We start from the raw sequence: 72,089 nt of genomic DNA, 5'->3' as shown, positions 1-72,089 counted from the left end.
CACAAAGATTAAACAAAGGCTCTGGCCTGATGCAAAGGGGGCAGACCTTTTCAGGTCCATCAGTACCCGAGAAAAGACGTGGAGACAAATGCCACCCAAGGAGAATCTGTGATGAAAGCAATTAAAGGGAAAATGTTTAGTCAGATAATTTAACGTTGCACAGAAATCACAGTAGATTTCATACCACAGCACAATATTATTTTAATTTCGGGGGACAATCTTTAGGACAATCAGTAAGGCTCTCTTAGACTGATGTTCTTTTGAGCTATCCTCAGTAATAAGCCCCCTACTCCTTTTTCACAACCCCTTTGACTGCTTCCCCTTTATTTTTCAGTTTCTTGTCAACTTGTCTTTTGTCTGTCACCCTAGACCACCGTGGTGCCTCCATTCCTCCTTTAGTTTTTTCATATTTTTTGTCTGTGTATGAACAAAGGGGATACACCAATCTTAGGGGCAGATTTATGAAAAGTGGCGCTGCACCTAGTGCTACGCCACTTTTCCTTTGCCCCTTAGTGCCCCCACCATGGTAGCTCTGTATTTAAAATACGGCGCACCATGGCGGTAGATAGGGTGACTAGCGTCATTATTTAAGATGCTAATCCTGCAAAGCACCCAGAGGCCCATTGTAATCAATAGGAGCCTTTTTTTCACGCCTGCACTTAGTAGACGTTGAAAAATGGCAATAAAAATGGTGCAAAGAAATCTTATAGATTCCTTTGTGCCATTTCACGGCCCACCTGGCGCCAGAACACCCCCTTTGCATACGTTATGCCTGGTGCAGGCATAGTGTGGCACAAGGTGTTACAGAGTGGCGCAGTGCAAGCATTGCGCCACTTTGTAAATATGGCGCTGAGTTTTTGGCCTCAGGCCACATTTGCGTAAACAAAAATGATGCAAATGTGGCGGTAGGGGCTCTTAAATATGCTCCTAAGTTTAGACACCATTTCCTAAAGGTCAGGTTCTCTGGGCTTCCCCGCAACCTGATAATGTCCCTACTCACAATCCTTAACATTAATCATTGGCTGCATCCCTTAAGAGACACGTCAGAATTTACCTTTCCCCTCTTCATCAGCTAAATGCTGGTGCAGTACATTTTCTGGAGTAATTTAACTTGTACTAACCTGAGCCTGGCTTTAATTGCTAGCTCTCGTTGTTGTTGCACGGAATCCTCCCATCGCGTGTCTTCTACTTCTTTCCACCTTAACCTCAGTTCGAACAGTGTGCCTGAGGTATTATCAGTCAGGTTCCTGTTCATCTTCAAAACTGCTTTTAGATATAGATTCTCTCAGTATCCTATGCCCCAGAGGGCCGTCATCTGTCAGAAGCCCTCCATGTGCATGAGCCCACAATGCATGCTTGAGTTGTATATATCAAAATATCTTTGTTCCCATTAGCTCATATCCCATTTGTAGTTGCTCAAACGATTTCATATCTCCCCTGTACCTTGTATCTCCCAATTGCAAAGATACGTTTTGTGTCCCACCATCCAAACACCTGTACCTATCTATTCTGTCATAGCCTCTTAGTTAACCACAGCAGAGGTGGCTCACTGTGGGTATTCAACCCTATGTGGATCTATGTTTAAAATGGATTCCAGCACACGTAGTGGCCATGTACATGATTGTGGCCTATAGACAAGAGGAATAAGTAACTTACCTTCGGTAACGCTTTTTCTGGTGGATACAGTAACTACCTTTGGATTCCTCACCTAAAGAATTCTCCCCTCGCGCCAGCCCTCGACGGAAATTTCTTCTAGCTCTGCACGTCGACGATGACGTCACAATCGCCCGACTCCACGCAACGCCACATGACGTCATCCAGGCAATAAGAAGCCCTCATCGACGTGCAGACGTCAGTTATCACCATTTTTTTTACATGCCATAGAGGCGAACAGGTTAAACCTAAAGAGTACACATTTATCCAGAATAAATGAAAATAAAACATTTATTATAAAACTCAATATAAATAACAGTTATGAATGCACAATTCGAGAGAGAAATAAATATATGTATGTATGATCCCAGTCCAAAATGTCCTTTTCACTATCTTAATTTGCAAAGGAAAAGTATATACAATCAATACAACTATATGCATGAAACAGCTATATACATATATATACAAGATCAAGGATGCAACCCAAAGAGATCTTGGCTTGACCAGTCAGGCAACGGGGAGGCGGGTGTATCCGTGAGGAATCCACAGGTAGTTACTGTATCCACCAGAAAAAGCGTTACCGAAGGTAAGTAACTTATTCTTCTGATGGATACACCTACCTGTGGATTCCTCACATAAAGAATAGAGTCCCCAAGCAGTATAACCTCCGGTGGTGGGTGCCCGAATGGTCAAACCAAGAAATCTTGCAGCACCGAGCGAGCAAAATGGCCATCCCTCCTAACCTCAGAGTCCAAACAGTAATGTTTGGTAAAAGTATGGAGGGACGCCCAAGTCGGTGCCCTGCAGATGTCAGCCACAGGAACACCTCTAGCCAAAGCTGATGAAGCTGCTTTGGCTCTGGTGGAATGGGCACGAAGCCCCACAGGTGGATCCCTCTTCGCCAAAGAATAGCAGATCTTAATACACAGAATGACCCACCTGGATAGCGTTCTCTTGTGGACCGCTCTACATTTCCTCTTCCCCACGTATCCAACGAAGAGCTGTTCATCCTGTCTGAACTCTTTCGTCCTGGCGACGTAGAAGCTCAGAGCTCTTTGTGGATCCAGCCGGTGGAGCCTCTCTTCCTCCTTGGATGGGTGAGGTGGAGGGTAAAAGGAAGAGAGAGTAATTGACTGCCCCAGGTGAAAGGGTGTAACAACCTTCGGTAGGAAAGACGCCTTGGTCCTCAACACCACTTTGTCCTTAAAGAAAGAAAGGTATGGGGTTTCCACACTGAGAGCCTGAAGCTCGCTAACCCTTCTGGCAGATGTTATGGCCACCAGGAAAACAGTTTTGAATACTAGGATCCGTAAAGAACAAGAGTACATTGGTTCGAACGGAGCCCCCATAAGAAAAGTTAAGACTAAGTTAAGGTCCCACTGAGGTATAACGAATGGTGTGGGTGGATACCTATTAGTGAGTCCCTTTAGAAACTTTAAAACAATTGGTGATTTAAAGAAGGATGGTTGATCAGGAAGGCACAGAAAAGCAGATAGTGCAGACAGATAACCTTTAACAGTGGCAATTGCAAAACCTTTCTGTGCCAGATGGAGTGCAAATGACAAAATGTCAGATAAACCAGCTTTTACAGGATCTAAACTATTCTCTCCACACCAGCTTGTAAATTTAGCCCAACGATTATCATAGATTGACTTGGTGGAGTGTCGCCTGGCCGATAAAATAACCTCCACCACATCTGGAGGGAGAGAAAAGGAACTCAAATTGCCCTGTTCAATCTCCAGGCATGAAGATGCAGGCTCTGGAGGTGGGGGTGTAGAATCTGCCCCTGCGATTGCGAGAGGAGGTCCACCGTGCAAGGGAGACGGAGCGGAGGGCACTGAGAGAGTTGGAGTAGGTCCGAATACCCCACCCTTCTCGGCCAATCCGGAGCTATTAGTATGACTTGAGCTCGGTCTTGGCGGATCTTCCTGAGAACTCGAGGAATCAAGGGTATGGGGGGGAAATGCGTAAAGTAACTGACCCTTCCAGGACATCTGAAACGCGTCCCCCAAAGCTCCTTGCAACGGATACTGGAGGCTGCAAAATAGCGGGCACTGCGCATTCTCTTGAGTGGCAAACAGATCTATTTGCGGATATCCCCACATCCTGAAGATACACAGAACTAGATCTGGATGAAGATGCCACTCGTGGTCGACCGAGCTGCGTCGACTGAGAATGTCTGCACGCACGTTCAGGACTCCGGCCAAGTGATGTGCAATCAAGCAGATCTTGTGGTCCTGAAGCCAGGACCAGAGACGAAGAGCTTCTCTGCAGAGAAGATACGACCCCACTCCTCCCTGTTTGTTTATATACCACATCGCGGTCGTGTTGTCCGTTAGAACTTGGATTGACTGACCGCAAATGAAAGGGAGGAGGGCCTTGAGTGCCAGACGTACTGCCCGCAACTCTAACAGATTGATATGTAACTTCTGTTCCCCTGGAGACCAAAGGCCCTTGATCTCCAGGTCCCCCAGATGAGCTCCCCACCCTAGAGTGGAAGCATCCGTTACCACCGTGGCCACTGGAGGTGGCAGCGAGAACGGCCTTCCTTGAGACAGGTTGTCGACCGCTGCCCACCATTGAAGATCCACTGCAGTGTCTCTGGAGATCTTTATCGAATCTTCGAGATCCCCTTTGTGCTGAAACCACTGCCTGCGGACGCACCACTGAAGAGCCCTCATGTGCCAGCGTGCATGAGTGACCAACAGTATGCAAGAAGCGAACAGACCGAGCAGTCAAAGGACCTTGAGGACTGGAACTACCGCTCCATTTTGAAACATTGGAATCCACGCCTGAATATCCTGGACCCGCTGTGGTGGAGGAAAGGCCCGATTCAATGTCGTGTCCAATACTGCCCCTATGAACAGGAGGCGTTGAGAGGGCTCCAGGTGAGATTTGGGTACATTGACTGAAAAACCCACGTCGTACAACAATTGAGTCGTTGACTGGAGATGGCACTGCACGAGCTCCGGAGTTTTGGCCTTGATCAACCAATCGTCCAGATAGGGAAACACAGCTATCCCCCTTCTTCTGAGCTCTGCTGCTACCACCGCCATCACCTTTGTGAAGACTCGAGGTGCTGAAGTAAGACCAAAAGGGAGGACCGCAAACTGATAATGCTGCGATCCCACTACAAACCGGAGATACTTCCTGTGCGATTTGAGGATCGGAATATGAAAATACGCGTCCTGCAAATCGACCGACACCATCCAGTCTCCTTCGTTCAACGCCAAAAGAACCTGCGAGAGGGTCAGCATTTTGAATTTTTCCTGTTTGAGGAACCAATTCAAAATCCTCAAGTCCAAAATCGGTCTCAGCCGACCATCCTTTTTGGGAATCAGGAAGTATCTTGAATAACAACCCTGACCCCTCTCTTGCTCGAGAACCAACTCTATCGCACCTTTTGCTAATAGGGATAATACCTCCTGCTGTAATAGGAGAAGATGGTCTTCCGAACAGAAGGATGGGGGGGGAGGGAAGGTAGGAGGGAATTCCCGAAAGGGAAGAGCGTACCCCTTCTTCACAATGTCGATGACCCAGGAGTCCAATGTTATAACCTCCCACATTGGAAGAAAATGGGCAAGTCTCCCATTTTCCTTGCTGCACCCCTCCCGAGGAAGAGGAAGAGGCAGAGTGCTGCAAGGTGGCTCCTCTCGTACGGACTCTGCCCCTGCCCCTGAAGGATCTGTATGGCAGGGTAGAAGCAGATTGTTGTGGTCCTTGCAATCTTCCACGAAAGGAACCACGTCCAAATCCTTTAAACCTCTGAAAGCCTCTAAAGGAGGATGAGGCTGACGACTGGAGTCCCAAAGATCTAGCAGTCGCTCTGCTTTCTTTAAAACACTCCAGGGCAGAGTCAGCCTTTGTGCCGAAGAGCTTTTCTCCATCAAAAGGAAGATCAAGAAGTGTGTCCTGCACGTCCGACGAGAAGCCAGATGACCGTAGCCAAGACTGCCGTCTAGAAACTATGGTCGTGCCCATAGCCCTAGCCACCGAGTCCGAAGTATCCAATCTCGACTGGATCACCTGAGTCGCAGCCGCCTGAGCATCCGCCAACAGCTGCAACATCTCCTGGGACAAATTAGGGTGGCCCTTCGCCTCTTCCATAAGGGCATGGATGTAACGCCCCAGTATGCAAGTTGCATTGGAAGATTTTAGGGCCATTCTGCAAGATGAAAAGGTATTTTTTGCAGTATGGTCCATCTTTTTTGACTCCCTGTCCGCAGGGGTCCCAGGAAACGAGCCAGTAGAGGATCTGGACGAACAAGAGGCTTGCACCACTAGACTCTCTGGAGTTGGCTGTCTGGAGAGAATCACCGGATCCCCAGGCGCTGTCCTGTATCGACGAGCCACCGCTCTGTTGACCGCAGCGGTGGACACAGGTTTCAGACAGATATCCTTAATGGGGTCTAGCAGAGCCTCATTGAAGGGCAAAAGAGGCTCAGCAGAAGCAGATGCCGGGTGTAAAACCTCTGTCAACAAATTTCTCTTGACCTCCGCGGTAGGAAGGGGAAGATCCAAAAAGTCTGCAGCCTTCCGAATGACCAGTGGGGCACACCAAAACAGTCAATATCTATACATGTGATATCTAATGAGATGAATTGAAGAATCACAATAAATTTCACTACAATGCCTTTTTTGTGTCCTCTCCTTTTCTTAAAAAGTGTGGGTGACTAAAAGACTGACCAACAAATGAGACATACAAAAAAATATTACTATCCACAAAAAGGATATACCCATACAAATGGAAAAAAAAAATGTATACAAGAAAAAATATATATCTTCTTATACACATAGATATACACATATATACACAAAACTTCCTTGAGGAAGCCGGAAGACATATAGGAGGGACGTAATTTCTCGCATTTTATGCCGGATTATACCAGCAAACACAACTGGGGTGAACTCGAAGAATAGAAAGATGGACAAATAGTTGGTTCTACAATATATGAAAAAGACTTGTGACGCCCAGCATTTAGATTGATTTTGAAGAGACAAAAGAGGTGACTGACTGGGGTTAGAAACAGCCTTGAAGAAGTCCAGTCAGGACGAAACACGTGTCGGCTGATGGCTTTCCATTCTGTATCCATACGTTTTGTGTATATATGTATATATCTATGTGTATAAGAAGATATATATTTTTTCTTGTATTAAATTTTTTTTTTCATTTGTATGGGTATATCCTTTTTGTGGATAGTAATATTTTTGTGTATGTCTCATTTGTTGGTCAGTCTTTTAGTCACCCACACTTTTTAAGAAAAGGAGAGGACACAAAAAAAGCATTGTAGTGAAATTTATTGTGATTCTTCAATTCATCTCATTAGATATCACATGTATAGATATTGACTGTTTTGGTGTGCCCCACTGGTCTGTTTTTTTTGTTTCTAGAACGGGTTTACTTTTGTAAACCCAGTTTTACACATCAAGGCAACGATGTGCTTCAGTGTATGAGCACCCACATAGTTCTTTTTGAAATCAGAATGTGCATTTATCTCAATTAATGAGTTGCCATTTGCTGTCGAGCCTTCTGAATGACTGCGTGGAATGAAGCAGATTTCTCCATGACCTCTCCAGGGGAAGCTAGATCCCATTCCGGGGTAGTGTCCAGGCCACTAGCCGTATCCAGTCCCTGGAAGTCACCAGAGGGCTCTACAACTTCACCTTCCTCCAGGTGTTGTCTCGCGTACTCTTCTTCCTCCAAAAGTCGAAGAGCCAGACGTCTTGATTTAAGTCTGGACTCCAAGCCTGGAGTCGATAAGGCGTCGGCCGACGCCGAAGATCTTCGTCGGCGCCGAACCTCGGATCCGTCCGGAGCCGGAAGCTCCGGCTCCAAAGGATTCTTAGACGTCGATCGGATCCGAGGCGAATCCGACGGCGCCGTAGCAGGTGTAGTCAGCCTGGGCGACGTCATAGGCATCGGCGCCGCTTCAGGTGCAGCAGATAAAAATGGGGTGAACGGCGTTGATCTGTAAGACGCCGGAACACCCAAATCATAGGCCAGAGGGCCAGACGGACCTGCATGACTTCCACCCGGCATCATGGAAGCAAAAATGTTAAACATTGCGTTTAAAAACGCTGCAGGATCCGATCCCGGAGTCGGGAAAGCCGGGTATTGCTGCTGCTGCTGCACCGGCGCCGGCATAGGTGCCGAGGAGGGTCCAGGTAACTCCTGGCCAGGAGAACCTTCAGGCCTCTGGGGAAGCTCGACCTCAAAGACCGACCCGGGTGACGTCGGGGTCGTAGGAGGCGGAGGGGTGACGGTCGGGCTTATCTCCCACGTCGGACGACGCCGAGCCAACGGACAAGCCGATCTTGACCTGGACCGTCCCTTGCTCGATCGGCGCCGAGATCCGTGACGGCGCCGAGAGTCACTATGATGGTGACGAGACCTCGAGGATCTCGAAGAAGACTCCCTCCGATGACGCCTCTCCTTCTTCTTCTTGGACCCAGCCAAGAACAATTTCGCCTCCCTCTCTTTAAGTGCCTTAGGGTTCATGCGCTGACATGAGCCGCATGACTCGACCTCATGGTCGGAACTAAGGCACCAGAGGCAGTTTTCGTGGGGGTCGGTAACCGACATTCGACCCCCGCACTGGCTACAAGGTTTAAAGCCGGATTTTCTAGGCTGCGACATCGTAACCGTCGTTGGAAACAGTAGCTCCCTGTGAGCCTCAAAGAATTAACCGTTTCTCGGGCACTGAAAAAAGGGAACTGACGTCTGCACGTCGACGAGGGCTTCTTATTGCCTGGATGACGTCATGTGGAGTCGGGCGATTGTGACGTCATCGTCAACGTGCAGAGCTAGAAGAAATTTCCGTTGAGGGCTGGCGCGAGGGGAGAATTCTTTAGGTGAGGAATCCACAGGTAGGTGTATCCATCAGAAATGGTATCACCTTCCATCTTTAATGCTGTTGCTATTTTCACTGTAGTTTTTACTGCTATTCTGAATGCCAACTGCTATAACAGCAAATTCATACAATATACCTCTGCACGAGCACAGACTCAAATATATTCCTGGTTTTCTAGCTACTGCAAAGGTCACCATGTCATGTGTGAGCTGTGCCTGATAAACAGTGAAACAGGATTTTCTTTGGACAATGGAGGACACAACTTATACAATTATGGAGCTCTTAAAATACATGATTGCAGAGGTTGCTGATTTAAGTCAGTGTCTAATAGGGTGGAAGTTGTTGCTCCACAAAGTTGGCAAATAGGGACAGTCTTGAGTAAAATGCCTGGGTGGGAGAGTATGGGAAGAGTTAGCAAGTTTTGCGTCACATAAATATAAACTCTGGTGCTAGTGCATAGAGACAGGAGAGCTTTGACACTGGACCTGGAGCTGTTGGTAAAATCATACAGGGGCACTTCTGCAAAAGGTAAACCTTTCCATTATCAACCTGCTGGATTCAGTGGGCCAGTACAACATTTTTGAACACACCCCACAGTGGGAATCCAGATGTTCTCATAAGAGACCATGATTGATACCTCAGACGCAGCACTTATGATGCTGCTTTGCATGCTGTAATCACTCTCTGTATGCTTGGTAGGCTCTTAATCAGCATGATGCTGTTGAGAACCAACAGGTGTCCCATAGCCCCCAGTGCCGGCCTATCTGTTGTAAGCGAGGGTGCCTGATGGGGTGGAAATTGTTATTCATTTCCTATGTTAGATGTGCCATCCGATAGTAATTAGAAAGATCTGGGAATTTGATGCCTAACAACCACTCATATACCGGCTACTTACATAGCTCTGTAACCTGTGGCTGGATCTGTTGCTTTTCTTCGAGCAGTATTAATGCTAAAAACTTGCAGCTATTCTTTTCTTCATCATTAGATGCAGCCAAAGCATGTATAGTGGCAGGGAATGTGTCTCCAATATCGCTGCCATCCTCTTCAGAGTGGACAAAGCCTGATTCCAGTTACCTTCCACTACAGGGCATCACCACAACAAATTTAACATGTTGTTGCGACAGTGAGGACGCTCCCGCCATCCTAGCAGGGTATATTTTTTCAATATTTTTGGTGTAACATAAGCCCTGTGCAATATGTTATACTGGGGTTAGTAGCACCATGCGGTGCTATTAACGTCCATGTGCTATGTCAGTATTTTGGTTCTTTCAGCATACATGAATGGTATGCCTTTATCCTCTTCCCAGTTTACCCTGTTCGTTAGGGGACAAGGTGCAAGATCTTGCAGCAGTGCTTCATAGATAGTAGTTATCGGTCGTCCTTTCTGGGCAAGATTGGCCACATTGTCCATGTGAGATATTGTTTTTTTGGTTGAATGAGGGTGTGACCCGTGTTCAAGCTACAGCCACAATCTCTGTCTGGGTGAACCATAAAAGTCACTAAATTAACCTGTTTTTCACTCTTGGTAGCTTGGGACAAAATGCAATCAGGCTTAACTTACGAGAAATGTGTAAATTATTTATGCAGCACACACACAGTAATAAAGTGAAAACACAAAAGAAAAAAAATCCACACTATTTTAGAAAACCTGCAGGTTGTGTCTGAGGAGGGAGCATTGTCGTTGGGTAGCCGCTGGACGAAGTCACTGTGCAGATTTCTACGTTCGGGCTGAGTCACTTTTTTGGAAGTCAAAAAATCTCCAGCAGGACGAAGAAGGAGGCTGTACCAGACAAGAGTTCCAGAAGGCCGGCTACCCCTTTGGTGAAGGACCACTGAACAGGACTTGCTGCTGCAGAGAAGAATATAACTGTAGCTGCCCCAAAGTCAGGCCAACTGGTGATGCACCATGAGCAGTTTTTAGCCAAAAATAGACCCAAGTGTTGGATTTGTAGCTATTTGGGCACCTTTAACACACAACCAAAGGTCCAAGACTGGAGGGGTGCCATTTGGGGGGTTTAGGACTTACTCAGGCTGGGTTCAGGTGCGGTTTCAAGATAGCTGGAGCCTTTTATTTCTCTGAGGCTCTAATCAGGAGGCCAGCAAATTAGCTCTTGGAGTCACTCTGGTAGCTCTGGGTTCAAGTGATGAAGCAGAGCTCAAGCAGCAGGCACAGGACAGGCCTCTGAGGGTTCAAGGTAGGGTCCAGGTACAGCAAAGCAGTCCTTCCAGGTGCAGCGAAGCAGTTTTCTGTAGTATACAGAAGGCCACAGCAGCAGGCCATCCTCTAAGAATCCTTCCGCTGTCGTAGTTTGGACTCTTGCTCTGGGCAAGACTGCTGGTTAAAGGATGACAGTACTTTTGTTTGTAGGCGACTACGCCTTTCCTACAACAAGTCGCAACTGTTGTCCCGACCTTACAGGCTCACTAGCAGCACCTCACCAGAAACACAATAGTAAAAGGTGATTTGTGGCAGCCTTTATGCATGGACTCGAGAATAAGACATCTTAGGGAGTGTCGTGGTTAAACAGAGATTACCCCTTTCTCACAGATATATCATGTCTCATTCAAACACAGGCAATGACAATGATGCAGTAAAGTTTTAATAGTTTTTTATTTAACGTAACTGCAATTTGTGATAAGTTGCATGGGCTGCAATGATTAAGATAATGAATAATACAAGAAACAGTATTGTAAAGACGAGAGTCATTATTACAAAGACCGTCATCATCTTGCAATGCATAAGAAAGACATACAAGATGTAATATGCTCTAATACCCTAATGTGAAAGGCCTAATCTCCTCCCGAAAGGAGAGCTGGGTTTGCTAAACCTAATCTGCAAATGCCATGTCCATGAAAGGAGCCCCCAACCCTCGTTACCTTGGAATGAGGTCTCTATCTCAGACTCCGCGGGGACACGAAGACTGGGTCAGCGTCAAGACGACTGTAGCATCGATATCAGCGATGGTGGCGATGCCCTCTGGTCAGAATCCTTCTGATTATCTAAAGTGCAATGTATTTATACAGATCTACAAGGACCCCTGATGTAGATGTGTTCCCAAACAATAGATAACAGACTTGCTTGGGACGGCAATTCATATAAACATATAAACAATCCCTCGAAAGTATAGAGAGGGAAAATCCCTAAGTGTGAACACCTACTGTTTGTTTGTCTTTATTGCTTGATCTTGACGCCTTAGCGCGGTGACACTGATAACAAGTGGCCTAACTATAAACAAGGAAGAAGTAAATAATTAAATGGGCTAAGACAGAGCAAGCTAAGTAGGTTAAAAGTCACTAGGTGACGGGGCACGAGTCTGCAAGCCAAAGGCTAAGCTAACTCCTGTTATCCCATTAAAAACGAAGTAGGATTGACTACACCGCAGGTCCAGAAAGTAAACTGAAGAGTGGGTCTTAAGGCCTTATTTATATACCTGGTGACTTCCTAAAAGTAGGAGAGGTTTTTAGAAGTTTCTATTTGAAGTGCTTGGAATCTTCTGACTCCCCTTCCCTGGCTTCAAGCTTCCTGCAGGGATAATGCAGTGGTGACTTGTCCTTTGTGTGAAGGCAGAGCACAGCATATTCAGTTGCAAGTGGGGCTGTGCCCAGTACCCCCCTCCATCCTGCCAACAGATAGCCATTCAAGCACAGTTAATCCCTCTATTGTATGACTGTGAGGAACTCACAAAGTCCAACTGCCAACTACACCCGGTCATGTAACCTAGGACAGGCTGCGGGCACCAAATAGCAAAGGGCAGGAAAATGCCAACTTTCTAAAAGTGGCATTTTCAGATTTGTAATTTAAAATCGGGCTTTACCATTAAATAGGATTTTTAATTACAATTTCATAGATACCAAACATGAAATGCTGATCTGTTCCTAATCAAAAGTTAGAACGTATTAAATGTAATAAAGTAACCCAATGTTATCTTATGGGAGAAATAGGTCTCACAGTAGTGAAAAACATATTTAGTTTTTTTTTGTACCAGGACATGTAAAACTTGAAAATACATGTCCAACCTTTTATTTAAAATGCCACCCCGAGCCCACTAGTACCATTTAAGTTACTGTTCCTGGGCATATGGCATACGATTTTACTAGGGACATATAAGTAAATTAAACATGCCAAACAGGTGTAAACCAATTTTACCATGTTTAAAGGAGTTACCACAATCACTTTAGCACTGGTTGGCAGTGTAAAGTGCACAGAGTCATAAGTCCAAGAAAAAAATAATCAATAAAAAAATGGAGGATAAAGGCAAAAGGTTTGAGGATGACCATGCAGAGGGGGCCGAATCTAACAGCCCATTTTGGACATCGTAGGAATTCCTTCTAAGAATACCATGCAGCAGCCGCCTTTGTAATAAATGTCAGAAACATACTCCAGAAACCTACATTTGACTTCCTCAGAGGTGATTAACCCTCTCCATCATACACATCCCTCAGATTGCAGCACCGTCCCATTATCCATCCCAAAACTTCAGCCTCTCGTCTGATATGAAAGCACTAGGGAGGGGATTCCCTTTCCCAAGTTTTTACTTATTCTTCCCAGGCTTAAAATATCACCATATCAACAATATACAAATTGGGACTTTTGGACCCATCTGTTTCGGTGTCAAATATGTATTGTGTAATTCAGCCTTTGGCAAGCATCCTGCAAGCAGAGTTGTGTCCTGGTTAGAAGTGTCTTTTACAGTACTTATAAGTACCCCGTTCTTAAATAGAAGGACTCAATTGGACCCTTCTTCTCCATACAAATCAACTGGGCACTATTGTGTTTAGGAGCAAGAATCCTTACACACCCAAATGGGTGTCATGCTTTATCATCGGGCCTGCTCCATGTTGGGCCGGCACTGCAATGCCCAACGGGCCCCACAAGGGGGCTCTTTACCAGAGATCCTTTGATGAGTGCTGTTGATGGGTACAGGAATAGACTTAGTCCTGCAAGTAAAGAGTGTGAAGGACTGAAAAGTGTGCATTAAAATTGACTATAAGCCCTAAAAGATCTACGTTTTATACTCCTTGAAGGGACTATGTCAAGGTTAAAAATAATAAGTGACAGGGGAAATGATTTTCCTGCACTCACTGAATAGAACAGAAGAGAAAAGAGGAAAAAGGAAATTATCCCTTAACCAAATATGATGGTTGACATGTTTCACGTTTTTAATTGTCTCAAAAAGATCAGTGGCATTTCTTCAAGACCAAACAACAGAAAAGAAAAACCTAGTCCTTACTACAGAGACCCTGAGTGTATCTGTAATGTGTAGTAGAATGAAAAGAAACTTACTTGCATATCTAGGTGCTCTATATTGAGGTTGACTTGTGTGTATGGGTGTCTTATATTAAGGTTGACCCTCCTATATTAAGGAAAGGGCCTCTTGGGAAAATGCGAACTGTAGGACTGCTGCGCAAATATCGCTGTTGTGGTCCTCGACGATTCACCTACCCGGCGGCTGCAAAATAATAACATTAAAAAACATAGATGTTGCCAGTTTAATTACAAGCGGGCTCCTCCCGACAGCAGAGCTGTGAGTATTCTGTCAATTTTGGGGAATGTCGTTTTGGGTAGTAGGCACATTGTCACCCTGAAATGTGTACAGACACCAGGCCGGGCCTATCGTTATTGAAGCCAGTGGAGGAAATAAAGTAAGATGCATCATAACATTTACCACTGCTTGCTCAGTAGTTTGGATCAACTCTATATTTAAGCTCTGTTTGCATAATAAGAAAAATGAATTTTGTATGACTTGGAGGTGGGTGTAACTAATGAAACACTGCATCAGCTTTTTTTAAATTATTGCCTTACTGTTACACTCTCATCATAATTAAAAAAAATATTTGAGTGATATTTACATGTTGAATATGGATGGTAATTGGTGGGAATATATTATGTATCGAGATAAATTAGAGGTTGTTTTGTGAGTCATTTCTAAGGGGATGTATTTTGTAAATAATTGAGGATGGTTACTGTCTGTTAAATATTTGCAAACTGCTGTTATGAAAAAATTGATTTATTGTGTGATTAAGGGTGCACTGATATCTTTTTTTTCTCAGGGACAATGCTAGGTTTCTCCTTATGTGGATCTCTTCAAATGCAAAGATAACATTAAAAAAATTAGGAAATAGGATATATATAACCAATTAACCTGAGACAACTTTTTTCAGCATAGGTACATTTAGACAGTAAGACCCTGTCTTTTATTCCAATCCCATGCTTAAAATAGGGAAGGCTTTTTTGATAGCCCCTAAGCCTCTCTGAACCATGTCTAACAGTTGGTAGCAAGTGGTGTGAGATCCTACAAAGACCAACTTTAAGCCACTTCAGTAGTGAACTAGGTTAAATCTTCATACCTTAAAACCTACTCAGCAGGAATGTCAGATTAGACCTTGACATCCTGTCCTTAGATCAGTTGAGGGATCTGTATTTGGATAGAGGGTGGAAGCCTTCCAGAAGCAAAGTTAGGGAGATCATTTTGAGTTTTATAAAGATCCAGTTAGAAAAATATAGAGAGAGAAGAAACGTAAGTACACACCGGAGATGGTATGTTGAGACAAATCAAGGTTGGAAGTGTTCGAGAAGCAAACTCTTTGAGCCCCATAGTTCAGTTTTCCCCTAGAGACACAGTATCTGTTTCCCAAATTTTGCCTACCAGAAATTATCTAAGGCAGTCACTGCCATATATTTCAGGTGGCACAACTCTAGGAATGATCCATTTGGGAGTGTTAAGCCTAGCAGAGGCCCGTAGCTTGCAATTGGAGGAATGGGTCCATGCAGAGAAAACTAGGGAGAGGGAAAGAGAAGACAAGAAAAAAAAGAGAGAGAGAGAACTGGAGAGGGAGAATATAGCTCTTGAGACGGAAAACCTAGGATGGCAGCAGATGCAGTTGGGTCTGGGAAAAGCGTTTCCACTCCAAGCTCTTTGGTGTGCTTACCAAGGTCCTGAAAAAACCTGTAGACATGTATTTGGAAGGACAACATATTTTAAAATGATTTGTGAGTTTTGAGATTGCTTGTAAGGACAGGAATTTGAATGATGTGTCTAAGGTTACAACTTCAATGAGCTGGTTGCCATTGGAAGGATGTCTGCGGCTGAGCAAATGGTGTATGAAAAAATGAAAGAAGATATGCTTAGGAGGTTTGGGCCGAGGCCAGCTCAGTACCAACAGATGCTTAAATACAGCAAGGGAACCGATTATGGGCCAGATGTAGGAAGCCTTTTGCGCCTCGCAAACGGCGAAAAATGCAGTTTGCGAGGCGCAAAAGGCCTTACGCGATGCAGAGTCACATTTTGCGAGTCGGTACCGACTCGCAAAATGTGATTCCGACTCGCAAATAGGAAGGGGTGTTCCCTTCCTATTTGCGACCGCATCGCGATGTTGAGTTGCTTTGTGACCGCGAAAGCAGTCGCAAACCAACTTGCAGTTACGATCCACTTGAAGTGGATGGTAACTCATTCGCAAAAGGGAAGGGGTCCCTGTGGGACCCCTTCCCCTTTGTGAATGCCACAAAAAATATTTTTCAGAGCAGGCAGTGGTCCTATGGCCGTTCATGCCATTCTGTCCGGCAGGAGACACTAGCCCAGCGCCGGTGCCGGCGGTGCAGCCGCCGACGTCGATCGAAAGACCTTCGACGTCGGTGTCCATTCAGATGGAGGCGTCCCGAAGTCGGATGGCGTCGATGGGTGGAGATTGAGTGTCCAGGGCGCCGATGGATCCATCACCGGCGTCGGAGGGGTCCGGAGATCGTGTGGTGACGCTTTCTCGGCGCCGTTCTCTGACGCCGGTCCACTCTTTGATGACGCCGGGGCTGGAGGTGAAATTGCGGTCTCGGAGAAAGGCCCTCAGATTGTTGGAGGAGAGAGAATACCAAAGACAGCTCCTGGAGGAAGGGGAGATTGTGGAGCCCCTGAGTGACTTTCAGGGGTTGGACACTACCAGTGGGCTGGATACTTCCCCGGAGTGGGATTTGGGCTCACCAGGGGAATATACTGAGGAGGCAGCCTTGTTTCATTCTGTCATCAGGAAGGCTGCTGATTTCTTAGAACTCCCACTTCCAATGGCACAGGTCAAAAGTAATATCCTGACGGAGGTGCTTCATCCTGCCACGGCTATTGCGGATCCGTTGTTACCTTTTAATGAAGCTCTTATGGATCCCATAGTGGAGGTTTGGAAAAAACCTGTTTCTTCTTCAGCAGTGAACAGGACAGTGGCCAGACGGTATAGGTCAGTGCCTGGGGACCCCAAATTCCTTTCCAAACATCCGTCTCCTGAGAGACTAGTCGTGCAGGCGTCCTGTTTGTCGCGGTCTGCTCCTGGCTCCTTCCCTGGTGTGCCATCTGACAGGGAGTCCAAACGCATGGAGCAGTCAGCCAAGAAGGTTTTCTCCTCATGCAGCATGGCACTAAAATCGGCTAATGCTACGTGTATCCTGGGCAGATACATTCATGCAATTATGGATGCAGCTAAAGCAACGTTGCCAAACATGCCCCAAGACTTGCAAGGACTCCTCACGGATGCCCAGTCGGCGGCGACACAGGTCATACAATCTGGACTGGACACCACGGACTCTGTTGCTAGAGCCATGGGAACCTCCATCGCCACCAGACGTCATGCTTGGTTGTGCACGTCTGGGTTTTCATCGGATGTCCAAGCCACTCTCTTAGACTTGCCCTTTGATGGCGCTAAATTATTTGGCACTAAAGCTGACTCTGCGTTGGAGTGCTTTAAGGAGTGTAGGGCGACAGGCTGTTTCGACCCCTTTTAGGTCCTTTAGATGGCTTAGAGTATTTGGACGAGGGACGTCCTTTCGTGGGAGATCGCAGCAGGCAGGCCAACAGCCTTCGAGCCTCCCTTATAGATCTTTTAGGGGGCGGGGTAGAGTCTGCACTAGAGGGGCCACCCCACAGCAGCACCCTTCCTCTTCCTCTGGGTGAATGCAACAGGGAAAGCAACCCTAGTCCTCTAACCATTGCGTCCCATGTGTCTCCGGTAGGGGAAAGGTTGTCTCTTTTTCTTCCCATATGGTAGTCGATAACGACCGATTCCTGGGTCATCAGTGTGGTACGGAAAGGCTATGCCCTTCCCTTTCGGGAGATTCCTCCTCCCTTCCCTCCCCGTCCTTCCTTTTGTTCAGAAGATCATCTTCTGTTGTTAGAACAGGAGGTTCTATCCCTATTGTCAAAGGGTGCAGTGGAGTTGGTTCCCGAGCAGGAGAGGGGTCAGGGATGTTATTCAAGGTATTTTCTGATCCCCAAAAAGGATGGTTGCTTGAGTCCTATCCTGGACCTGAGGATTTTGAATTGGTTCCTCAAACAGGAGAAATTAAAGATGTTGACTCTAGTACAGGTACTTATGGTGTTGAAAAAGGAAGATTGGATGGTGTCTGTCGACTTGCAGGATGCTTATTTCCATATTCCCATTCTCAAGTCACACAGGAAGTATCTCCGTTTTGTGATAGGGTCATAACACTACCAGTTTGCGGTTCTTCCTTTTGGTCTTACTTCTGCGTCTCGAGTCTTCACGAAGGTGATGGCGGTGGTTGCAGCAGACCTCAGGAGGAAGGGAATAGCAGTATTCCCTTACCTGGACGATTGGTTGATCATAGCCAAGTCTCCGGAGCTTGTGCTGCATCATTTGCAGATGACAACCCATTTGTTGCTCAGTCTGGGCTTTTCAATAAACGTGCCCAAGTCTCACCTGGAGCCCTCTCAACGCCTCCTGTTCATAGGGGCAGTACTGGACACTACATTGAATCGGGCCTTTCCTCTGCCACAGCGGATTCAGGACATTGAGGCGTTGATTCCAAGGTTTCAAGAAGGAGCGGTTCTTCTGGTCCTCAAGGTCCTTCGTTTGCTCGGTCTGTTTGCTTCTTGCATTCTGTTGGTCACTCATGCACGCTGGAACATGAGGGCTCTTCAGTGGTGTCTCCGCAGGCAGTGGTTTCAGCACAAAGGGGATCTCGAGGAGTCGATAAGGATCTCCAGAGACACTGCAGTGGATCTTCAATGGTGAGCTGCGGTCAGCAACCTGTGTCAAGGAAAGCCGTTTTCGTTGCTGCCTCCAGTGACTACAGTGATAACGGATGCCTCCACTTTGGGGTGGGGAGCTCACCTGGGGGACCTGGAGATCAAAGGTCGTTGGTCTCCAGTGGAACAGGTGTTTCATATCAACCTGCTGGAATTGCAGGCAATACGTTTGGCTCTCAAGGCCTTCCTCCCTTCTTTTCGCGGTCAGACGATTCAAGTTTTGACGGACAACACGACCGCAATGTGATACATCAACAAGCAGGGAGGAGTAGGGTCGTACCTTCTCTGCAGAGAGTCTCTGCGACTCTGGTCCTGGGCAGAGGACCATCAGATTTGCTTAATAGCAAGCCATCTGGCCGGGGTTCAAAACGCGCATGCGGACAGTCTCAGTCGGCGACTCTCGGCCGATAACGAGTGGCGTCTTCATCCAGATCTGGTCCTTTCCATCTTTCGGATGTGGGGGTTTCCCCCAGGTAGACCTGTTTGCCACTCTGGAGAACGCGCACTGCCTATTGTTCTGCAGCCTCCAGTATCCGGTGCAGGAAGCGTTGGGGGACGCGTTTCAGATGTCCTGGAACGGCCAGTTGCTTTACGCTTTTCCCCCCATACCCTTGATTCCTCGAGTTCTGAGGAAGATTCGCCAAGACCGGGCCTAGGTCATATTAATAGCTTCGGATTGGCCAAGAAGGGTGTGGTACACAGACCTTCTCCAACTCTCACTGTGCCCTCCGCTCCGTCTCCCTTTCAGGGCAGACCTCCTCTTGCAGTCGCAGGGGCGGGTTCTACACCCCCACCTCCAGAGCCTGCACCTTCATGCCTGGAGATTGAACGGGGTAACCTGAGTTCTTTTTCTCTCCCACCGGATGTGGTGGACGTTATTTTATCGGCCCGGCGACACTCCACCAAATCTGTCTATGCGAGCAGATGGACTAGATTCGTTGATTGGTGTGGAGAGAGACAAATTAATCCCTTAAGTGCCCATTTGTCGGACATATTGATGTTTGCATTGTTCTTGGCACAGCAAGGCTGCGCTGTTGCTACTGTCAAGGGCTATCTTTCGGCTCTCTCAGCCTTCTTATGTCTTCCTGATCAACCCTCTTTGTTCAAATCCCCTTAGTGTTAAGGTTTTTGAAGGGGCTTGCCAATAGGTTTCCTCCCACTCCGTTTATCATGCCCCAGTGGGATTTAAATCTGGTCTTAACCTTTTTGATGGGCTCTCCTTTTGAGCCACTTCATTCTTGCCCTTTAAGATTTTTAGTTCTAAAGACTGTTTTTCTTACGGCCATCACGTCTGCTAGGCGTGTAAGTGAGCTTCAAGCTCTTTCTGTTCATCCTCCTTTTACAACCTTTCATAAGGACAAAGTGGTACTGAGGACCAGGGCGGCTTTCCTCCCCAATGTAGTGACCCCGTTTCATTTGGGACAGTCTATTACTCTCTCGACATTCTATCCTCCTCCACATCCATCTAAGGAGGAGGAGAGGCTGCATCGACTGGACCCAAGGAGAGCTCTCAGCTTTTACATAGACAGGACGAGAGAGTTCCGCTTGGACGACCAACTCTTTGTCGGATACGTGGGAAAGAGGAAGGGGAAGGCCGTCCACAAACGAACGCTATCCAGGTGTGTCGTTCCTTGTATTAAGATATGCTATTCATTGGCGAAGAAAGATCCTCCTGATGGAATAAGAGCCCATTCCACCAGAGCTAAGTCAGCCACATCGGCCCTGGCTAGAGGTGTTCCAGTGGTAGACATTTGTAAGGCTGCGGCATCCCTCCACACCTTCATAAAGCACTATTGCTTGGACTCTGAGGTGAGGGGGGGATGGCCTATTTGCGCTGTCTGTGCTGCAGAATTTCTTGGTATGATCAGTCAGACTCCCACCTCCAAGGTGGTACTGCTTTGGGACTCTATTCATTAAGTGAGGAATCCACAGGTAGTTGTATCCATCAGAAGAGCAAGTTACTTACCTTTGGTAACGCTTTTTCTGGTGGATACACTACCTACCTGTGGATTCCTCACGCTCCCTCCCGCCTCCCCTTAGTCTGTCTGGTCATACCGAGATTTCCTTGGTTGTGTACATATATAGTTGATTGTTTCTGCATTATGAAGGTATACATTTATATATACATTTGTATATATGGTTCTATTTGTATGTATTGGTATACATTCATGATTGTGTAAAAAGTTTACGGACATGTGTTGATACTGTTACCATTATTGTTTTTTACCTTTTCTATAAAAGTTTTCTTGAATATGGATATGAGGTGTATGGAATGTCAATATTCACCTGTTCGTCTCAAAGGCACGTCAAAAATGGCGTAAACTGACGTCAGCACGCCGGCGAGGGCCTCTTATTGCCACGATGACGTCAGACGGAGCCGCGTGGAGTCGGGCAATTGTGATGTCCTCGCCCACGTGCAGAGCTGAAAAGAAGTTTCCGCCGAATGCTGCACATGGGGAGAATTCATTAGGTGAGGAATCCACAGGTAGCTAGTGTATCCACCAGAAAAAAGCGTTACCGAAGGTAAGTAACTTGCTCTTCTGGGTCACTGTCAGAGCTGCAGGGATTATTAGCTGCTTGAGGACTTACCCTAGAGGAATTCCGCAAGGCACACATTGAGTGCCCCATGTTTACATAACTTTGGAAGGAAGCTCTGGAACAGCTTAGCAATGCAGTGGTTGGAAAACAATTGGTCACCTGGGAGGATGACCTATTGTACAGTGAGCCAGTGAATCCTGGGCCAGATAGTAGGAAGAGGTTAGTGGTTCCACTAGTAAACAGGAATTTCCCGTTGTAGCTTGACAACGAAGTACCTTTGACAGGACATGTTGGCATTAGAAAGACACAGGATAGGTTGGATCCTCTGTTCTACTGGCTAGGAATGCACAAAGACACAGCTTGGTTCTGTAGACCCTGCCGTACTTGCCAGTTGAATGGTAAATCAGGGGGCAGGATCAAGGGACCATTGGTGCATCCACATGTTGTAGGTGTTCCTTTCAAGTGGGTCGGAATAGACATTGTTGGTCCATTCGACCCATCTTCAGCATTAGGCAACAAGTGCATCTTGGTTGTGAAGAATCATGCCACAGGGTAGTAGGGGGCGTACCACTGAGGAGCACAACTGTAGAGTTGGAAGCTAGGACTTTCCTAATGATCTTTTCTAGAGTTGGATTTCTAACATAAATTAGTAATTTGATGTTGTTTTTTTCTTTTTTAAGGAGCACACTATGGTTGGTATTGTCTAATAATGGGCATTTTGTGGTATTTTTTAAGTACCTCAGAACTCCTGTCTACAAAATATGCAGCTTGTGAATATAGTCTCAGTTTTAATTGGTTTAGATTGGTTTGTTGTATGCCATGCTCTTAGTTACTTAGGTCATGCCTCTTGTAAAGGATTCCTGGTTATTTTTTTGTCACATTCATTTTAGAGACCCCCCACCTCCTTTTTTTTTATTTTTTTTTATCCCACTGGAGGCGCTGGCGGATACATGCTGGCAAGATTCCATCATCACCTCTTTAATACATCCTCAACCTGCCAAGAACACAGCTTGTTTCTGAACTCCTTAGAAAGGAGGTAGACACTCTCAACCCAGTGCAGTTGTAAAAGAAATTGTATGGGTTATTGGCAGGGCCGCAGGGATTATGGGATTCCGCGGCTGCAGCTTTTTTGCTCATAATTAGGTATTTGCCACATAATCCATCATCTAATGCACAACCTTCAGATTTGAACAAAAAAATTGTTTCTAACTCAAACTGATCAAAAGATAGTAAAAAACGTGGCAACGTGTTTGCACGCAGTGGGAGGCCCTTCACAAAGGTTAATTGGTTATCTTTTAGTTCCTTATTTCTGTATTTGATTGCTAAACTGGCACTAATGAGGTGAAATCTTGGCCCAGACAGTATTACTATGTGTAAAAAAAAAAAAGAAAATGAAGTCATTCTATAAAAAACTATCTATCATAATTTTTTCTTGATGCATAATTTAACACTGCCACATATTTTGATACTCCCCTGCTGCCTGGTTCCAGTGGTCCTGGTTACTGACATTAATACCACAAACTTAACTCTATGGATTATTTGTAGAGGTACCTTACATGAAGATGTTGTGTGACAAGCTGGAGATAATTCCTGGAAAGAAGTGTGTATGTGTGCTTTTGCAAACTACAGACGGGGCTAAGTGCTGTTGTAGGCGTTGCAGCTGGTCACATGGTCAAATCGTAAGTGTGCCCAACTCTTCTTGGTTGTCCCATGTATAGGCTGTACCGTTCCTGCCCTTTCTTTGTTCCCCATACCTGTACCTAATCTCTTTTTCCCCACTTCCTGTTCAAAACTGCCAAAATCTCACCAAAAATCAATCTTTTGGACATCCTGTGAAACTCAATGGCCATCTTGGGATATGGCTGCATGTAGCTGTGAGCTTTAGCGCTCTGTACTATTCAAGGGTCATTTCTAGAGGAGCGACGAGCTTACCATCCCTAAGGAGAAAACATGGAGGTCCAGGAGTGCTTTTAACATCAGAATAAGGTATGTGCCAATCCTGGGTTGGTCCATCATGAAATGAGAATCTTGGTGTATTGGTTTGGAGCAGAGGTCACAGGGCAAGGCTTCTTGGAACACAGCTCCTGTGATTCTCTTTGAGACAAAACAGAGGTACGGAAACCCAGCCCACCATGATAATCAAGCCCACTAGGACTCAAAAGTTATGAACAGTACAGACCCCATAAAAACAGTTGATGCCAAGGAAGATTTGTAGTATAAAGGTAGTTTAAACCATGCCTCTCTCTTTGAAGTTGTTTTGCATTGTGAATTCTTGCCTAGCGTTGATTTAACCTTGTCACAGAAATACTTCATTGGCCGTCCCTCTTCCTTCTGATCGATGTGTTGCTCTTTGTAGGGAGATCTGTTTGCAGATCTTTGCATTCTACATGAAGGATTTGCAGTTTCTTATATGTATAAGCATGAGTATAGTAGAGTGAGGTCAACTTTGCCAGAGGCAAATGTCTCCATAAGATCTACTCCCCAGAGCCCTTTCCATAACCCACTCTCTTAAGCCTCTTGTGTAATCCTCTTATTGAGCTCGACCTGGGTCAACAGCGCCAGAGGTTAGGTAGCGAGTGGTTACATTCAAACATAGCAGAAGTACTCAAAGAGTAGTCAGACAGTGAATAAATTGTAATTGTATTAATATAGTGCTTACTACCTGCTGACAAGGCATTGAAGCGCTTTACGGCAAGTAGCACGCTACTCCGGAACCCAAGAGGAATTAGTGGTGGATTAGTATAGGGAAATATGAGTACAGTATTAGTATTAGCATCAGTTGATTTGAGCAGAGGATATGTGAGTTTGTTAGTTGGATTGACTAGAGTAATGGAGGGATAGAGGAGGGAAGAATCCAAAAGCGTTAATTTGGGAGTTTATAGTAATAGGATGAGGCTTGGGATGAGTAAAGAAGAGATGGAGGAGGGAAGTGTCTGTGGAAAGGGGTTAGGGAGATCAAAGTAGCAGGAGGGGTTTTGGATGAGTCAAAGGTGAGAGACATGAGGGAGAATATAGTAGGGTTGTTTGGGAGATCATGTTAGTAAACTGAGGTTTGGAGAGAGTCAGGAGCGGTAGAGGAGGGAAGAGCTTAGGCAGGGTTATTTTGGAGATGAAAGTAGTAGAATGGGTTTGGGATGAATAAGGAGTTTATAGCAGATTTTGCCAAAAGTCAGAAAGTGTCAACCCAAGAAGGGCAATTCAGAGCAGTCCAGGAAAACAAGTCATTTTCAATATCAAAAGAACATTAACGAAAACAACAGGGTGAATGAGAAAACAATCCAAAAATGAAAGCCAAGTTCTGAGAGAGCAAAAGGACAGGTAAAAATGCAACAGGCAATCAAGAAGCAATTCAAGCAATAAACACTGGTTCAAATAGACTATTATATCATTTTGACACTGTATTTTTTCAAAATGGCTAACGCTCCAGGCTTCACTCCTCTGTTCCATTTATTTAATTTGCCCAACTAGCCACTTCTGACTAGATTCTCAGTCATAAACAATTGGAAAACATCTACTTGGAACGGACAAGGTGCAGAAAAAGGCATATTGGAGAGATCTCACAATCTAAGTCTTAGGAAATCTCTACCTAAGGTGAGCAGATCTTACTGGGTCAGGAAGCACCTTATATACCATTCTGCAGGTTGAGGCACCAGCATCATATCTTAGCTTACAAGTACAGCTACAGGCCTCCAACAGAAGACTCGTGTCGCCTCTTTCATGAAGTAACAGCCAGAACAGGAAGCAAGTGTCCTCTGACACCAAGGAAATGATGTAATAATAAGTGTTGCTCCGAATTCAGCAAAATAAATAAAACACTCATCTCAATGATCAGATTAAAGTGTATTTTTCAATATTTAATTCCCAAACTGTCAGATGTAGTAAATAAACTGGGTTTGTCCCCAAGCATCTGCTTGTTTTGTTCTGAAACTTACAATCATTTTGGCCTCACACACACGTTCCATTGTTTGTGGTGCATTAATTCTGCCCATACATGAGATTAAGATATGACACGCAAGTCCATCATGATGTGCTTCGGAGGACCGGATTTACTACTCTTCCACCACAGGCCACATTTTACCTAAAAACAAGTTGGTGGAGTTAGTTGGATGAAACTATCTGATCTCCACTAAAGCAGAAGACTGGGAGGTCCAGAGTTCTGGCGAGCAGAGGGCTGGCAGAGACGAACATGCCTTGAGCATCCAAGGATGCAGAGGGGCCCTACACCATGATACTCCCCTCCTCCCAATTAGAGATAGACTTTTTAACATTCCAAACCACCATGTACTGTGAGACAACGATGTCTTCTTGTTTTTCTTTGTTTATGTATTATTATAGAAATTGCCAAGATACCACCCCTGAGACTTTGTTAACGTGGCTTGCAGGTTCCATGCGTATTGTAAAGGAATAAAGAAAATATTAAAATCAACATATAACAGCAGTTCACATACATAGAAATAAATTATAGATGCACAAAATGAGTGGGAATAATTAATACAAAGGGTAGAAAACAGAAATCCCAATATTTCTTCAAATAAGTGACATCAGATTTTGAAAAAATAAGAAATGGGAGTTGTAGAAAAACATCTGAATGACTGCAGCATTAGTACTCCTATACAAGACGGGTTAAACGTAGAGTAAGCAGCCCCTAAGACTGAGACTTATCACTCGAATAAAGAATTATGGCTTGTGTAAAGAAATCAAATCTTGAAATAAAAACACATCATGAACTGTCCTTCAATTTGTATGCGTTGTTCTTTTATTCTGGTATCAGTTTTGAGTGCCTTGCAGTCAGTGCCTAATTTGTAAATAAAAAGGTGCCGGTGCCCAAAGCCCTCCTCCTAAACACGCAGCTGCTGCAATTAAATGTGTGAGCACGGAATACTGAGGCGGCGTAATCCTGAAGCCATCTCGGGCCTCTTCAATCCATATGCAGCCTCTCCCTGCCCCTTCAGCTCACTCTAGCAGCTTTCTACTTTCTACCTTTGTGACGTTTTTTCGTTTTTCCCTTCCTCCGTCTTTCCCATATGTGTCTTTTGCTCGAAGCAAATGCTTGAGGCAGAATAATAAGCCCCACCCCTCACAAATGTGTGTCGGTGCTCAGCACCGGAAACAACAAGCACAAATTAAGCACTGCTTGCAGTGTCCTAATGCAGACGGTGGTTTCTAGCCTGCAGACACCATTTCTTGCAAATTCTCGAACAAGGCGGTTCCTATCACCCCTAGTGAGCTGCGCCCCTCTGGGTACAGTTACAGTTCCACCTCTGTACTTCCATGTCTTTCTCTCAAAGAATGAAACCAGTGCAGCTTCTTTATTGATCCCTGCGTTCTCCCTTTGTAACAGTTTGCCCACTTTTCCCTCTTCTGCCATTCTCTCTGTGTGTCAAAGTCAGCTGAAGAAAATAAGCCCCACCTTCAAATAAATGAGAGCCGGTGCCCAGCACCGCCAAACACTGGCTCAAATAAAGCATTACTGTCACTAGCAGAGAGAGCTTCCTCATAGGTATACGAGACAGGCCTAATGCAGGCGACGGTGTAAAGGAAAATGGTGTCCCCTCCCCTCAAAATGTGGTGACCCCCCCTCCCGCTTATCTCAGAATCTGGGGGCCACTTGAAGAGTTCCCTCTCAACCCACCCCGCCACAAGGGCTGTGCAGGCCCCTGGACAGACAGCAGCGCTGACTGCAATCTTTATTTACAGGCTTAAAACAGACACAACAACGGTAGCTCAGGTCGAGAATACATACGTGTACAGTGCACACAGGCACAGAAGCGGGCTTTCCTAACACAGGCAGGGCACAGGGCTCCTCCATGCCGCTGCACAGGCACTCCGAGGAGTCAATCTGCCTGCTGATGGAGGAATATTCCCCCGACCCTCCCTCGAAGGGAACTCTGAGGCTCCTAGATTTTTTAGGTAACTGACGACTCAATACCTCGCATCTGCCTTTGACGGCGAAATAGTAAAACCTAGTAAGAAGCTTATTTTCTAACGTGTTTTCTATGAGTAATAGAGTTTGATACCAAGGCTCAGCAAAAACAACGGCGTCAAAAATCCGAATGTCACCGATTATACGAGCGCAAAGCACCCCGTTCAAAATGAGAGTGTTTTATCATCTCGAAAACTGACTCGAATTAAGACGAATTACTTTTGCAAACTGTGTTTTGTTTTCGGGAATACCATTTATCAGCGCGGAGAATTATTACCACGAACACGTCAGAGCGCGGCTCCCATTCATCAGCTGGCGCAGGCCTCGCCACGGCAACCCACATTGCTCAATTACTTTGGAAATCTTTCTCAGCAAATTCTAGTTTCTAAATAGCACCTTTTATCTGTGCCACGAACGGAAATCTGTATGTTAAAGTTTGCTAAACTAAGCGTCTTACGAGAAATGTATTGCTTGTCGCTGTTATTGTGAAGAAACTGAGGCCTCACTAGCTCCCCCGATTCTCTTGTGACCAGGAAAGATCCACGCTTGGAATTTGTCTCTTTTGCCTCTGACCTCATTTCACCATCATACCAGCAGCAGCCAAGGGACCAGGTGACACCCTTACACCCTGTGATTGCATTACAAGTATTGACCCACAACAAATAAGGTGGCCGCACTTGGTCATGGGTTGTATAACGCTGTAATGTCTTTCAAGCACAGCTGGATCCTCATGTGTCCCTAATGTATTTTTATAAAAAAAATATTTAGCTTGTACTCCAGAGCTATTATTGTTACGGAATATTATGTAAGTGTCATAGTGAATGACGCTTGCCTTGTTAAACCTAATACAATTTTGGTTAACAAAAAAAATCTTTAGCTAATTCAAACAATAGTTGGCAAAGCCAATAGGCCTGTCCTATAAATGGAAGTGAATGGATGGTTTCATCCATGCAGTCATTAGTCCATCCTTTCACGCACTCACTCACTATCCATGCACTATTCCTTGCGCTCGTGCCCCTGTTTATCCATCCATTAACACATGCTTGTGCCCTCCCACTTGCTCACCCACAACGCCACACACAAACTCACCAGTTAATGACAGTGTGCTTTGTGTTATCACCCACTATATGTGCTGCTAGTCTGTGAGGAGTGTGAGAATGCTTCTGGTTGTGTGTGACTGTGAGGAGTGTGAGAGTGCTGTCAGTGGTGTGAGACTGCTACTCGCGGACAGGCGAGAGTGCTGTCAGTGGAATGAGACTGCTAGTTAATGAGGGGTGTGGATTGTTACCTGTAGTGTGTGACGGCTACATTATTTTATTACCATTTTATTTTTTTACTCACTGCCAAACTGAGTGTGGGGGCAGGGCCAGTTCGTCATTGCTGCTGATTGGCAGCAACGAGGAGTGACCACTTCAGTTTGAAGTGCGCATGTAGGTCTGGTCGGCTATCTTACAATCGCCAGCCCGACATGCGCAATTCAAACCTTGGAGAGCAGGCACAGGCCTCAAGTGCATTTCGGAGCGCTGAGGCGGCCTGCTTCAGCCAATCCAGGCGCTTTACTCATGCTGCTTAACATTGTTAACAGCATGGGAGCAGCTTCTGGATTGGGTACGGTAGTTGGCTGTGTGCCCTCACCTCGCGCACGGTAGAGTCTGGAGCCAGGGACTGGAGAGCATTGAGGACGTGCTGTAGGATAAGGTAAGTGAAACTTTCAATTTTTCCCTTTTAATGTAACTTTTTAATGTATGTTTTTAATGTATGTAGCACCCCACCGTTTTTTTATGTCACCAACCGCCTCTGATGGCAGTACGTTTTTATACTTTTGACAAGCATTGACCATGGACTGCTGCCAGAGAGTCCCACCCACCAACTCCCTGCCCCCTATGAATTGCTTACCCCCCCACATCATATGAACAACCAGTTGGGTCTACTGGCACCAGCAATATGTGGATAGAGTTTCAGCACCCTGCCCGACCTCTTACTGTTCGCGAAAACTTGCCCTCTGCTTCAGAACTCTGCCTCCAGCTTCACATGAATACTTTCACAACAGTTTCTCCCAGCTGCTCTCCCTGACAGACTCTGGTCCCAGTGTGTAAACTCCATATCCAATCCAGCTCCTCTGTGTGCGCACTCACGTTGTGCGCATGTGCGGTAAAGTGACTTTCATGCGCAGGGTGCGTGTGCAGCACAGTCAGCTTGACAGGAGTATCTGGTGTGCCACCAGGCAGGATTACTATTCCGCACTTATGCCAAAGAGCATAAACTCGTGGGTGCACCAAAGAGTGCCCTACTCTTGCACTAGATACCCAGCATAGCACAGCATAGACCCCACCCACCACTGTGATCATCACTAGGAGAGAAGCAGGTCGAGCCAATGTTTGAATGCAGCGGCTATCTCACAAGTAGGGTATCCACAGCGCCTAATGCTGCATTGTACTGAAATGCTGCTGCTGCTGGTAAGTGTGCATGCTGCACAACTGCTGTGTCTTTTCAGTGGCAGTCAGCACAGCACATGCTAGAGCTCGGGTGTCACAACAGAAGGTTTTGGGAAGATTAACTAGTAGGGCTGGCTTCTGAGGCAATGGGGAAAAAATCAACGCACCTCTATTGCAATTCCTGTGGGAATGTTGGTACTGGTTTGGGAAGAGTCCCAGATCAATGAAGTTAGGAAGCTCCAGTCGTAACAAATGGAGTCTTTACCTCCACCATCCATGGACTACCTTACTTTTGGACCCAGACTGAGCACAAAATACATCCCTTTTGACACTTACTTTAGCAAGGCAAAGCAACCCATAGCTTACTCAGTGGTTTGGGCTGAAACGCAGAACTCTGGAAAGCACACAAAGTACTTAAGAAATCAATATCCAATGAATGCTTTTACTTTTAAAAAACACACACTTTAATTCACACACTAATAAATCCTAAGCATAATATTACATATTACAAAAAAATACAACTTGAGATTGTACGCAATGAAATACATACCATTCTATGTCAGGACCGGAGGCTTCAGATTATGCTTCTCTCTCTTTACTGCAAGCCAACATAGCAGCCAATCAAAACTTCAATAACAAAAAATTACATTTCCCATGAACCCTGGAAGTCCATTGTCCACCAATCACAGGTCTGACCCCTGTATATCAGTCTTTTTTTAACACCGTCCTTCCTCTTTCTTTGCTGCTTGCAGCCCACAGATAAATCACTTTCCTTTATTTGAGAAAAAGTTGTCTTAAATGTACTAAAATTATAGTGTGTACTATATATTCACAGCGTGGAGCGGGCTCTACACACATCGCAGTGCTTATTTCTTTAATTAGCCGCATGTTCGATCGCTTCTTGGCGATCACTTGTCTCACGGCATTTATCTAATTAACCCCCTTTGTAATCCAGGGTGGTTACTTTGGATTTCATTCACGGAAGGCGGGCGTTGCCCGCGATAAAGCTTAGGAGTCAAGCGGACTCCCAGACCGCGACCGTGCCAAGAGGACTAGTCCTCTTTTTATGATGATGGCGGGCATGCACTCTCCTCGGTCTCCCAATAATTAATAGGAGCAAGGAGAAAGCAATGCGCGCAGTTGGAAACGCATCTATTTTTAGCGTTTTTTCAAACGATTAATTGATTTCTTGAGCCCTCGAATGCCCGACAGGGCGCTTAAACAAATCAAGGCTTTGCCTTAGGGAAATTGCAGGGGCTAATTCTCTCAACTTGTGAAAACATCTCCCTGCTGGGGTCTTCCCCCCACCCCCATTTGAACTCCTTCATACATCTCCATTTAATCATGGCGTACTACACTGAGGAGGATGAGTATTATCAGGATCAACTTGAAGCAAATTATGAACATCATATGTAGGAAAGATTAGTGGAGGCGCTGTGCTATCATGTCCAGGACTCTGTGAAACAGGCTCTTATTAAAGCATTAAAACCCTTTACTCAGCCCCTTGTGAGCTTTGGTCAGCCTGAATGGAGAGGACGCTCTCTTCTTGACTCTGGGTCACAGCAAGACCAGCCTTCTGAAATGGGCTGGCTTTGCCTGGGGAGCCTCAAAGGGACCCACATCCTCTGCAGATATTTTGGCGCATATGGCTGCGTCAGTGATGAAAGATCATGGTTATGGGTCCTTTCCTAGTTTGGAGGTACCTGAGACAGGTCTGGATTTGTCTATTCTGACAGAAGGTCTCCCTTCCTCTGACTCTCATTCTTCGGGTTCTGATCTAGATCAAGACAAGCCTAAACTAGCCAGAAAACGCAAACGCAAATCTCATAATGTACAAGAGAGTAGTTCATCTTCTCGCACTCTTTCATTTGATCCTGAGAGCATAATCCATCCCCGCTCCACGGAATGGATTCCATGCGCAGAGGTAGCACATTATGTGCAAGATCATATCAGAAAGGGTTTTGACATTGATGTGCAAAAAACTTTGCGCTCAGAGTCCCCCGCCCTTCGTTAATGGGCAAAGTGGCAGATACTCCTGATTTAGATCCAAATATGGCGACATTCATAAAGAGATTTTCCAAAGACCCAAAGAAAGGTCTGGAGCGAGCCTGGAAAGGTTGCCAGAATAAATTATTGGATATCTCGGGACCAATCACAAAGATCCTAGAATTGGCTGTTCAAGCAAAATAATCTAATTCCCCCCTGGGCCCCCAGACAGTGCTGGAATGGACTCAGCGAGCTAAATGTTTATTGGGCAACGCGAACTATGCTATGTCTAGAGAACGCAGACGTTCTTTTTTGATGTGCATTGATCCTAAACTACCAGAATTGGCTTCCAATGACGCCGGTTCTTTAGCGAATGGTTTACTTTTTGGTGACAAATTCGTCAAGGATTTGGGGAAGTACGTTGCCACTTTCTCCGCTTTAGACAAGGCTCGGTCTTCAATGAAGATGTTTAACAGAGGCCTTTTTCTCAGGGCAGGCGCTACGGGGTCGGACGTCAGGCCGCTGATACTACCAGACCTCGGGAGGCTACAACTAGCAGGGTCAAGGTTATTACTCCAGATCAGGGTTCTGCCCAATGAGAGCCTGTAGAGGTCGTGGTTTCCGGAACAAGAGGTGGCTTCAACTCCTCCAACGGAACTTCCACAGGTGAGAATTATCCCATTTTCTGAGGTTTTTCTGGGGGGGGGGGAGATTCAAGGATCACGTAGTAGCCTGGGAACGTTTCTCTCAAGACCTTTGGGTTCTCCAGTCAGTGCGAGGATACAGAATAGAGTTTTACGCCCCTCCTCATCAGAGGTCTTTTCCTCTTCCAATTCTTTTTTCCCAAGCAGAAAGCTCTTTTATGGATGACAAGATAGCGCATCTTCTGCAGAAACGTGCTATCTTCTGTTCGAGTCAACATCCTACAGGGTTCGTCAGCTCTATTTTCCTGGTTCAGAAAAAAGGCGGCGGGTCTTGCCTGGTTCTCAATCTGAGAGATTTTGATTTATGGGTTGTTTACCATCATTTCAAGATGGAAGGCATCCATCTCTTAAGAGACCTTCTTCAAGAAGGGGACTTCTTAGTGTGGTTAGACCTCAAGGACGCATATCTTACAGTCCCTATATTCAAAGTGCACCACCGGTATCTTCAATTCTGCTGGCAAGAGCATTGGTATGAATTTGCCGTTCTTCCTTTCGGTCTTTCGTCCGTCCCATGGTGTTTTATTAAACTCTTAAGACAGGTGGTTCAACTTCTCAGAGAAAGAGGGGTCTGTCTCATTATTTATCTGGACGATATTCTGATCATGGCTCAATCGGAAGAGTCGGTCCTTCTCCATCTCTCTTGGACAGTCCAGCTTCTTCAGGACCTAGGATTCCTTATCAATTCAGACAAGTCAGCGATGACTTCCTCCAGAGTCATAGAATTCTTAGGCTTTAAGGTAGACTCCATCAAAGCCCAATTGTTGTTGCCTCAGACAAAGAGGAGTTCCATCAAGAAAGAGTTGAGGAGAGCCCTTGCCTCTCAGACTATATCATTGAAGACCCTAGCACGCTTAGTGGGTCTTCTGGCTTCATCTATCTAAGCGATATTTCCAGGACCTCTTCATTATCGAGCTTTACAACGACTGAAGATTTTGCATCTTCGCAAAGACTTATCTTATGCAGAACAGATTGTTCTGTCGAACTAAGCCAGAGCAGAGATCGATTGGTGGTTGGCACACATGGATGAATGGAACGGCAGAGCCATCTTTGCATCAAGCCCAGAAGCGATTATAGAGTCGGACGCCAGCCGTTGGGGTTGGGGTGCTCGTTGTGGCCCAGTCCAGAAAGGTGGCCGGTGTTCTCAAGAGGAGATGAATCTACATATCAACTGCCTAGAATTATTAGCGAGGGGATTTGCAATTCGCTCCCTGTCTTCTCGTCAAGCGAAATGTTGCATTCTTCTTTGGATGAACAACATTTCAGCGGTACAATATATAAACCATCTAGGAGGGACCAGGTCCCATGATCTAGTGGAAATCGCAAAGCAGTTTTGGCAGTTTTGTCTGCAACATCACATTTCAGTGACTGCGGAATATATTCCAGGTCGAGCCAACCTGATTGCAGATTGGAACTTCCGCTTCCTCAAGGATAGCAGCGATTGGAAACTGAATCCTCAAGTCTTCAACAATTTGAATCTTCAGTGGGGCCCTTGTTCGATAGATCTCTTTGCCTCGAGGCGCAATGCTCAAATGACGAATTCTTTCAGTTGGAGACCAGATCTTTTGGCGTCGTGGCCAGATGTTTTTCTGCAGTCTTGGGAGACAGGGATTCTTTATGCGTTCTCTCCCTTTGTTATGATTCAGAGAGTACTTTCTCAGGTGAGAAGACAGAAAGCGGGATTCACTTTGGTTACTCCCATTTGGAAAGCGCAACCATGGTTTCCAATGGCGATGTCAATGTTTTGTGCTTATCCAATTGCAATTCCGCTGGACCCTCGGCTGCTGTTGGACCCAGTGGGGTCTCAACATCCTCTGACCTCTGATATGGATGGGGCAGTTGTCCCTCATGGTGTGGAGAATTTCCGGAAATGATGGCAATTTCCTGGAGTTTCGGACAAAGCAATGTTTTTCTTGTCCCAATCTTGGGCTCATTCCACTCACAAAAGATATCAGTCTTCCTGGAAAAGATAGGTGTGTTGGTGTGGTGAACAACGTATTGATCCCATGGGGACCTCTATTACTATGATTGTCAATTTTCTTTCTTACTTAGCCTCTCAGGGTTTAGCCTACAGAACCATCAACAATTTCAGATCGGCGATTTTAGTGGGTCACCCCTATATAGAAGGGAAACCTGTAGGAAAACATCCGTTAGTTTGTAAACTCCTTCATGGGATCAGAATGGTTAAGCCGCCTCAACCTAGATATTCTTCTCTTTGGGATGTGGATATAGTCTTAAGGTTTTTTAAATCATGGCCTTGTAATGAGGATCTTTCTCGCAAACAGCTTTCAAAGAAGTTAACTATTTTACTGTGTCTTTTGTCCTGTCGGAGAGTGTCGGATGTGCGTGCACTGGATATAGCAGGTAGAGTATTTACTCCTTCAGGAGTTTCATTTACTATTTCTAATCGTACAAAGACAGCTTCCAGATATGTTTCTTATCCAGCTTTTCCTCACCATCAAAAATTATGTATTGTGAAATGTTTAAAAGCTTATGAGGAATGTACTTGTGAGATACATTGAGATTTACAAGGGCAATTGCTAATTTCTCTACAGAAACCTTTTGGCCCAGTCTCTGTTGCTACTTTGGCTTGTTGCGTTCGATGGATCATAGAGGAAGCTAGAATAGATGTTTCTATGTTTGGAGCACATTCAGTTAGAGGAGCTATGGCCTCTAAGGCGTTCTCTGACGGTTCTCGTTTAGAGGATATTATGAGAGCGGCTGATTGGTCATCAGATTCCACATTTAAAATATTCTACCATACACTTATTGTAGATGTGGTTACAACAGCTGTGGATCAGCTTTGAACTAGCATAACCCTAAGCCTCCGGTCCTGACATAGAATAAAATAATTTCCATCTTACGTGTCAAGAATTTTCAATTCTATTAAGGACACGGAGGCGAGGATGATCCCACCCGAAAAAATACTTTATTGTATTAATTATCTTGTTGAATTTCTGCTATGCATGAAGTTTAAATGATAACATACCCACCCATTATATCATTTCAGGAGAAGGCTATTATTTGCGTATTTCTTTATTCCTAGGTACGGAAAACAAACGGTGCCTGAGCGGTTTTATGGAGACGAAAGTCGAGTTGAAGATTGGTATTCGGCAGGAGGATAGTCGATGACATCTCCAGAGTTTCAGTTCTTTCAAGGAGATTCCAGTTCCAGGGAGTCAAGTACTTATTTGGTTTGATTGCAAAGAAAGAGGAAGGACTGTGTTGATATACAGGGGTCAGACCTGTGATTTGTGGACATTGGACTTCCAGGTTTCATGGGAAATGTAGTGTTTTTTTATTGACATTTTGATTGGCTGCTATTTTGGCTTGCAGTAAAGAGAGAGAAGCATAATCCTCGCCTGCGTGTCCTTAATAGAATTGAAAATCCTTGACGCGTAAGCTAGAATTATCTTTTTACTCTACTTCCTCTTAAACTAGAAAGCACTAGTAGCATATCTGGCTGCAATGTAGCCCGCCTTCCTGTTGTATTATGTCAGCGAATTCATGGTCAAAATCCTTCTAATTGAATTTGTCACATTTAACATCATAACACCCCTTCCTGTTTTGTTTGGCAGACAGTTCACAATGTCAAGCCCCTTTCTATTGCATTTACAAACAGCTCATGATGTAACACCCATTCCTGTTGTTAGGGGTTTGCAGGATGCAAAGCCCCTTCCTGCTCTGTTTGACACAGGGTCTGCATTAACTATGTCTCTGTCAGTTATGAGCAATGGGACTAATTTGTTAGGCTGGCTAACACAACTGTTGCCACAAGAAAATGAACAAAATGTCGGAGCCAGAGTCCTGGGACCTCCTTATGATTGGATCCAAACTATGCACGAGGTACTCTCATTTTATTCTAGACTCTCAGGGTGGTGAGGCAGAGCAGTCCAAAGCCTACTGAGGGTGGTGGAATGTGTTAACAGCTCGGAACGCCGCAAAGCATGCCTTAACACTGAGGCAGAGCAGTCCACAGCCTACTAGGCTGGTGGTATGAGTTAACAACTCGGAACTCCGCAAAGCATGCCTTAATACTGAGGCAGAGCTGTTCAAATCCTACTAAGGGTGGTGGTATGAGTTAACAACTCGGAACTCTGCAAAGTATGCCTTAACACTGAGGCAGAGGAGTCCAAAGCCTACTAAGGGTGGTGGTATGAGTTAACAACTCCGCAAAGCATGCCTTAACACTGAGGACGTAAAATGTAATCTGCCATTCTGTTTGTCTTAACAGTTGTATTTTGTTTTAGCACAATACAGCCATAGCATTACTGTACATTTATATGTATTTTAAATGCACTGCCATTTTGTTATTCTGTGTTCTACACTGTGCATTTAGCCTAACAGATCTAGTAAGCGTAGCCTCATTTCAAAGTTAACACAACTAAATGAGAACTGGAGAAATGAGTGAAGTCAGATGTTTTACCCTTGCTTACGTCATCATCTTAGGGGATTCTCTTATTCTTCCCACGAGAAGCGCACAGCACCTGCTCATTCCTGCCTTTACGTAGTTTCCACTTTGCCACATGTTCTTTCCTTTATTGATTTGCATTAAGAAAAAGATTATAATATAAATGTTGTGCTGGAATGTATGGATATTAGTATTACATGCCCCAACTGACCAGGAGGCAAAGCTCAGATCTGTTAATATGGTGAGCCACACTTAGCGTATTTGTGATGCTTGCTTACAGTTAGCAACTCAGAACTCCTCAAAGCACACATTAACACTTAATAAATCAACATCCGGTCAGTGATTTTACTTTTAAAAAGAAAACATACTTTATTTCACACACACCTAAATACCAAAATTTCAAATGTACACGGTGAAAGACAGACAGACTTCTCTAGTCCCTGCTGATCTAGAGATTTGTGTAAGAATGTCTCTCACTATTAAACAGTGTGAAACTTTAGAGACTTGCCTGTTGGGTCTATTCCCCAGACCACGGACGCAGAAAGTGGGCACAAAATTCATAGACCTGACATTTGCATTAGCTAAAAGATTTATAGTCCTGATGTGGAAGTCCCTGATGGGTCCAACATTTGTGGGCGCATCTGACCTTATTTGATGTTTTATATTTTTTTGATAAGGGGACACGTTAGAGGTTCGATGGACAATTTGACTACACTTAGAGTGATCCACCATGGACACAAATCTTACTCATGACCTTAACCAGAAACATAACAATAAGTTCAATAAATCATTATCGGTATATTTGAGTCAGAAATCTTCACGCACCATGATCCATGTGGCCATGAATAACCACACCTTTTAGTAAAGTTAGAAAGTTTATTTCCCTAAATTAACAATGCTAATATCACGTAAATAAATCTCAATACTAAAGGATACACATATACAAACAACACAGGCTTACCAAAATGGCGGAAGAATCTCACTTTAGCGAAAGCATTTATCATTAAACATTCAAGGGTTACTGAACAAACTTACAATATCAATAACTGCGTAAGAGAAATAGCATACATTTGTTAGCAGATGAATAAAGGCAATTTTCTGTGAAACAGTGACACACTAACCCCCTAATTTGAATGGCATGTTTGGACTTCATGCAAATAGAAGAATAGACAAAAACGTCATTTGGAAAACATCTGATTAGGGCTCTATAAAAATAGCTGTTGGCACATAAAAGAAAGAACAAAATCTACAACAAAGACATTTGCAGTTGTTATACCTCTCCGGTATGGATCATCAAGCAAAGATGTCTTTGTCAATGGGAAAGTCGTCAAGTCTTCATTGGTAAGGGAAGTGGAAGGGGATTGGCTCAGGGTCGATTGGGCTCTTAGTTAACTGAACCAACTTAGCAAGGGCATCAAACTACAGAAAACAGCATTAACATTAACAATCATTGGTAATAGTAATTATGCAATGAGGCTAAACGAAAAGGAAGGAAGGGCATCTGGAACTCTGTTCTTCCTAGTATGTTTAGTCAGGATAAGTCAAATTCACAAAGTAGTTTCTCGATCTCTCATTGGTCAGCACATTGGGTGTTCAGAGTAGAACCAATAAACATGAATTCTTAAATCTGTGATATAGTTAGGCAGTCTCTCACATGTCAATGATTGGATCCTCTTCTCCCATTCCCTTCAACAGTTGTAGTCAGATAACATTTTGTTGCAAACATAACTCCAGTCAGTAGTACCATTGTCACGTCCTGGGAACGAATATGTGACAGAACAACTAGGTCCCAAACAACTATAGCCTAAACCACTACTGCTAAACAACTAAAAAGTCTCTACAACTAAGTACTGAACAACTACTGTCTGAACAACTACTGTGTCTGAATAACAATTGCCTGAACAACTAATATATATATATATTCTAAACAACTAATAAACCATAAAAACCAAAAGGAAAACCTCACCTTAAAATTAGTTGTTCAGGCAATTGCTATTCAGACACAGTAGTTGTTCAGACAGTAGTTGTTCAGTACTTAGTTGTAGAAACTTTTTAGTTGTTTAGCAGTAGTGGTTCAGGCAAGTAGTGGTTTAGACCTAGTTGTTCAGGATGTTTCCCCCTGGGAACATCAGTTTCTCACACACGAAAAATAAAAATAGTATAGTATAGTAAATAAACTAGTATAACATTGCAACATTACATCTTATCAGCACTGTGTGAAAAAGGAACAATGAACACATATGTTTTCTCTACTAAGACTGAAAAACATTCATGAACATTTATTTATGCCATGAAGCTTAACATGAGGCCTTGTCGACTAGGCCCATTATTTCACCATTACTCTATGCTTAGTAATTTTAAGCAAAATATTTTATTAATGTCTTACACGTTATGGCTACCACCTAAGTGGGCACGTTTCTCCAAAACACTTGATTTCACTAATTTAGCATAATTCATGTTAATTCAGCATGGCTAATCATTGAAATATTTATTAGTACTTATTTAGGCTTTCACACACTTGAGGAATGGGTGAGGAAGGTCACAGTTCGGTCACAGGTTGGGCTTGTGTGGAAGAGAAAGCTCTCTGTAAAGAAGATGCCCGTGATGTACGCAGACGCCCAATAGCGTGGATGTGGGCGGAGATTCAAAAGAATTAAGAACACCCGGAGGAGGCTGCAGGAGACAAAGTGAATGGTCAGGACTTGGAAGCTGAAAGCTCTAGTGCAAACTACATAGGAGAAGATGAAGAAGGAGACGACGGGCCCCAATGCAAAATGAAGTGATATGACTGCAAGGGATACCTACTCTAGCACATAGGCACTGAAGAGTGAGAGGTGAAGGGTGGTACTTCACGCAGATACTAGACTTACCAAAAGGCCTAATTACTCCTGATGCGTATACGACTGACAGGACTGGTTGAATTGCAAATGGACAACTGGGAGGCCATTTAAATAGAGATTGGCATCACAGGGTCTAATGAGAGTTCGGAAAACATATGTACCTTAACAGCAGATGGCATATAAATGTATGTGGCTGCACTGTACTGCATCTGAATAATACAGCTATTGTAGATTTGTCAAAAATTAATGTTTCCCTACCCTACACCTTGTTACAGCCATGCAGCCGACTGAGCACTATCTCTCCTATCTCTGTGTTAATAGTGACATATCGTTGTAACTATATTACTATGTAGAAATGCCAATAAACACATCTTTAAAACAATCAATGTGATACTCCTTGCTGTGGAAAGTCTTTATTTGTAGTAGTTACACCAGTTAAAATCCATTCCTATTGTAGATGATGCAGGGTCTGTGTTATGTCCTATTGATTATGCCATCACTGTTTGGAATGTTGTTGTAACAGAATATAGATTGTGTGAGAATATGAAATCGAAGAACTGGAGTAAAGGCTGGAAGCTATATCTAAATATATATAAGTGGTATAGTAGGAGCTTTGCATGTCTCCTAGTTCAGCCTAAGCTGCTCTGCTATAGCTACCTCTATCAGCCTAAGCTGCTAGAACACTTCTAATCTACTAATAAGGGATAACTGGACCAGGCACAAGGTACCCTCTATAAGCCAGACCAGCCTCCTACAGTGGGGCACTCTGGGAGCATCTGAGTGGCCAGTGCCAGCAGGTGACATCAGAGCCCTCCCCTGATAGGTGCTTACCTGTGTAGCTAGCCAATCCCCGTTTCAGGGCTATTTAGGGTCTCTCTCCTGGGTGTTTCCTCAGATTCGGATTGCAGGACTCCAGCAGGACTCCTCTGCATCCTTTACTTCATCTTCTTCCAACGGAACCACAGCTGAACCGTCCAGGAACTCTACAAACTGCAACAAAGAAGCCAAAACGACTTCTGGAAGTTTCCAGGTTGTGCATCCCCTGAGGACTGCTGGTCTTCAGCTGGCACCAGAAGAACAGAAGGAATCTCCTGTGAAGTGATGGAGTCACTTCCCTGCTTCAGCACGCACCTCTCTGCAGTGACAAACAGTGGCTTGGGTCCCCTCTCCAGACGAAAAGCATGGATCCAGCAACATGGGTGGCAGACCAAAGTGACCCAGACAGTCCTAAGGTCCAGCTGTCCAACTTTGGTGGAAGTAAGAGCTTGCCTCCCCACGCAAGACAGTACCCCCATGCAAAGCATGACTTGCAGTTGCCAAGGCCTGTGTGCGACCTTCCAAGAAGTTCTTCGTAGACAGCACAGCTAATGCCCCCAGCACTCCATCTTGCGACACATAGCTTCCTGAGTGGTTCTCCGGCAGCGTGGGATCCTTTTGTGTCATGCTGCATGGGCCTCCATTTGCACCTTCTTTGTCCCTTTGCTGTGGGAATCCTGTGCGCGTTGCCTGGTCTTCTGAGGACACTCTGAGTTGCTGAGAGCCACCTCTTTCTCCCCCTCCTGGATAGAGGCCACCAGCTCCCTGGTGGTTCCAGACAGCGACATTTTCCGCCAACCGCAAGTTTTCCGTGTGCCAAGGCTTGTTGGCGGAATCCAGTGACGCAACCTAAACTGCAATCATCCTTCCGGCGTGGAACCACGGCAACTAGGAATCCGCATCTGTCTTCTTGGGTGCATAACTGACTTTGTCCTCTCACCGGTGGTTCTTCTTTTGCACCTTCATCCGGGTTAGCAGGGGCTCTGGCCTCCCTGGACTCTTCAGTGCCTCTTGGACTTCATCCCCTTCTTCCACAGGTCTTCAGGTCCTGGAATCCATTGTTGGTGTCCTGCAGTCTCTTCTGGTTCTTGCATAATCTTCTATCACGACTTCTTGTCTGTTTCAGGAAACTTACTGTGATTTACTCCTGTTTTCCTGGGCTCTGGGGTGGGTTATTTTTCTTACCTTTGGTGTTTTCTTACACTCCCAGCGCCCCTCTACACGCTACACTTGCCTAGGTGAGAAACCGACTTTCGCATTCCATTATTTTAGTATATTGTTTGTGTTCCCCCTAGGCCCATTGCAATCTATCATGATTTTCACTATTTGCACTGTTTTCGGACTGTTTTTACAGCTATTTCAGCACTCTAGTGCATATACTGTGTATATTACTTACCTCCTAAGGGAGTATCGTCTCTATGGTATCTTGGGCATTGTGTCACTAAAAGTGCAGTACCTTTATTTTTGTAACACTGAGTATTTTCTTTCATGTGTGTGAGTACTGTGTAACTACAGTGGTATTGCTATGGCTTTGCATGTCTCCTAGATCAGCCTTGGCAGCTCAGCTACAGCTACTCCTAGACAGCTTGGCTGTTAGACACTGACTATATTTCACTAATAAGGGATAACTGGACCTGGTATAAGGTGTAAGTACCTTTGGTACCCACCAAAAACCAGGCCAGCCTCCTACAGGGAGGCATGGGTGGGTGTAAGGAATCTGCAGCTAGATAGAGTCTATACTAGATAATGTGTTACAGAAGGTAAGTAACTTCTTCATCTGATAGAGACTTCGAGCTGCAGATTCCTTAACTTTGAATAGATACCCAAGCCATAACCTCCTGGCGGTGGGCTGTGGGCACCTCTACTTACAATAAAAAGTCCTGTAGAACCGAATGGGCAAAGTGTCCATTGCTCCGTGCCTGATTGTCCAGGCAGTAATGTTTTGCAACGTGTGCAAAGATGTTCACGTTGCTGCCTGACAAATATACAGGACTAGAATGCCCTGATCTAGTGCAGTGGTAGTAGCTTTGCCCTGGTAGAATGAGCGCATAAGCCCTCAGGAGGCTGCTTCCTGGCCAATGCGTAGCAGATCCTGATGCAGAGAACAACTGTAGGAAAGTAGCCTCTTTCTAGCATGGTTGCTCCCACTTTTGGCCTGTTTGTGAGTGTATGTCAGTGTATTTTACTGTGTCACTGGGACTCTGTTAGCCAGGACCCCAGTGCTCATTGATAAAAACCTATATGTCAGTGTGTTTTGCCTGTCTCACTGGGATCCTGCTAGCCAGGACCCCAGTGCTCATAGTTTGTGGCTTAATGTGTATGCCTGTGTAGTACCTAACTGTGTCACTGAGGCTCCGCTAATCAGAACCTCAGTGCTTATGCTGTCTCTGCTTTTAAATTTGTCACTGTAGGCTAGTGACTTCATTTACCACTTTCAATTGGCACACTGGAACCCCCTTATAAGTCCCTAGTATATGCTACCTAGGTACCCAGGACTTTGGGGTTCCAGGAGATCCATATGGGCTGCAGCATTTCTTTTGCCACCCAGAGGGAGCTCAGACAAACCCTTACACAGGACTGCCATTGCAGCCTGAGTGAAATAACATCCACGTTATTTCACAGCCATTTTTCACTGCAAATAAGTAACTTATAAGTCACATATATGTCTACCCCTCACTTGGTGAAGGTTAGGTGCCAAGTTACTTAGTGTTGCTCTGAGGACTGTCTGCCTTCACCCTGCACTGGAGGCCAAGAAGAAATCTCCTGTGGATCGACGGAATCTTTCCCCTGCCAATGCAGGCACCAAACTTCTGCATCACCGGTCCTCTGGGTCCCCTCTCATCTTGACGAGCGTGGTCCCTGGAACACAGGAGCTGGATCCAAGTGTTGCCGACAGTCCAGTGGCCCTTCTGTCCAAATTTGGTGGAGGTAAGTCCTTGCCTCCCCATTTGGTGGAGGTAAGTCCTTGCCTCCCCACGCTAGACAGTAATCCTGTGTACTGCGTGAACTGCAGCTGCTAGGGCTTCTGTGCACTTCTGCATGACTTCCTTCGTGCACAGCCTAGCCCAGGTCCCCAGCACTCTGTCCTGCATTGCTCAACTCACTGAGTTGGACTCCAACTTCGTGGGACCCTCTTTTGTTGTGCTGAGTCGACCGTCGTGCTCAAATTTTCTGAATGCCTGTTCAGGTGCTTCTGCGGGTGCTGCCTGCTTCTGCGTGGGCTCTTTGTGTTGCTGAGCACCCCCTCTGTCTCCTCCTTCAAGGGGCAACCTCCTGGTCCTTCCTGGGCCCTGGCAGCACCCAAAATCCTCAACCGCAACTCTTGCAGCTAGCAAGGCTTGTTTGCAGTCTTTCTGCATGGAAACAACTTTGCATCCTCCAGCACGCTGTGGGACGACACCTTCTGACCAAAGGAGAAGTTCCTGGCATCTTCCGTTGTTGCAGAATCTTCTGCTTCTTCCACCCGGAGGCAGACCTTTTGCACCTTCATCCGGGGTTTAGTGGGCTCCTGCCCCCCCTGGACACTTGTGTGACTCTTAGACTTGGTCCCCTTCCTTTACAGCTCCTCAGGTCCAGGAATCCGTCTTCAGTGCTTTGCAGTCAGTTGTTGTCCTTGCAGAATCCCCTATCTCGAGAGAAAAGATTCAATACAACTACTGAAACATTCTTATTGTAGTGGAGAGACCATATAAATCTATAGTCAAAGGGGCACACTAGAAATATTGAAATGGAGAAATACTTTCCTGACACCTGAGCTCCAGTGTTCTTTTCATCTCCAAAACGTGATGCAGGAATCGAGGACACATTGCCAATTTTACTCTAAGCAGAAAGAAAAAGAACTCATGGAAATTGAGGTTACTAAGAAGGTCTTATGTGTAGGAGAAGCTAACTATTGAAGATAGATGGTCAACCCGTTTAGGCCCTACTGGACACAGACAATCTGTAATGCCTTCTCACATAAGACATCCGCGCCAATCTGGTGGAAGGTACCATTAATGTACTATGTGTACATGGGGAACACAGAAAGAGGCCTTTGGTTAAGGTGAATATTCAAGATAAAAAAGATAATAATACACCTATGAAGGTTAAACAAGATACAAATATATTGGTTGTGGTATTACCACAGCTACCAGAGTCTCTCATTTTAGGAATAGATTATCCCTAGTTTCAGTCCCTTGTGCAGGAAAGTCTAGGAAAGGACGTTTTGTGATTACCAGAAGCTCTTTTTTTCTTAGAGGACTGGAAAGTTACAGCAGTTAAAGGAAGGAAAAGTAGAAAGGAAAAGAGGAGATTTGAGGTTGGGGTAGTACCACAGGTACCAGAGTCTCCCATTTTTGGAATGGATTATTTCTAGTTTCAGTCCCTTCTGCAGAAAAGTCGAGAGAAGGACGATTTGTAGTTAACAGAAAGTCCTTTTTCCTCAGAGGACTAGGAAGTTACACCAGTTAAAGGAAAAGAGTAGAAAAAAGTATCAAGCCCCCCACAATTCAGTTCTAATGGGTATAGAGTTTTGGGAAAGTGATCAAGACTTCTGGGCAATCCAAAGGAAGGATGCCCCTGTTACAAGAAGCCTGGAGATGTGTAAAGGAAGAAGACGAGAGAGAGGTATGCCCCTATATTTTCAAGAGGAGTGGTTTATTATGGAGGAAAGGGGGAGGGTTCAACAGAGCCAGCTATTGGTACCATAACCCTTTAGGGGAAAAGTCCTATTCTTGGCTCGTAGCCATTTACTCTCAAGACATTTTGGGAAGGAAACAAACTGAGAAAGAAATACTAAAATAATGTACTGGCGAGGGATATTTGCCCAAGTTAAACAGTACTGCAAGGAGGGTGAAATCTGCTAAAAACATAGTCAATACCAATCTCCTTCCCACAGAGCTCTATCGTATTCTCTATCTATAATTGATGAACCATTTCAAGAGTGGATATGGATATACTAGGATCTCTTATTCCATCTAAAAGAGTTCACCGGTTTGTCCTTATCATGGTTGATTACGCATCCCGATATCCCAAGGCAGTTCCCCTAAAACAAGCTAATGGGACTAAGATCACTAGCGCTTTGACTGATATCTTTTCAAGGGTAGGTTTTCCTCGGAAAGTCATAAATGATCAGGGCACTCCATTTGTATCCTGCTTGATGGCCCAAATCTGATTGAAGTTGGAGAGAAAGCAGATTTGTACTTCTACTTATTATCCCCAGACTGATAGGTTGGTAGAAAGGTACAACTTCACCTTAAAGAGTACCCTAAAAAATGAGTGGGATTAGTGGCTTGAATCTGGGATCAGATGTTGCCCTTGGCATTGTGCGCCATAAAGTGTCAAGAACAAAGTACCATGGGCCATTCTCCCTTTGAACTACTCTTTGGGAAAAAACCAAGAACCTTGCTTGAGAAGGCTCAAGAAGCCTGGGAGATTAAAGTTGGCACTACCAAGCCCCTTTTAGAATGTGTCACCCAATTACTGGCCAGATTGGGGAAAATAAGAGACATTGCCTCCCAAAATATGGAAAAGGGACAATGGCATCAAAAGTCTATTTAAGACAGGCAAGCTAGGCTCAGAACCTCTTGACCTGGGTATTTGATACCTTTGCTCCTACCCTCTACAGAAAATACAACATTGAGTCAATGGCAGGGACCATATAAAATAATCAACCAAGTTACATCTGTAATTTATAGCGCTGAAATCAACAGTGCCGTAAGGAATCAGAGGTTTATCATATTCATTTACTAAAAAATAGAAGGGACCAGCTCCCGCCTTATTATTAAGTCTGTCTACTGTCAACCAGTCCCTGGTAGAGGGTATATTGAATAATAGTTATCTGAAAATAAAACAGAGGAACTTCTAGGAACCTTGAAGTAATGCTCCACCATATTTTACTCTTACCACCAGGCAGACTAATGTGATGAAACATTGGATGACTACTGAGCCCAGCAAGACAGTGAGGCTGAGACCTTATAGAGTTCCCAAATCTAGATGGCCAGCCGTAGATAAGGAGGTGAAAACCCTACTAGTCACTCCAGCAGAAACTTCTCTCAGACTTTACCTAAGGCCGATTGACTACATATTGATCCCTATCCGATCACATTAGTTCGGACCCCTGAGGCTAAATCAGGCGTGTTAGATGAGATCAGAAATTTTAGTGAAGTTCAGTGCCCCAGGCCAAGAGTACTGACAACTAGTTCTGAACTCTCTATTATTTCATGGAACTTGGCTGAGTTAGGCAGGAAGCTGGGAGATCCCGACTGGGTCAATTATATAAACAAACAGGACATATGTTTATTCCAGGAGAAATGGGAGGAGGACCCAGTTTCCTTGGATGGGTTTTTATCATACTACGCCGCAGCCCAGCCTGCACAGGGGGGTACTGGACGTGCCAAAGGGGGCCTATTGATATTGATAAACAAGAAATTACAGTGCGACCATTTTGCGCTAAAAATAGATTTCCCTGATTTATTGGGTGTCCAGCTTATATTTGATCAAGATTTTATGAAGACTATAATTAATGTATATGCCAGGTCTGTTTCACAGAGTCACAGATTTTAGCTCAGTTGTCTGAATATATGGATACCCTGCATTTCTCGACCAAATTAGTGGTTGCGGGGGATATGAATTGCACTTTTGAACCCTCTTGTTTAAGCAGTGATCTAACGATTGAAGAGGATGAACTCTGGGGTATCCCTCAATTGATGAACAGGCGATTATATACTCGCTCCCGTGTTGCCTTACAGCTGACATCCTTGTGTTTTAAATATGGACTTAGGGCCTGTAATGGCCATACTTGCTCTGATTTGTGCACTGCATTTACCTTTAAGCGAGGTCAGTCCTCGAGTGTTATAGATTACTTTCTAGTGGATGTCAGGCTATGGCCATCTTTAAAAGACATGAAGATGGACTTTTGTTACGAGAGCAATCATAATCCCTTGCTTCTCACTTTATATGGTGGTGCATTTAGGAGATCGCGGAACATTCACCTTACTGATGGCCCGGAGCCTCTCTTGGATAATAGCCATACTCGCGTCAGCTGGCCTAAAGTAATGTCCGATCCGTACTTGATTAAGAGTATTTACCAACTGTTTTTTTATGCTATGGTTGATTACGAGGAGGTTGAAATCAGCAATATTCCAATTCTTAGCATCCACGAAGTAATGATGAGGGAATTGCAAAATATTTTCTATAAGAAGACTACCACCAAGCGCCTTGATGATAACCATAAAATTAGCGAGTGGTTTAATAAGGATTGTTCCGAGGCCAAATTAGCATTAAAATCAGCCATTATGTCCTGTTTACAGGGGGCGATAAAATCAGCCAGATTTACCTATAATAAGACCATAACACAGGCAAAAAAAATGCTGGGAAGATAAAACCTAGCAGGACCTCCTTGATGCAATTAGGCATAATGATAATGCAACATTCTGGAAGTTACTGTATTATAGACATAGAGGGGGCAGGAGTACAATCAGCATTCATATTCAACCTGAGAGCTGGGTGGATCACTTTACCAAACTATATGCTCCACTTAGCAACCTTTTAATTATCGACCCCCCCCCCAGCAGATGGTTAAAACATGTCATCCCCCTGATGGTCAAGTGAAGGATACTCTTAATCTTGCTGACCCAATTGTTTTTACGATGGGGGAAACTATTACTGCAATCAATTCCCTAAAATCTGCTAAAGCACCAAGTCCAGATAAGATACCCAGGGATCTTTATAAATCTGAACCAGTAATATGGTCCTGGTACATAAACACGATTTCAAACACTATAGCAGCTGGGGGCCCAATACCCAGTACCTCCAAAGGGGTCGAAATAATTCCTATGCATAAAAAAGGTGACGTAAGTTCCCCTTCTAATTATAGATCTATTAGTCTCATTGACAACCTCCAGAAAATCTTTGCCAAGCAGCTTCTGGACAAGCTACTTGATTGGGCTCAAGATAATCAGGTGTTATCTCCACTCCAGACGGGCTTCCGCCCGAAAATTAGTACGGTGGACCACGTTTTCAGGCTGATGCTTTTATACTGAAAATATGTAGTCCTTGCTAAGCAACATTTATATGTTGTCTTTGTGGACCTTCGGTCTGCTTTTGATATGGTCCCTAGAGAAAAGTTATGGGATGTCCTGCATAGAATGGGTACTCCTGCCAATATAATTTACTTATTACAACGGCTACATGAGAACACATATGCTCAGATGAGATGGGGTAACCAGGGAGAATTAACAGATCATATTCCTATTTTACGAGGGGTTCACCAAGGATGCGTCCTGGCACCAACTCTATTTACTCTATTTGTAAATGAGGTACAAGCTGTGTCTCTCTGTCAAAACAATGCCCCATCCCTGAATGGACAGAAAATTCCTCTTCTACTTTTTGCAGATGAATCCTCATTTCTAAGACCCCAATGGGTCTTCAGATTCTAATTGACAGGTTTAAATCCTTCTGCATAGATTATGGATTGGAACTAAATGCTAGTAAAACCAAACTAATGGTGTTTAGTTCTGGACCAGTAAGGAGATGCACCATCATTTTAGATGGGGCACCCTGAGCAAGGTTAGTTTAATAGATTATTTGGGAGTGAGGATCTCAAACAACTTTCATTGGGAAGATCAGATTAGCAAAAGTGTGACACTTCTTCAACATAGGTCAGGTGCTATCCTGCGATTTTATAAAAGTACTGCCACAAAAGGAGTTTCTACGGCTATTAAGATCTATTTAGCAAAAGCGCAGTGTGCTGCTGCCTATGGTGCTGAGGTGTGGGGATTTTGTAATACTAATAAAACAATCTGTGGGCGAAAATTTATTTGCTAGAGCAATACTTGCGTGCCCACGTAGTACACCCTTGATCCCGCTTTTCTTGGACCTTGGGTTTAACTGCATTTCTGATCTGATCTGATAGCTCTGAGACCCCTACTCTTCTGGGTAAGGATCTGGACTACTCCAGAGCTTGCCATCTACAGGGACTCCCTTCTTGACATCCTAAAAAGACCTAATGCAGTTTCTATTCCATGGCTTAGGCATAGGTCAAAATGGTTTTGCACCTTGGGGCTTGAGAGCTATTGGGAGAACCCACAGAATTTAGGAAAGGCCCAGAAACAATCCCTGAAATCCGCCTGCTGGTCTTATGTAAGAAATAATCACCTCTTTTTGATCGATCGCTTAACTAATCAATTTCTGGATTTTAAGTGGTATCCCAAGTTTGAATCTTATTTAGATCTTATTCCTGACTTATTGGGCAAGAGTCTATACGTCCGTTTTCGTTTTGGATGTTTACCGTTATTATCCTTAACCGGCAGCAGGAGATTATCATCAACATCCGATTTATGTCCTGGCTGTAATGACGTTTCCGAATCTGTCGAACATTTTATGTTTTTTTTGCCCAGTGTATGCCCGTCCCCGACGTAAGTGGATTTGTTCAGTTTGTCGGAAATTGGGCATAAGACAATGTGGTATTGCCTTAAGGATCTCGAAAAGTGACATTTCGACTCCTATAATCTATGCAGTAAGCAAGTTTCTTGTGGCTGCATGGCATATACACATGTGTCTTTTAAATATTTAGAAATCTGTAAATATGTATATTATAGGTTAAGAAATTAATGGTCAAATGTATACCTATGATTTTAACTCCTTTTTAAAAGATTTTAAACTTTGGATTAATGTGCATTTTGTATTGCTTTGATGGTTACTTCTGACCGAATAAAGCTTGTGTGATGATGACCAAACTAGTCATTGAGGTTTTAAAATGTGGATTTCCCCAGTTACCTCAGTGCCAAAACCATGATGTTAACAAAGTTAACGTTAAGTTAACAAAATATCTAGGTTTGACACTTATCCCCTGCCCCAAATCGATGCGGTAACTGAGAAGCTGGGAGACGCACAGTATAGCAGCACTCTCGACAGGGTTATTGGCAGGTGCTCTGAACCCAAAGGACAAAAAGAAGACCACTTTCTCTGCGACAAATGGGTTATACCAGTCACTGTTTTACCCTTCGGACTCCATGGGTCACCAGCAACCTTCCAAAGGATAATGAACAATCTGTTACAACCACATCAAAACTATGTGGTCACATATATTGGTGATAAATTTCTAGGTTTAGCTGGGCTGACCATTTAACCCATTTACCAGCAGTGGTAGGAACATTGCACAAAGCAGAGTTGAAAGTAAATGCAAAAAAAGTAATCTGGTATTTAGACAAGTGAGGTATCTAAGATATCTACTTGGAAACTGGTATATTAAACCCCAAGATGAAAAAGGTTGCTGCTATCCAGAATATACCCTTTCCCAAAACAAGGATAGACTTAAGAGCTTTTTTTTTTTTTAGGACTGGTGGGATATTACTGTAGATTCATTTCCTCTTTTTCCCATTGGGTTTCTCCACTAACAGATCTACTAAAAAAAGAATATCGATACCTACCAGCTCCCGAAGAACCCTTCCCCTGAGATATGAGAAGCTGTTCAGACTTTTAAAACAATAATTGCCTCTGAGCCAATATTACAATCACCTAATTTTGTGAAATCCTTTGTGTTACAGACAGATGCTTCTGGGGTAGGATTGTAGGAAGTATACTTGCAGAACGATACATAAGCGGATAAAAGAACAATCCCATATGTCAGCAAGATGCTTCCCCTCAGAGAACAGAACTATTCAATAGTGGAGAAAGGATGCCTGCTAGTAAAATGGGCAACTAAATCCCTACAATATTATCGGGAAGGTAGAGCGTTCTAAGTGTATTCAAACCATGCCCCATTAGAATGGTTGGCTTGGAACAAGACAAATAACTCATGAAAACTGAGATTTTTTTAAAGTCTACCATCTTTCAGGTATACAACTCACCACTGAAAAGGAAAAGATAAAAAATAATGCAGACTTTTTGTCAAGATATCCCAAAATCAGATTTCTTCCTAAACAGGAGAAAGGAAGGGAGAAGAGATGTGAGTAGAGCAGGAATACATACTCACCAGAACGGGCGGATTCACCCACACTCGGGCACCCACAGCCAACCTTCGTAGAAAAAATGGAACAATGTTAAGAGGAGAAAATAAAGAAAACAGAGGACAGACTGATAAGAGAAGAGGGCGGAGGATGGTGAGAATGGATCCCACACATGTAAAGTAACAAAAACCTATATAATGTCACAGGAAGAAGTTACAGAGAGCGTGAAGAAGAAAACGACAGCCATGAGACAGGAGACAATCAACACAGACAGAGAGATGGACCCAGTCCTGGAAAGAAGCATGAAAGGAACAGCTGTGGTTCAAGAAGATTCCTGAGATGAAACAGACTACGTTGAGGATACTTGGTACGAAGATTGGTGGACACTGCTGACAGACACACCAGTGCGCACCACAGGCCTGGAGGGCTGTGGATCCTTGGGGACTACCAGTGGTGGCTAGAGCAGGTGAGCCTAGAGGAGAGAAGAAGACAAAACATTAGTCAAGGAAAACAAGGACAGTTGTCATCTCCTGTCAGCAGGTGCTTGGGATGTTTTGTGTCAAAAAAGGAAATTGGCCATGCTAAAACACAATTTGGTCACAGGCGGCAGAAGGTACTGAAAAATATGCCTATTCCTCAGAGGTCGGAGGAAGACGACATGGAATTGGAAGTGGATTTATAAGAAGGTGCTTGGTGCACTGCAAGAGAACTATGGCAAGAAGTCTAACACAGTGGTGGAAAGACATAAATGTTTCTTATGGCTCAATTGCAAGGCGAGAGCATTGGACAATATACGGGGTGTCTAAGGATTTTGGCAGCCACCTGTAGATTTAAGGATTATAGGATAAAATAGTGAGATGTCAATTAATAAATAAGACGTCTAACTGAAAAATTCAGGAAAACTAATGACTTTATAAAAGGTAACTTATTTAGAGAAAGCTTTATCTATTGCTAAAAGAAAAGAGAGCGTGTTTACTTACTTGAAAGAATTGAATCCAAAGTCGTCTGATTTGAAAGAAGAAATATATGTGTGTTATAGTGACATTACAGAAGTAAATGTGATTACGAGAAGGGAAGGAAATCAATTTGCTGGCATCGTAAATAGTTCAAAAGGTAAAAGTAAATCATAATGTTTTAGATATGGCAGTATGACACACCATTAATCTTTGACAAACTATCCTGCTATGAATGCCAGCTTAAGAAGGCGTGTGTAAAGCTATCAGCAAGGGAGAAATACAGCTCATCCAAGTCTCATAAGAGTGTGCAGTTAATTGTGAATGTTAACAGTCATGAGAAACAAGTATTATTGATTCTGAGAATGTCAAATCAAACCAGTCTAAAGAAAATCAGATAAATGTGACTGTTTTGTGGAACCTTACAACCCACCAAAGTGTAAAGTTAATGTCATGGGTGTTGGCATTGGCTGATTCCTGTTCTCCTTACACGTTACTTAAATAAAAAGTATACTAACACATTGAAAAAGAACATAATAATGAAGTTTCTGAGTGTGAAGAAGAGTATTGCTGAGGCGCCAACTTTGAAACCAATTTATCCCAAAATCAGGATCATTGTGATAACAGACTGCAGTGCATATCATCTTGGTGCTGTCTTGATGCAGTTGAACCATGGTGGCGGGAAGAGTAGTTGCTCTCATGTCAAAAGCTCTCAAGCGGTTGGAAAGTAGTTATTCTATAATAGAAAAAGAAGCATTGGCTTGTTGGTGTACCTTTCAGTTTTTCCAGACATATTTGTTGGGTATTAAATTTGAGTTGAGTACAGACCATAAACCTTTGGTTGATGTTTTTTCCATTAAAGGCTTCTCCGAGGGCCATTTTAATTGCAGGAGTTTTAATATGAAACTAAATATGTGCCAGTTTTCAGAAACATGAGTGCTGATTGTGTACAGAGGCTACCACTAGAAATTGTGATGAATGTTGAAGAGCATGAGTGGATGGTCACAAGTGTTTATGGTGTGTCTGTAGGTACCATTAGTGACGAGGAGTGGAAAAATTAAGTGACAGTTCATCCAGAGTTGGCAAGTGTTAAAATAACACATATCACAAGACTGGAGGAAAGCATTTGACAATGATGCTGTGTTGGCCAACAAAACATAATTGAAAAATGCTTTCTTCCAGTTTTGTGATATGTGTTTCTTTACGATGCATGCTTTCTTCTTCATGGATGACATTCACAATTGCCCTTCATGTAGCAATATCATCACTCTTTCTCACAATAACATGGACAGCACTGATCGTTTACCACAATAAACCCGACCATCCACCATTCATAATTCTGACCAAACTAACTTAATAACTAAGAATAGGCAGTCTACGTTTTCTGAACCTGGGAAATTCTACATGTTTTTGAAAATACAGTTTTGCTGGACAACAATTAAATATGAAATATGAGAAGGATGGTTCGTAGCGGATGGAATATATTCTTTGGTGACAAAAATGCAAAAGTAAATTCTGATCCAGGTGAAATGAGACGATTTACAATATGCAATAGATCACCTGGGTGATTTTGTGATTATACAATGTAATCAATGTTGTTAACAATCCTTTTTTTTAAAACATGTATATTATTAATTGCTATTTGTTTTATGATTGTTAGGAAAGAAGATGTGTTATCCTCTGCTATAGATGATCTCACCACTGTCTGGTATGTTGATGTAATAGACTGTAATGTATTTGGATATGAACTGGAGAAGAGGCTGGAAGCTGTATCTAGGTCTGCGTCTCCATTGGAAATTTACTTATTATCCTGAATAAAAAAAGACCTTCTTTTATTTGGAGTACAGGACTTCTACCCTCTCTATTAACAATGTCTCCATCAGTTATGAGCAATGGAACTATTTCATTGGTGGCCTAGCACAACTCAGCCGGATGCTGACCCCTTCATTTCTTTCACTCTCTCTCTCAGTACCCCTCATCACGTCGGCACATTTAATCTCTCCCTCATTGCTTCCCTATAAAGTAGATACACAGGGCCTGATTACAACTTTGGAGGAGGGTGTTAATCCCTCCCAAATGTGACGGATATACCACCCACTATATTATGAGTCCATTATATCCTATGGAACTCGTAATATGGTGGATAGGATATCCGTCACATTTGGGATGGATTAACACCCTCCTCCAAAGTTGTAATCATGCCCACAATGTTAAAAGGCTCCATTTCCCTGTAGGTTTCTTTTCTACTGACACTGAGGAAAAAAATAAAAAAGTGCCCAAATGATAAGGGGTGCTGAGGAACAGGGGGACTGAGGTGCAACTGCTCTAGGAGAATTGTCTGGGAGATGGCTGAGTGAACGAAAAGCTGGCCACAAACAAAATGTGGTGTTCTGACATTGATGAGCTTTTATCCAGGCAAGAGAGACACTCAGCCTGCTTCGATCCAAGGTGAGTAAATTGATCACCTAGGTTCTGGTAACATCTGTTATGTAGAGCACTTAGGGCCGGTTTATGAGCGCCCTTGTAAATTGTGTATTGGGGACATGCTGAAAGCTTACCTAAAATGCAATCCACCCATTGCTTACTATTCCCTTTGCCTTTTGTCACTCACATTTGCTTGCTTTCTGTAGACAAACAGAGTATTATGCAGTAATGCTGGTTAGACACCACTATATAATACTCTCACAATACCCCAAAGATGGTCCTTGGCTGACTGTAAAATATTTAAATATATAAATTGTGCAAATATTTTCTTTTTCAACTTCTGTCTGGTTATAAAGTTTTTAAAGCTGGTATAAAATGTATTGCTCTAAAGAAAGCACAAAAGCACATTTTTATTTAATTGGGAAATCTACCAATACTTTGCAGTGATTAACAGTTCAATTACGTTTTCTATTGGAATGCCTTTCTGTTGTAATATTGACCAGGTACTCCTTTGCTATCTTGGAAAGTGCTTTGCACTATGTTCAACACTGTAGCAAAAGGTGGATAACTCATTTACTTTCATTTATTGTTTGGAAATTGAACATGCTGAGTTTTGCTCTTGTAAATTTAATACAATAATTTTAAAGAAGCATATTGCTTCGTTTTCATAATGTTGGCTTCTTTCCCCCGGCACCCTACATTGCACATGTGCATTTTTGTAAGAAAAACAGAATTTTAAAAATCGATCTTTTCAAATTGTCTTTTGATCCATCATGTAAGTGAGGACATGTTCTGGTTTTGGGTTATGAATGACAATGTTATTCTTAATAAACCCCACAAAAATTGGTTTACTAGGAACCCTATATAAAATAGTACGTTTTAAGCTGATGGAGTCTGCAGTAAACAACAAATTACTGCTTTGAGGTGGAATTTCTCTGGCACAGATTTGCTGCCCTGACAATATTAAGTGCTCATAGTCACAAAAAGTTAAGAATAATGTTTCTGCTGAATTTATTGGGTCAGTAAATACATACACTTTATTTAATTATTGTTATATAACTTATGACTTCACTGTAGCAATTGCTTCATCTTTTGATGTGTATTTTTTCATGAATTGAAGTTTATATATATATATAAAAAATAATAATGTAACATATAAAGTAAATGTGTAACCATATATATATATATACATATATATATATACACACACAGATATATGCATATATGTGTATACACACACACACAGATATATACTGTAAAAAAATAAAGTTTAAACAGAGATTATGGTTAGGTGAAATGTCAGTTACAACATAATGATTTAAAGTAATAAAACCACTGAAATTCACCAGTTATCACAAGTAACTATAACATGTGCCCTAAAGTAACTATAACTCGCCTCCTCTCCATGCAAAGTGTTGTTATCAATGATGTAATTTCAGATGTCATTATCAATGTTATCAATCCAGTCATTGAACATCTCATGAGTGATGTAATATGTGAGGGTACAACTAATGAATGTTGAGGGTGTGAGGTATAGTTAATTTAGGTCACAAGTTATAGTTACTTAAGATAACTATAACTGGTAAATTTCAGTGATTTTTTAACTTTAAAAATGTATGTCATAACTGACATTTTGCCTGAGCATAACGTCCCTTAATCTTTGCTTTTTCAGTGAATTAACTATGTTTTTTTATTAAAAGTAAGCTATTCTTACAATTTGTAACTGTAAAGTCACTTTACCCTTTGCTTTTTCCAGTGAATTTCAATGTTTTAAAACAAAAACAAAATGTAAAGTAAGAAGTCCATCACAATGCATGGCATTGGGTTGGACACCCAACACCCTTTTTTATTTTTAAGTGCTGGAGATCCACTACAATTTCCCAGGCAGTTGCACATGACCTCATGGTGGATCCGCTTATCCGTGGAATCCCCTCACAAGTATTATTTTTTATTTGGCCCCAAGTAGGGTCCCTCTAAGACTCCCCACACACACACACGAGGCCCATGGGGTGAGGGTAGCCCTACCCTGCCCCATTAGATCTCATTTTATTGTATTTTATAGGACTCTGGGATGTTTGCATCTTGTGCCCCCATCACAAGCCTGTAGAGGCCCCAGGGTCCCCACCCCCAGGGCCAAACACTTTCTTTTTAGGGAAGGGGGACTGCCCCCCCCCCCACTTCCTGAGCCTGCAGCGGTTGGGAACCGCATCCTCGAGGGCCAAATAATAAGTAGAGGGCAGAGGGGCATGGTGCTCCCCTCCCTAAGTCTTAGAAGGCCCCAGGAACCCCATCCCTGGAGCTAACATTTTTTAAAAGTGGTGGACGCGTGGCCCCTCTCCCTAAGCCTGTAGAGGCCTTGGGGACTCCATCCCCTGGGACCAAACACTTTATTTTTAGGGGAAGCGGTGTGCTGCCCCCTCTCCAAGCCCATATTGGCACCAAGGAAACTCTGATTCATGATGCCCCGTGGGAGCAAGGAGAAGCAGCTGTTCCCACAGGGCAGGAGCAATGCTGGTTCCGGGCTGGGCTGTGGGGGCTCTGGGGTTCCCCCTACAACCCCCAATGTTATGTTTTGTGAGTGCCTTGGGTGGACAGGCCCTGCGGCCAACCCCAGACTGTGCACGGCCAAAGGCCCAGTGCATCTGGGGTTGCCTGTTTGCTGGGGTTGGCTGCGGCCAACCCAGCCTCCACTGAGCATGGCCAAAGGCCATGTACAGCAGGGTTTGGACTTGACATCTACTAATAAATATTACTTTATGTTAAAAAACTAGAAATTAACTGGAAAAAAAACAAAGCAATGTTATAGTTAGGTGAATATTTCAGTGCCAACATAAAGTTTTGAACTAAAAAAACATTGAAATGTTTAGTTATTTCTTGTAAGTCTAACTTGTGCTTTAAGGTAACTATAACGCCTGCCCTCGCCATCCACAGCTAATTACCTCCCATATTACAGCACTTGTGACATGTTCTATGATATAACTGATAACGTCACTGCAACATCTGAAATTACATATTTGATGACAAGACTGTGTGTAGCGAGGCTACAAGTTATAGTTACCCTGGAGCACGGGTTACAGTTACTATAGACAACTATAGCTGGAGAATTTCATTGTTTTCAGTTTAAAACATTATGTTGGCATTGAAGATTTACATACATTTTTGACTCTATGGTCCTGTAAAGGCTTATGCCGAAATGCGTCAGCAATACATGCACCAGGAGGAGAGTTAATAAAAATGAATAAAAACTCGACTTGCCGATTGCTGTGTCACCTGCTTGTTTTCCATAACAAAGAGTGACAAAATATTTGGGAAGAAGCATATATACATTTCACCTGATTCCACTGTAAGCGCTGCCTCCTCACCGAGGTGTCCTGGGGATTCGGAAGTGGATCCGAAGAAATAAATCCAAAAGCACTAAAATTCTCCTTCCCAACAAGGGATTCAGTGATCTACATCCAAGATATTTATTAATATACCCAAGACCAACACAAGCGATGCGTCTCAGCACACTAGCCTTGGTCATGCTCGTAATGGGATGATGGATGAGAAGTAGGGGTGATGGATGAAAAGTAGGGATGATGTACAAGGGTTGAGAAGTAGGGATGATGGATGAGAAGTAAAGATGATGTATGATGGATGAGAAGTAGGGATGATGGATGGCAAGTAGGGATGATGTATGATGGATGAGAAGTAGGGATGATGGATGAGAAGTAGGGACGATGTATGATGGATGAGAAGTAGGGATGATGGATGGGAAGCAGGGATGATGGATGTGAAGCAGGGATGATGGAAGAGAAGCAAGGATGATGGATGAGAAGTAGGGATAATGGATGGGAAGCAGGGATGATGGATGGGACGCAGGGATGATTGATGAGAAGTAGGGATGATCTATGATGGATGAGAAGTAGGGATGATGGATGAGAGGTCAGGATGATGTATGATGGATGAGAAGTAGGGATGGCGGTAGAGAAGCAGGGGTGATGGATGAGAAGTAGAGAAGATGTACGATGGATGAGAAGCAGGGATGATGGAGAAGAAGTAGGGATGTTGGATGAGAAGTAGGGATGATGGATGAGAAGTAGGGATGGGATAGATGAGAAGTAGGGATGATGGAAGAGAAGCAGGGATGGTGGATGAGAAATAGTGATGATGTATGATGGATGAGAAGTAGGGATGATGGTTGAAAAGTAGGGATGAGGAGTGAGGATGTCCTAAAATGGATGCTGTAAATAAGGATGTTAAATTGGCCTGAATCATGGTCATAATTGTAATAAGGAGAGATTATTAAAACATAAACAATTATTATATAAACCTTTATCAGAAATAATGTTTGGCATTAGACTGTAATGCTCAAAACAGCCCATAGAGGGCAACATAACAAAAATATAATTTGTAAGAAACATGGTCATGTAACCATATTGTTAGCCCCTAAAAGGCATAACCCAGTGAAACAAAACAGGAGAAAGTAATGCAGTGTAACCATATACTTTGCCCCTAGAGGGGGTTTGTAGGGCTAGCAGGCATACTACAATGATGTTACAAACAAGTACTTTAAAACAAAACTTCTCCAAGCCGGGAGGGGTTATTTTGGGGTCCCACAAACCTATTGTGGAGACCCAGAGATGATGTAGAAAGAAAGAGCCTTTTGAAGGTGGTCCCATTGTCCTAGGACCAGAACAGGTTGAGTTATGAGCAACAATGTTTTGTAAAAGTAATGCCCCACAAAGCATTATGGGGTGAGTTTTGGTGCTGCAACTATTATAGTACATTGACATACCACAATAAAAATAGCATTTGGAAGAAGCATGGTCATGTAACCATACAGTCAGCACTTGGAGAGTGTAACCACATGAAAAAGAATGGGCAATAGCAATGCAGTGTGACCATATATGTATTTTCAAGACTAGCAGGCCTATTGCAAGATATAAAAAATAAGGCCCATAAAATATAATGTCTCTCAGCCCTAAAACAAAAGTTCTAGCTGTGAGAGAGCCTAAAAAGATAATGAATGGTGGTAGTGGGTAATATTTTGGAGCCCCTACTAACATAGTGTGGGGACTCAGAGATTATGTAGACAGAAATGGCACATTGTGGTCATTGTTGTGAAGGTGGTCTCATTGTCCTAGGACCACCACAGACTGAGTTATGAGCAAAAATGTTTTGTAAAAGTAATGCCCTGCAAAGCATTATGGGCAAGTTTCCGTGCCATGAATATTTTAGTATTTTGATATGACTGTAATGCTTTGAACAACCCCTAGAGTACACTACAATGAAAATAGCATTTGTAAGAAACATGGTCATGTAACTAAATAGTTAGCCCCTAGAGAACATAACCACACAAAAAGAAATTGGCAGAAAGTAATGCAATGTAACTATATATTTAGTCCCTAGGGGACATAGTGCATTACACATTTTCAGGGCTGGCAGGGCCACTGCAACAATATTACAAACAAGGCCCTTAAAACATGAACTACTCTCAGCTATAAAACAATAGTTCCAGTCTTAAAAAGACACTGACTGGTGGGAGGGGTTATTATTTTGGGGTCCCCACTAACCTAGTGTAGTGACCCAGAGATGACCTAGACAGAAAGAGTATGTTGTGCTGAATCTTTTGGTGGTAGTCTCATTGTATTAGGACTACCACGGGCTGAGTTATGAGCAAAAATGTTTTGTAAAAGTCATACCCTGCAAAGCAGTATGGGGAGAGTTTCTGGGATGCAGTGAATATTGTAGTATTGTCTCTCCCGCTGGGCCAGGAGAGACGCTTTCACTTTGAGGATTTCTGTTTTACATAAAGCATTTACCAATTTAAACTGTTTTAAGGAGAGAGTCACAAGAAATCCCTCTGATTAGGTAACAGTGAACAATGTGACCAGCACTGCAATACCGCCGATTGAGTTCACCCTGTTGTGCTTGATCGCACTGTGAGCACCAAGGCCACCATGCAGTACAAAGGGGAGAGATAAAAGAAAACAATTGTTCACCCACGGTGAATTATATTGGCAATCGTGTTATAATCCATGGAACAGGGGCAGTCTGCAAGGCGTGACAAAAACAGCCTGAAGGCGGGACAAACGTAAAGCATTTACTAATGACATCAAGTAATTTTTGAAAAAGGCAAGTCCAGGAACAAATGAAAGCGATGGGTGTGGTTAAAAGCCCACAATACTTAAATCAGATCGAAGCGCTTGCACGCTCAACCTAAATAACAGACCACTCAGTAGATTTTTGTCCATAGAAGAGCTGGGTAGGGTGCCTCATCTGAGACAACCTCTCTTTACCCATCAATGTCACAGAGTCCCTTCCGCTTTTCCTAAGGGAAAAAAAGAAAGAAAAAAAAGACATCATGCTACCTATGTATTTGAGGCCACATGGGTATTCCAGCACATAAACTACAATGTCGGTAGCACAGGTAATGCATTGAGTAATCTGTTTCTGTTGTGAGTTATTCTGTATAATTACAAGAGTAGGAGCAAGCCTTACATTTTCCACAAACAAAAAATTCTTTGAGAACCTCCACCTCAACATCCTATTTAGTATTAACTATAGTTATATCCCCATGCCTGACTAAGTCCCTAAGTGATTTGCTCTTTCTATTAGTCGCATAAGGTTTGTCACTTATCAAATTACCAATCACCAGGTCACATTTCAACACTTTCCAGTATCTGTTCAAAACCCATCTCACCTGGGAGCTCTCACTATTGTATGTAGTGATCAAGTGTATATCATCATCAAGGTCATTTTCCTCATTTCTAGGACCAAATAAAATGTCACCAAGGATTTAGAGAGTATCCTGGTCACAGCTCTCTTCAGCACACATTCGGGGTATCTCTTTCTCTAAATCTAATCAACATGTGAGATCTTTCTTTCTGGAAGTTGCTGTCCTTACTGCAATTGCATTTTACTCTTACCAGCTCCCCATTGTGGATGCTCCATGTTAATTGTTCCAGGAGGCTACTCAATGCATGAAGCAGAGTATTACCCACCGTAGGTTTTCTGAACAATTTGGAAGTCAGCTTGTCTACTTCCACCATGATTTCAATATCCAAAAAGACAACAGTAGAGTCACTAATATTGCATGAAAATTCCAAGTTAAGATTATTTACATTCAATCTTTTTGCAAAATCCTGTATTTGCTCTATGTTGCCCTGCCAAATCAAGAATAAATCATCAGTGAATCTCACCCACATCACAATCTTCTCCATATCTGCCTCAAATACCAGAGAGGTGGACACCTGTTCCTCTCACTAGCCAATCAACACATTGGTGTAGCTGGGGGCGAAACAGGTGCCCAACACCGTCCCCTGAGTATGTTTTTAAAGGTCTCCTTGGAACAGGAAAATATTGTTACATAGGCAAAATTCTATCATCCTAAGTGACATATCAATGTTGGCATAGAATGAAATTGGTCTAGCTCTCAAAAAATGTTCAGTCACTTTCATGCCATCCTCATGTCTAATGCATGTACACAGGATTTTACATCCAGTTTTATTAGGATAAAATCTCCCAGTGAATCCCTTCAATCTTTTTTCAGAAATTCCTCGAGATCCTCAATATGTGAGGGAAGAGCATTCACAAAAGGCCTCAGAAAAAAAAGATTATATACCTAGAGGTATTCTCTAGTAAACTCTCCCTTGATGATACATCAAACTTTCTATTCTCTAGTAAAATCTTTCTTGATCTCCTTCCAATGAGTCCGCAAGCTGCCAGTCATATACACCCAGTAGAGCTGGTGCCATAGGTCAGGCTGCGACACCCGTGTAAATGATACAATGCAAAAAATCAGTCAAGGCACTCCTCACGCTAAAGATAACAGGTTTATTGCGATGTCAGGGACATTGCAATAAACCTGTTATCTTCACTGTGAGGAGTTCATTAGCTGATTCTTTGCATTGTATCGTGTGTGTGTGTGTGTGGCCCCGGACTTGGCTACGAGGCACTATGAGGCTTTGTCGAGCTGCAGTGGACCACGTGGCCAAGTCTTGGCACTTTTGGTGCAGGGTTGGATATTGGGGGTCTGAGGCCGGATACTGCAAATGTGTTTCAGGAGTCAACCTCGTGTTGTATATGCTTCTTATTTGGTTAAGAACAACAGTTATTAGATAATGTGCAAATTTAACACTATGCAGCCACCTTTGCCTCCTTAATGCTAATTTCAATCACATTTCAATTTACACATTATTTGTAACACACTGGTCTTATTGGTCTTATCTTTCTGTTGTTAGAGGTCTCACAATGACCTTAAATTGTGACATGCACCATTCACTCCAATTGCAATGTAATGAAACGTAACTGCAAGTGACCCTTTGAAATTGGATTGCTATCATGGACAACCATACACCGCTATGCCAGCACTCAAACATTCAGAGGTCTCAGAGTTAACATGGAGTATGTTAGTGACAGGCCCGGCTTCAGCACTGGTGGTGCCTGGTGCAAAAACCTTTTCTGGCGCCCACTTCTCATAACCTCGTCAGAGTCCCTCACTGCCACCCAGCAAAAGTGCCCCTCATTGCACCATTGCCACTCTCTCACATACATTTAATTTGTTTTACAGCACTGGTAAAGGCTGGCTTTACTAATCCACTCAACTATCCACATAAAATACAGATCTGTTCTTCGCAGCATGCATATTAACCCTCTGTGCTACTTTACGGCGAGTCGAAACTGCCACTAGACAATCTCACTCTCTAATAGAAACTTTAATCACAAAAGTTACATTGACATTTTTATTGCTGTTTCAAAACTGGACCACAAGGAACTCTGCAGCAGCTGCTTTCAATTATAAATTATTGGTAAACATAGCGCTACCCTGAGGTCAGTGCCTCCCTCCAGGTCAGCGCCCAGTGCGGCCGCACCAGTCGCACCGCCCTAAAGCCGGCCCTGGTTAGTGACAGACCTTCAAAAGGGTTAATTGAACCAGCTGCTGAGCAAGCCCTCCCGCTTGGCCAAATAAAAGGGGAACCCAAACAGCATCAGAGTGTGCATCCCTCAGAGGAAGCATGATGAAAAGGCTCCAATCACGGAATCAAGATGGGCATCTAACAATTAATTAGCGAGGCTTGTGTAATACTAGAATGGTGGATGAATTGATACGTTGCATTTAATATCACCAGTTCCCCCCATCATGCCTAAAATCAATCTTGCCACTTACTATCAGATCAGTCATAAATGCGCTTATGCGTTGTAAATTTGACTTTCTAATTGATCTATTTTCTTCTCTAAATATGATCATTTTTACTGATCCTTTAATATAATCCTTTCATAAACTCACAACCACTATGTGTATGCCTTTTAGTCATCTTTTAATATTTTGTCATTATTAAAATTACTTGGGAGTGTGCGTTCTTGTTGTTTAGACTTAACAGCCGTGTTCACTGTCACTTGCTGTGCTATTTCTCGTGTCCAATGGACCTATAGAAAATTAAAAATGTGATTGTGATACAGGAAGCTTTGTTTTAGCTGCCAAGCTGTACATGTGACTTAAAAAATGGAGGGACTTACCGATATGTCATTTTCAATCAGCCTCTGGCTTACGTGATGGAGTTGAGGCCTGTGTAAAACATGAGTACATAAACTGAGTAGGATTCTAAATAGCATCTCTTTTTCTTGTATTCAAATTGCATCATAAAGGGGTGCGAAAAATGTATGTAACATAAAACAGCATGGCTTTTAACCCCAATGACTTCCCGAGACATGACATTACAGAGTGTTTGACTGTGATGAAACCCCAAAAAGTAGTTAAAAGAAATGCTTCAGTAAATGCAAATCAATAACTTCATGCTCTTACAAAAGTATGGGCATAGGAATTTCAATAAGAGACACAGAACCCCTAAATTACAGCTCTGCCATCCAAGGCCCGACCATTTAAGCTATGCTGGGTCATGTCTGACAGATATCATAAACATAATTGCCAATGTTAGACCGGACAGCCTTGGGGTGGTCACCCCTAACTTTTTTGCCTGCCTCCCTCCCCTTTTGAGATACTGTTTTTGCTGTTTTTTAGACTCTGTGCACTTTACCACTGCTAACCTGTGCTAAAGTGCATATGCTCTCTCCCTTTAAACATGGTAACATTGGATCATACCCAATTGGGCTATTTAATATACCTATAAGTCCCTAGTGCACTATATGTGCCCAGGGCCTGTAGATTAAATGCTGCTGGTGGGCCTGCAGCACTGATTGTGCTTCCCACTTCAGTAGCCCCTTACCCTTGTCTCAGGCCTGCCATTGCAAGGCCTGTGTGTGCAGTTTCACTGCCAATTCGACTTGGCATTTAAAAGTACTTCCCAAGCCTAAAACTCCCCTTTTTCTACATATACGTCACCCCTAAGGTGTGCCCTGGGTAACCCCTATGGCAGGGTGCTGTGTAGGCAAAAGGCAGGACATGTACCTATGTAGTTTACATGTCCTAGTAGTGTAAAACTTATAAATGTGTTTTTACACTGCTGCGAGGCCTGCTCCCTTCATAGGCTAACATTGGGGCTGCCCTCATACATTGTTTGAGTGGTAGCTGCTGATCCGAAAGGCGTAGGAAGGTCATATTTAGTATGGCCAGAATGGTAATACAAAATCCTGCTGACTGGTGAAGTTGGATTTAATATTACTATTTTAGAAATGCCACTTTTAGAAAGTGAGCATTTATCTGCACTTAAATCTTTCTGTGCCTTACAATCCACGTCTGGCTGGGTTTAGTTGACAGCTCCCTTGTGCATTCACTCAGACACACACCAACACAGGATACTCAGCCTCACTTGCATACATCTGCATTGTGAATGGGTCTTCCTGGGCTGGGAGGGTGGAGGGCCTGACACTTGCATGTCAAAGGACAGTAGCCTGCCCTCACACAAAGGACTGCCACACCCCCTACTGGGACCCTGGCACACAGGATTGTACTGAAAGGGGACCTTGTGCACTTCTAAGCCACTCTTTGAAGTCTCCCCCACTTCAAAAGCACATTTGGGTATTTAAACAGGGCCTCTGCCCCTACCAACTCAGACACTTCCTGGAGAAGAGAACCTGAACCAGAACCTGCATCCTGCCAAGAAGACCTGCCTGGCTGCTCAAAGGACTCACCTGTCTGCTTTCTGTGAAGGACTTCTGCCTTGCTGTCGCCCTGCTGCCTTGCTGCTCTCTGGCTGTGGTGAAAAAGTATTCTTCAAGGGCTTGGATAGAGCTTGCCTCCTGTTCCCTGAAGTCTCAGGACCAAAAAGACTTAGGGCCTGATTACAACTTTGGAGGGCGGTGTTAATCCGTCCCAAATGTGCCGGATATACCACCTACCGTATTACGAGTCCATTATATCCTATGGAACTCGTAATATGGTAGGTGGTATATCCGTCACATTTTGGACGGATTAACACCGTCCTCCAAAGTTGTAATCAGGCCCTTAATCTGTGCAAGAAGGACTCCTTGTGCGGCGAAAATCGATGCACAGCCTGCCAGAAACGACGCACAGCCTGCACCGTGGTGAAAATTTCACTGCACTCCGAACCTGAACGACGCAACCCGACTTCGCAACGAGAAGATCGACGCAGCGCCAGCATAGGGACCGGAAATTCGATGCACGGCCTCACTGGATCGACACACAGCCAGGCCGGAATGACACAGCCCGACTTCCAGAGAGGAATCGACACAGTGCCTGCTGTGCGGTACAAAATTAGACGCAACGCTTACCGAATCGACGCAGCTCCTGTGACTTCGTCCTAGCAGCGCCAGAAACCACGTATCGTCCCCGGGGTGTCTGAAAACCCCGCAACCCGAAGAGGATCCACGACCGAGCGCCGGAAATCGACGCACATCGACTGCGTGAAAACTAAACAACGCATCGCCCTGTGCAGCCCAAGAAATCGACGCACACCCCTTTTTTTCCACGCATCGCTTCCTCTGCGGTCCTTTGCGGAGATTTTTCACGTGAACCAGGTACTTTGTGGTTGAAAGAGACTTTCTTTGCTTTAAAAAGACTTAAGACACTTTATATCACTTTTCAGTGATATCTCAACATATACTTATTGCATTTTAATCGTTTCGACCTGCATTTATCCAGATAAATATTATATATTTTTCTAAACACTGTGTGGTGTATTTTTGTGGTGCTATTTGGTGTTATTGTATGATTTATTGCACAAATACTTTACACATTGTCTTCTAAGGTAAGCCTGACTGCTCAGTGTCAAGCTACCAGAGGGTGGGCACAGGATAATTTGGATTGTGTGTGACTTACCCTGATAGAGTGAGGGTCCTTGCTTGGAGAGGGGGTAACCTGACTGCCAACCAAAGACTCATTTCTAACAGCCAATATTTCTAGTCATGTTGTTGCTAGACTTAGGAGTGGGCTCTTCTGAAAACTGAGAATCTCAGAAAAAATTGAAGTTCCAAGATAAGTATTAGAGGTCTTAATACGCTACTCAATAACATTCAATGGCTCCATTCACAAAGAAAGTACCAAATCTGAACAGATTTACGCCTAAGTGCAAGTATATATGTACTACTTTCTTGAATTCACAAACGTTGCCAGGATAATGCAAGGAAAGCTGTGCCAGGTGAATATGTCCATGTGTATTCCTGGGAAGTTCTAATGCATCGTACGATGACTTAATATGATTGGATCTGGAAAGGTGCAAGGATGGAATCTGAAAAATGCTTAATAATTCCAGACTAAAATGTGTGGGCTTTGTATTGTACATTCCCACTGGTTCCCATTTCAGGCAGTTTATTCCTGCTTGTCTGTGAATGGGGTGATATCAATAAATCTGAATTTACTTCACCAGCCAGTATCATCATTACAAGATTGTGTGACATTCCCAGCTGGATCTTTTCCCTACTGTGCTGTGTTCTATATATTATTCTTGCTTTCTTTCTTGTTCTCTTTTTTTAAAATGTGTTTGAAAAGGAAGATGTGTGCATCTTAAAATGATTTAGCATGATTCCATCTAGCAATGTGCAAGGAGGGCATCTGAAAAATTCATAACGATTCCATACTAAAAGGTGCAGGCTTTGTATTGCAAGTTCCCACTGAAGGCAGTGGAATAATACTTATCAGTGAATGGGGTGCGTGCAGTAAATCTGGAGTTCTGCCTGCGAGGTGCCGGTAACCTTGTTGCAAGTTATGTGACATTCCCGTAAGGATCCTGTTACTGCTGTGTCAATAACACAGAACTCCGCACATAGGTAACATTATCCCCTGTGCAATCATACATTTTTCTCTTCACGGGGAAAATATTTTACCCAGTGGAGAAACATATTCCTCTACAACCCAGCAAATCTGTGAGGTGATCAGTTCACCTTTCTACCATGGAAAGTGATTTATGCCTGTCCTGGGCAGAAGTAAAAATCTAACAATTTCCAGGGTGGAAAGGGGAAGGAGGAGAATTTGTGAATTCCAACAAACGTCCAGGTTTGTGGGTGTTCACAAACTTCCAAGGCAAACCACAGCTTGGAATGGCCACTTGCTCACCCCTTAATTAGGATTCATAGGTGGAGAGAACTCCACATTCATGGTGGAGATCTCTACCTATATACTATAACCTGGCCTAAGTGTGCCAGGAATTGCTATATTAATTCCTGACAGGTGTAGGTAAGGTACGCTTTTTTACTTTTGTGAATAGGTCCCCATTTGTTGTTCTGTTTCTGCTTTGAGTACAAGGCAAATCATGACTGGTTACAGTTGTTTCTGATAGCCTTTCCCTTTATCTATGTTAAAATCCATAGATTCCCTTTAGCGATTGATGGAGATTTTAGTTGCACCTGCCTTTGGTGAGATTTCTAATCTCACAGCTAGGAATGGTTTAGAGCAGTCTTTGCCAAACTAATGGGTTACCTGCTGACTTCTGGTGAGTCACGAAAGAGCAATAAACAAAAATGCAGAACCATTTTGTATTTATCTTGCCACGTTTGGTGTGATTCATAGACAGAGGTCAAATGTCAGGCTATGTCTTCAGACACGTTTCAGCTTGTTCTTTTAACATGGTGACTTATGTTTACTTTTCTTTCTCTGACTACAGTGAGACGCGTTTTAAAGTGAACTATGTGACAACCTTGCTGGGGTGCAAGAAGTGCTAAAGTAAAGGTTGTAGGATGCTATTCTGTGTAACACTCAACAAAATGTAAATACCTGTTGATTAACTGTACACATATTTCATAATATATCACCATTTAGCAAAGCAAAAATGAAGCCTATTTGTTTGTAATTCTAAAATGTGATGGAAACAAAGATTTTAATAGGATCAAAACAAATCAAGGAAGATCTTACGTGGTGATTCACAAAATATAAATATTGACTGAAACCTGATTTCCACCAATTATCATTTGTGCACTATATAGTTTTATCATTAAACCAGTATAGCTGTACAATTGTAGTGGATTTTTCAATGGAAAATGTGTTGATTGTACATGACAGTGTGCCACCTCACAGTGCTGTAGTCATATATTTGCAACATTTTGGTCTAATATGCACCATCAGCTACATACTACACCCTTACCTCTTGTGCTGCATACATTTGCTGTGAGACAAACCCCAATGCCTTCAGTGATGTAAGATTGATGTCAGCACCCCCACTCTGAAAATTGTTCTAGCACCACTGGTGCAAGACTCAGGTGGAACCTTCCAGTACTTTGTGCACATAAAGTCATTTCAACAGAAAATGTGCTTTCTATATGTGATCATACGTACTTGTGTATGACTTTCACACATAAATTGAGAAATATGGATGTGCCTAATGGCCAGAGCTGCAAGCTTTAGATCTGGGGTACCAGGTTCAAGTCCTGGCGTTGGCTCTGGGCAAATCATTTAGTCTTCTGTTCTTAAAATTAAATTAATTTGATTTTATAGAATGTAATCTGGTACTAATGTAAAGTGCTCCAATACCCTTGGGCAGTGTTTGCGCTACATAAAACAGCACTAGATATGGAGTCTAAAAAGAATCACTGGGCCTCATTTTAAAACACAAATGGATATGAGGCCTTACACATACACTGCTGCAGAAGGGATTTTTTTTTACTTTGCTAAACTCACTGGTATTGATAGCGCGTCCAGTCCTTATAAATATACTTGGACACGCCGGAGATCGGTGAACCTTTTGACCGGGTTGAGTTCTCCTCATCCAAGAATAGTCAGATCCCTCAAATCAATGATCATTTATAATCAATAACCAATACTCAATTAGTAATCAAACAACAAATTAGGAATCAATAGTAATCAGTAATTCGACACACCATGACCTTTTGGTCATGAATAACCACACCTGTTTATTTAAAGTTAATGAGTTTATTTCCCTATATTAACAAAGCTAATACAATATACCGTAAGTCAGTCTCAAAATCAAATGATATACGTATACAAACATTACTAGCTGTCCATAGCGACAGAAGAAACGCAATCTACGCAAAATTTGGATTATAATGCACTCAGTTATAGCAATGCAAATCACTAATAAGAGTAACTGAATTTGACTAATTGCATACTTCGGTCAGCATAACAAGATTTCAATTCAGCATGGTGCATCAAATGAATACCTCAACTAACCTCTGATTAGCATTGGCATGTGGGGCTTCATGCAAAACGAATTTAGTCAACAAAATTTAGAAAACTTCTAGCTTGGGCTCTGTCAAAATAAGCAGTTGGTACCTAAGAAGGAAAATACAATGCATAATACATTTATCCTTTCATAATTACCAAATACAATCAGCATTCAAGGTAAGTCTTCGTCCTTCAGGTACTGGTTCGATCAGCAAGGGGCGGACTTCAGGGGGGCAAAGTTAAAGTCAAGTTTTCCTTGCGGCCGCAAGGAAAATGGGGAAAACAAGAGTTATGGAATGGGCAGGGTAAGATGAAGTTAAAGTTAAAGTATCTGGGGTGAGAATTCTTTAAAGTCTCTCTCTCTCTCTCTCTGGGATAGAGAAAAAGCAACAAAGGGTCATCAAAATGGCTTCTTGAATCTGGCTTCAAAATGGCATCAAAGAAAATGGCCGACTTCTCTTTGTCCGGTGGGTTTAAGTAAGAAACGTTCCAAATTCTTGAGGGTCTTCCATTGGAGGGTCCATGGGGTGGTTTCTCTTTAACCAATGAATAGTGTCTGTCTCTTAATGTTCACCTACGCATAAGGTGTCCTTGGAGTTTTGGAACACAAGTAGCAACAAAGTTGCCAATTAATTCTACATCATTGTCTTTATTGTCTGCACCTGCAGAAACTGACCTTGCTTCAAAGGGGATGAAACTTGCCTAGCACGAAACCTTAAGATAAGTGTATTAGTCATTTCTACTGGAAAAATACAGCTTTTAAAGTTTAACATCTTTGTTCATACAAGTGAAAACCACGCAGTTAAATTTGAGACCAGGCAACTAGGCCAAAGCCTCTGCTAAATTTAAGCTAAGCATATAACAGTTTTAACAAGAAAATCATAAAATACATCTGCAATTATGACGGATTACTACATTGTCGATTCTTCATGATTAATTAAGCTCGTTTATAATAATGGCTATCTACTTTGTGGGCACATTTTCCTACATACATTATTTTTCTTTGCTAAAATCACATTGTCCTATGCGATTTTGTTGCATGATATATGAATGTTTGTTAGTCTTTCTTTTTCTGCTTCATCAATCCCTCCTCTGATGACTAATTATGTCATCACATTAAATCTTCCACCACAAATTTTATTTCATTAAAATTCTGTTTAATAATCTTGCATTTCAGTCATTTCCTGCTTCCTTTTTATTCTCTTTGATTTTTCCCTGTATATTTCTACCATTTTCTTTTGTTCTTTCTTTTCTATTCTCCTCTTGTTTCTCGATTCCAATATTTTAATAGCTTTCCATATTCCCCAAATACCTATTAAGCAAATTAATATTATTAATATCCCTTTTACTATTTTCAGTAATATTCCGTTCCAAATGTTGCTGAGCCAATTTCCCACGGAAGCAAATCCTTTTCCAACTTTTTCCCATACTCCTGGCTCTTTCAATTCTTTCAAATCTGTACTATCGTTAGTCAAATTTGCAGGCATATTTCTAATTTGTCTACTGTTGTCTGGTATATATGAACAACAGTGACGTGCACTAAGCATTTTGCAAACGCCGCCATTCTTTGCTAAAAGAATGTCTAAAGCAAGCCGATTTTGAAGAGTCATAGCTCTTTCTGCAGCAAGTTCAGAATCCATCAGGATCATTGCTCCTGAGAAATTTGTCAGCATGTTATCCACAATAGTAGACAACTTTTGTATTTTGATTGAATTCAATATAACTCCTACTGAAGGAATTATTGCTCCAAATATGTCTCCTACCACACCAGAAGCTGTCTCCCTTTTCTGAATACGATGTAATTCAGACAGCTTTGGGAATTTCTTTAAGTCGCCTAGTTGATAAATCTTGGGAAATACTATTCCCAAATAACATCTCCCATACCATCCTTTTGGAAGACGATAATAGGCATTGAGTCCACAAATATAGTATACTCCTGGAGTAGCTGGATCTAGGCCATTTAACATGAACGTCCATTTACTCTGGAATAAAAACACGTGTTTACATTCACTCGTTCCTACAAAGATTGTGTCATAGTATGATTTAGGTCTATATATACAAAGCTTCCCTATATGTATTGCGTCTTAAGCCAGT

At 43.3% G+C, this 72,089-nt stretch overlaps 1 long non-coding RNA gene across 1 annotated transcript; it reads left to right on the top strand.

Moving 5' to 3' along the window:
- The first annotated feature begins 28,485 nt into the window (after positions 1-28,485).
- LOC138296763 (uncharacterized) lies at positions 28,486-53,767 on the top strand. The gene is made up of 3 exons (XR_011203892.1): positions 28,486-28,685; positions 35,156-35,292; positions 53,718-53,767. It is a non-coding gene; the product is annotated as an uncharacterized lncRNA (long non-coding RNA).
- Positions 53,768-72,089: the final 18,322 nt, after the last annotated feature.

The sequence above is a fragment of the Pleurodeles waltl genome, chromosome 5 (assembly GCF_031143425.1).
Source record: "Pleurodeles waltl isolate 20211129_DDA chromosome 5, aPleWal1.hap1.20221129, whole genome shotgun sequence".
In the NCBI taxonomy this organism is placed as follows: domain Eukaryota; kingdom Metazoa; phylum Chordata; class Amphibia; order Caudata; family Salamandridae; genus Pleurodeles; species Pleurodeles waltl.
Note: the sequence above shows the minus strand (reverse complement) of the source record. Positions and strands in the feature narration are given on the sequence as shown.